Genomic DNA, 72,089 nt, shown 5'->3' with positions numbered 1-72,089 from the left:
CCATTAAATTATATTGTGTTGTGTAATCGTTTTCTTAACATTTAAGTGAATAAAAAGGTGTAATTGTGCATTCACCAAATCTATAATCAGATTAGGATGATTTACAAATAATGATTTGCGTAATGGTTTCTCATCCTGGGGGAATGGGGAGTAGCTCATGAGTCTGTGGCGCGCACTCGGAGAGAGAGAGAGAGAGAGAGAGAGAGAGAGAGAGATTAAAACAGATGCAATTAATGGTTTTAGACACGAGGGAGTTTTTTCAATTCATTTTTTTTTTTTGTACAATGCTGGTTGTACAAAAAGACTAGGCTAGAAAATATTGTATGGTCTATAGGTAGTACATAAAAGCTTTCCCTGTAGGGGAGATGCGCTCGGTCTCACCCATCGATCAATGTCTTAACTGCTAAAACATGTCACACTATCACACATTTACACAAACGTGTTGTACTTGCCGAGTTAAAAAAAAAGAATCAGAATAGACAATGTGTTCACACCCAGACACCCATTTCCAAGAGTTGACACTTTCACACAAAGTGCGCAATAGTCTCTTCCAAGCCAAATGCCTGTACATGAGAATCAGTGAAAATTACAGTCACAGTCACATCCATCTTTCCCTCTCTCATAAGAGCTTACCAAAATCCTCTTCATGTCAGCACTGACGGTTAAGACAGGGGAGAGGGAATCCAAAAATATTCCACCGCATAGTGTGCGCTCCTTTCTCTCTCTCTCTCTCTCTCTCTCTCTTTCTCTCTCTCTCTCTCTCTCTCTCTCTTAAATGTAATTAAATTTAAGTTTATTGTACATTAACAAAGCAAGTGAAATAGATAATAAGCAAAAGTGAAATAAACAAAATAAAATTAACAGTTAACATTACACTCACAATAGATCCAAAGGAATAGAGCCACATCAAATGTCATATTATGGCTATATACAGTGGTGTAACGATGTGCAAATAGTTTAAGTATAAATAGGAAAATAATTGAAAATAAATATGGGTAGTGTATCTCTCTCTCTCTCTCTGTCTCTCTCTCTTTCTCTCTCATGCTCTCTATCTCGCTCTCGCTCTCTCTCCCCACATGCCAAACTGCAGATATTAAATGCGTGGCAGTGATTCCTCCTCTCTTTCAGGACCTCTCTTCAACATTACAGCGAAGAGAGAGTTGTGGTAACATTCGAGAAAACGTGAGAAGAAAATCTTAACTGCAGCTGTTGGGGCTGATCGGGCGTGAAGGACAAGTCGAGCCATTACCAGGTAAAGAAACACTGTGCTGTTGTAAGAGAGGAATGGGTTTCTCGAACAACAAGACAGGGGTCAGGACTGCAAGGTGTGCCCAATGCTACTCATGGGGCTTAGCTAAATGCGTGCGTAAATGTACCCATACAGTGCATCTCCATCATACATGGGCATGAGTGAAAACACAGAATTATTATATTATTCGACCTACCCAACTGCAATAGTTATTAATTACAGTTGGAGTAATGCAAATGTAAAAGTAAAATAAAGTCAGCATCAAAATCTGCTAATCAAAATCTGTTAATCTTTTTTTCCAAACATTGGAAATTACAACTTTTGGTAAAAATATAATTCAAGATATTCCAATAAAACACATCTAATTGGTGTTTATTTATTACGGCTTGGAAATGGCGCAGTGTCTGTATGACCGTTCATCCTCTTCATCCTCTACGGATTGAGGTGTAATAATTTAGCCTATTAAGAGTTTCCAGACAAGGGATGCTAGGGGATTTTTTAAAGATATTGCTTGAATTTGGTCGGTTCTGAAACCAAATGAGGCATAAACAGACCCAGTGAAGGGCTGCTCACACCTCTGTCCATTTGATTTGATTTAATTATGATATTCTATGTATTTCTTTTCACTGACTGTCAATCATTAAAGGGCCAATCAGCAGTAGAAACTACATCAAAGCACACTCCCCATAGTTGTTTTAGTAAAAAGCTGAAGTATGGGGCTAGAGAAATGTAACATGAAAATAAAATAATCATGAACAGACCTATGGATGCAAGGACTGACCATCCATGATACAATCACTATAATTTTAACCATGTTTTGAGGCTTTGAAGTGTTTGTTTACATTTACTTTGTTGAAAAATATTGAGGTAAAACAAGCTTTTTTTTAGGTTCTGATGGTGTACAACAGTTGATGAGGCATTTATAAATTATATTCTTTAAAAATCAATGTGTAAATATCATTAATTTAGTGCAAGAAAAATGTATGTAGGAACTGCTGATTGCCCCTTTAAGATGTAATAGTGATGTGGCTCATAAATGTGTGTTTTGGTCTTTCACAAGGTTATCAATCCTATTTGTACATTTCCAATAGCGGAATCTGAATTTACAAGTTATCTGTGTTACTGCGCCCCCATAAGGGGTTGAATGTCAATTGTTATTATAGGGCATTCAACCACTTTATTTGAGAGCAACATGCAGCAACCTAATTTTGAGCATGCTTTCTGGAGACCGGCACACCTAATCAAGAATTGACACATAGAACCGGCCTACCTTGGTGCCCAGCGTCTTCTCCAGGAAAAAGAGGAACTGAATCTTCAGGACATGGCTCAGGAAGTACAGGAATTCCTCACCAGGAAGTATGACTTGGGGAGCTGGTCAGTCCGAGTGGTCAACCACTCTGGCAGCAGCTGGTGTGCCAGGGACTGTGCTGCAGGTTTCCTACAGCACCAGTCCCCAACCGGTGCCCCGCGACTGCATCCGTCAACTGATGGAGGGGCCGGGGACGAAGGGCGGTGCCCAGGCCGTAGTGGAGGTCCTGGAGAAGCAGCTGGCAGGGTTCGTGGTTCATCCTGTCAGTCACCATAAGGAGACTGCCACAGGAACGTGGCACTGTGCGTACATTCAGTGTGATGCTGATAGAGGTGCAACAAGTCAGACAAATAGGGACCATTATGTAATCAACCTGAAGGGTTATTCTAAATTCTGAATTGACCGACTCAAAGAGGATGTGTGGGAAATGATGGGAAATGGTGATGAGGTTTTGTGAATACGCCATGCAGTTTGTCTTAGCCATTACATAATACTATGCACTGTGTATAGCAAGTAGCTTTGGTGGCAATTAGATTCACTGTATAGAAATCTGAATGTATGGCTAATTGGAGGCAGTGTTACAATAGTCCAGTGTTTGCAGAGTATTTAATGAACTGTATATTTATTTGTACCTTTATTTAACTAGGCAAGTCAGTTAAGAACAAATTCTTATTTTCAATGACGGCCTAGGAACAGTGGGTTAACTGCCTGTTCAGGGGCAGAACGACAGATTTGTACCTTGTCAGCTCAGGGATTTGAACTTGCAACCTTTCAGTTACTAGTCCAAAGCTCTAACCACTAGGCTACCCTTCCACCCCAATATGCATTTTATTATAAGTATCCAACCCATACCATAACTTATGACCACATTTTACTCAATACTCTCTCGTAGTTAAATAGCTTAACTCAATGCATCTTACCCTACTGCCAATAGGAATAACCTTGCTGCCCACAATTCCACAGAGATCATTTTGCTGAGATTGCAACTGCTGAGCTGTGCTCTCATTTTGTCTCTCTACGACACAGGCTGACCTACATTACAATGAAAGAGAGCATGGAAGCTATTTTGCCATCCGTGAAAACAACTTGGCAGTGTTCTCTACTGTGCCTTGTCTTCACAACACACTCAAACCCCTTGCTTCTGAACCCATAGCAGGCATGCTGCAGTAGCAGAACTTTAATGGTATTACCTCCCGAGCTGTGCCTATTTGTGAACAGATTACTTATGCCAGTTGTTACAGCATGTATGTGAAGTGATGTTTAATTGACTCATCTTTCTAATTCCTGCTAATTCAGTCATAATAAAAACAACATTTGGCATTATGCTTTACAATCAGCTGTTATTGGATGTATACTGTGTATGTGTGTCTTGCCTGTCTTGTGTAAACATGTTGACATCTATTGCCATTAACACAAGCTAGTGCACCTGCACTCACTGGGGCCCCTACAGCATTTCTTGACCACTGCTTTGGTTTGATAGTCCATGAATAACCTTTTAATATCCTGAAGACGAGCTCCAAAGTGCTTGGATCAGCATGATGGAATCACACATTATCGGTGTTGGAGGTGGAGAGCGGTGGAAACGGCCATCATTTCTTGACCGGTGGAGTAGCTATATGGTTCTGCCAGGGCTTTAGCCTCAGTGCTACACTATCGTCAATCAAGCCTGTCAAAATTGATTGAGTGCAGTCTGTAATATACAGTGCAGTTGGAAATAGACCTTTTTTAATCATCCTCCTGTCTTCCATGCAACCTCTCTTAATGTGTCTATGGGATGTGTGAGGAAAAGAGGGGTTAAGAGATTTCTTGTTGTGTCACGCCCTGGCCTTAGTATTCTATGTTTTCTTTATTATTTTGGTTAGGCCAGGGTGTGACATGGGTGATTTATGTGTTTTGTCTTATCTAGGGTTTTTGTAGTCTATGGGGTTGTGTTCAGTTGAGTGTTCTAGGTAAGTCTATGGTTGCCTGGAGTGGTTCACAATCAGAGGCAGGTGTTTATCGTTGTCTCTGATTGGGAACCATATTTAGGCAGCCATATTCTTTAGGTATCTTGTGGGTGATTGTTTCCGGTCTCTGTGTTCTCTGCACCAGTTAGGACTGTTTCGGTTTTGCCACATTTTCTTATTTTGTATTTGTATAGTGTTTTCGTCTTTATTAAAAATGCTTAACAATAACCACGCTGCATTTTGGTCCTCCTCTCCTTCCCAGGAAGAAAACCGTTACATGTTGTTTACTAGGGTGACATAATAGGGTAACATTGCTCCTCTGTGAAGGGTGATTTTCATAGTTAAGGCTATGAGTTCCATAAGAAGGGTCTCATTGATCATACATTTACCACCATTGAAAAACAGGTGGTGTTTGAAGAGATTGAATATTCAACATGAAAGAGCACTTCTCTTCAAACACACCATAAAACCTGTCCTGCAGACCACTGGTGAAATGCATCATCACAACAGTATAAACAATGCCACAAAGTTGAATTCCATTGCCAACATTTCTCCAATTACAATGTCTCATTTCATAGGCTATTTGAGTTTATGTGTTTTTTTTGGTACAGGAGTGAAGCCATGTCACTGCCCATGATCTGTTTATCACTGCTGTATGTTACTGGTTAGTGCAGCTCTTATTACATAAACCATACAGCATAAGCCCATGGAACCTCTCATATTCATTAGTGGTTTTTCCTGGGTAACGTCTATGGATCCATGGAGCTCTACTCCTGCATAAAGAGCTTTCCCTGTGATAGCACGTCAATTCCAACTGCCAATATGGAACGATCAACGCTTCTGTTTGCTAGCCTGATCTATTGAGGGAGTCTGGTTTGTGGTGAAGGAGCCAAGGCTACCTTGTTCATCTGATTTCTCCATAATGAACGAGAAAGGTTGTATGGTGACATGGAGCCGGTGCTACTCTGAAGACAGAGGGCGCTATCACCAAACAGATCAACAGGCTTCTCATTGGCCTTCTCCAAGACTCCCTCAGAATGACAGATTTTGCATGGTGATTCTCCACAATCTGCAGCTGTCTCAAAGCAGTTAGGGATTAACATTTGAGGGTTTTTACCACATTGTGCATGAGCATGTTGGATTTTTTATACCAGATTATTTGCAATATGTGCTAAAATGTTAAGCTTTTCAAACCCTTAAAATAATACTATACTGAAAATATTTTTCAAAACATCTTGATTTTTACTTTCACTTTCATAAAGTATTCAAAGATTCCCATAATTCAACAGGACCACGTGTAGCTGATGTAAGCAGTGGCACTGCTGAATGTCAGAGTATTGATCCCTGTCTTCCATCTTCAAATTGCCCCTAGATACGGATTAAATAGAAAAGAAGCGACGGCTGACATTTCCATTGGAATCTATGCCTATACACTTCCACTCTGTGACAATCAGCATTAAGGAGACAGGACACGAAATCAATCATGTTGTTTGCACAGAATGGCTGAACCCCTTAATGTTAGGAGACATTAACGAACAATCATCAACAGGTTTGTTAGATTTAATATTTTAACCTGCTCAGGAATTATAATAAACCCTATCTATTAGATCCAAAGGCCTGTTTGGAGACATGTTCTTCTCCTACTAGCCACATTCTCCAGGCAGAGATCACAGCCAATATCAATATTTCATAAACAAATGAGTGATTTGATGGAGGACAGCATCAGAGTGGCCCTGCAGTGTCTGGATCAATGGCAGGATGGTTCTGCCTGGCTGTCTCTGCCAATCCCAGCCCAGGATAATGTTATTACCCATCAGTCCGAGTGGACCATCGACCAGCCCACTGCTCTTTAAGAGGGCTAATCTGATAAAAATCATCAAAACATTTGTTCAGTGACGAACAGCAGCAGGTCCAGCCCAGCACTCTGGATCGACTCTCTAAAAGGTCTCTCTCCTGGCTGGAGGTTCTCCATTTAGAGGTTGGGGCTGTAGTCACTTACGCACTTCTCTAGGAGTAGTGGTATATGGGACTCTTTGAAATTGTGTGGAATGTTTGTAGAACACATCTTTATAGTGAAAAACCATGGGGAAAGTGTTTCGAGTGAATACAAAACATGTGTTTTTGCCATCTGTACTGCATCAAACAGTTCCCTCATGTTGGACAACACTTCCGGTCTCCCCTCGAGCCCTCAGTGCCGTCCCTTTAAGGCCCCACGAAGTTTGTGTTCGCAGAATAGACTAGATTTCCCCCAGCCAAATTCCTCTCCCCATAGCTGTTCATACATCACATCAGAATCTCAGCAGATTTGTCTGTAATCTCTCTCTCTCGCTCTCTCTTTTTCTCTATGCCACCTCACTCTCTCTCTCTCTCTCTCTCTCTCTCTCTCTCTCTCTCTCTCTCTCTCTCTCTCTCTCTCTCTCTCTCTCGCTCTCTCTCTCCATGTCCTCTCTCTCTCAATTCAATTTAATTCAAGGGCTTTATTGGCATGGGAAACACATAACATTGCCAAAGCAAGTGAAGTATATAATCACTCTCGCTCTCTCTCTCTCTCTCTCTCGCTCTCTCTCTCTCTCTCGCTCTCTGTCTCGGAGATAAGAGCCAGAATTTATTGTTTGCTCTCCTCCCCCATACTTACCCTCCTCCCTAAACTACACACAGAGTAGTTCCAATTCAGTTAGAGGACTCATCCACTGTAGCCTTGTATGAGCTGGGAGTTAGGGGCTATGGAGTGTGTGTGGGGAGAGGGCTAAGAGGCCTTCCCCCTGGGGAGTATAGTGAGTGTGAGCGAAAGCGTGAGAAAGAGGAAATGGAGGAAGGGAAATCAGGAAACCACACAGCAGCGATCTATGATAGTCAACGCACAGGAAGTAATAGTTTGGAATCTACATAGAATCCCCATATAAACAATCCACGTCATAACTGGCTGTGTGGCTTCATAATTAGACAGTAGACTTTCAGGGAAAATGTCACATGTACAGAAGAGAACTAGCTTCAACCTCAGTCTGGGTGGTTCCCTGTAGCAGGACTATAAATAGTCCTCTAGGCTTCCTTTTATTTGTCTGTCCATACAACCATTAGCGAATTAAAGTTGTGCTGTAATCTGTCTATTGATCTGTGCTGTGAAACATGTGCTCTCTCTGTTCTCTCTCTGTTCTCTCTTTTTCTCTTTTCTCTCTCTCTTTACTCTCACTCACCCCCACACGCACTCACATCTCACTCTCTTACATGCACATATACCTTCCAACCAGTCACTCCAGAACTTCAGCATGGATAAAATACAATATACTGTACACTCTTCAAATTGTTTCAATTTCTTACCTTGTCCTTTGAGAATGATACCATTGCAAGTTCCACGTTTGCAACTTGTATGGTGTACAATTGTCTGTCTGTAAAACAAATTAACATTCTGGAACACAACACGGGTACAAGTATAACTATATATACCTATTTAGCAGACTTTGGTGGACACTCATGGTTACCCTATGTGACCTCTCTATTAAACAAAAACTGCTACAGACCTATATCTATCCTACCCTGCCTTTCTTAAAAGCCAAGTTAACAAACAGATTACCGACCATTCAGAATCCCACCGTAGCTTCTCCGCTATGCAATCTGGTTTCAGAGCTGGCCACGCTCAAGGTCCTAAATGATATCGTAACCGCCATTGAAAAGAGACATTACTGTGCGGCCGTATTCATCGACCTGGCCAAGGCTTTCAACTATGTCAATCACCGCATTCTTATCGGCAGACTCAACAGACTCAACCCTTGGTTTCTCAAATGATTGCCTCGCCTGGTTCACCAACTACTTCTCAGATAGAGTTCAGTGTGTCAAATCGGAGGGCCTATTGTCCGGACCTCTGGCAGTCTCTATGGGAGTGCCACAGGGTTAAATTCTTGGGCTGACTCTCTTCTCTGTATACATCAATGATGTCGCTCTTGCTGCTGGTGATTCTCTGATCCACCTCTATGCAGACGACACCATTCTGTGTACTTCTGGCCCTTCTTTCGACACTGTGTTAACTAACCTCTAAACGAGCTTCAATGCCATACAACTCTCATTTTGTGGCCTCCAACTGCTCTTAAATGCAAGTAAAACAAAATGCATGCTCTTCAACCGATCACTGCCAGCACCTGCCCGTCCACCCAGCATCACTACTCTGGACGGTTCTGACGTAGAATATTTGGACAACCACAAATGCCTAGGTGTCACGTTAGCCGGTAAACTCTCCTTCCAGACTCACATCAAACATCTCCAATCCAAAATTAAATCTAGAAACAGCTTCCTATTTCGCAACAAAGCATCCTTCACTCATGCTGCCAAACATACACTCGTAAAGCTGACCATCCTACCGATCCTTGACTTCGGCGATGTCATTTACAAAATAGCCTCCAACACTATAATCAACAAATTGGATGCAGTCTATCACAGTGCCATCCGTTTTGTCACCAAAGCGCCATATACTACCCACCATTGCGACCTGTACGCTCTTGTTGGCTTCATACTCGTCGCCAAACCCACTGGCTCCAGGTCATCTACAAGTCTTTGCTAGGTAAAGCCCCACCTTATCTCAGCTCTCTGGTCACCATAACAGCACCCACCCGTAGCACACGCTCCAGCAGGTATATCTCACTGGTCACCCCAAAGCAAATTCCTCATTTGGCCACCTTTCTTTCCAGTTCTCTGCTGCCAATGACAGGAACAAACTGCAAAAATCACTGAAGCTGGAGACTCATATCTCCCTCACTAGCTTTAAGCACCAGCAGTCAGAGCAGCTCACAGATCACTGCACCTGTACATAGCCCACCTGTAAATAGCCCACCCAAATACCTCATCCCCAAACTGTATTTATTTATTTTTCTTGCACCTTTGCACCCCAGTATCTCTACTTGCACATTCATCTTCTGCACATCTACAGTTTCAGTGTTTAATTGCTATATGTGGAAGGACCACCAGAGGGCAGGCTGGGCTCACGGATAGTAGCCCAGCCAGGCATGGGAGTCAAGGTGACCAGAGGCAATTAAGCACAGCTGACGGTACTAATGACCTATTCTCTTTCCCCTACAAGAGAGAGGAGGGAACCGGCAGAGAGAGAGGGGGAAAATAAAGGAAAGAGTGTTTGCTCCTCCAAAGGAGAGGATGTACCTTTCAGTAGGCGAAAAGAAGAGGAAGACAGACTACCTCTGGGGAATGGCCACCAGGAGAGGGGAGCTATCCACAAACTAACCATTAAGATGGTGACAAATCCTAGATTTATGTTATAGTTTAAAGATACTCGTCTTGTATTCCTTTTTCGAGTAAAGAAGAAGATTTGTGTTTTCCTTGGGAGATCATCATTGATTGATTTGGAGTGTTTGAGTTGAAAGAAATCCCTCAATAGGGAACTTTGTTCAATTAAGAAAACCTACTCCTGAGCCGGCAAGAAGAACCTAGAATGAAGCCAAGAGTGGCTGCTCACGCCATCTTACCTCGTCTCTCCAAGGAGGATGATATTGAGGCCTTCATCATGACATTCGAAAGGACGGCCACCTTGGAAGAGTGGCCTCCCACAGAATGGGCGAGTGCGTTAGCCACTGTTTTGATCGGGATAGCCCAGGAAGCCTACTATGACCATTGTGAAGCTGCTGACTATGAGCGACAAAAAACAATATCCTGTCCCGGTACCAGCTGACCGCCCGACATAGAACCGTAAAGTTCCATCAATGGACCTATGCGGCTGACCAACCCGTCCGTGTCCAGGTCTTCTCACTAATACAACTAACGAAACAGTGGCTGGAACCCGGAAAGGGAGTAGGACATGTCATAGAGACCCTTGTAGTGGACAAGATTTTGAGGGAATTACCTAGGGACTTGAAAAGGGTCATGGGGCAAGCAAACCTGTTGCCCAGGCTGTGGAAACATACCGATCTACAGGGGAGTTGTTAAAAGGGGACAAGGAGGAACAGAAGGATTCTGCAAATCCCGTACCCCGACTAACCCCGGCACGTCCGCCACCAAAACGTCCGAACACCGCTTGCTGGCGCAGTGGAGGGGGCCTTATGAGGTAACGAAAAGGGTCTCACTGGTCAATTACCTCATCAAGCAACCTGACAGGAGGAAGAAGGTCCAACTCTATCATATAAACCTGTTGAAGAAATACCATTGAAGAGAGGAGGTGGCGGCTTTGATGGCCCTGGAGGGCAAAGGAACAGAGGAGGCCCTACCACAGGTGTGCCGTGGCCAAACTCTCCTGCCGGAGCAGTCGAGACGGCTAGATAACTGATTATGCAATTCGGCCGGGTATTCTCTCCCTTCCCAGGACAAACAGATGTCCTGTTTCACCATATCCACACTGAACCCGGCAAGAAAGTGCATATCCGGTGTTGTGACGTTGTATTAGTTAATGTGACGACTGTTGTTCATCGAATTATTCAAGTTTCTAATTGCGTGATTAACTGAATCAAGCAAATATTAACTCATTAACCTGGGGCACCATGGGAAAACTAGTTTTTATTGAGTTTCTATTTCCCAAATTAACTCAAAGAATATCAGAATATCGATTTTACAACAGCCGCTAATTAACCAGTTGCCTCTACCAATCTCGTTCTGAATGTCGTATAGCCCGTGAATCTGCACGGACCTGGGTCTCACCAATGAATTCATACCACACCAATCTTAGTTGAAAATGTATTTACTAAAAAGCTAAAATGATGATAAAAGATACACATAGACAAAACACATTATAGGCTATTGATTAGAACTTAGTATAACGGGCCAACACACTATGGCACGTGTTACCCACAATGAGGATTTCAAAAGAGAGAGAAAAAAGAAAGTACACAAGAAATATACATTTGGGTGAATTTGTCAGCTATGCTATTCTAACCCTCCTAGCCTTGCCCCAAACTGCCACTCTTATGGGTCAGAATATAATGATGTAATTACGTGAGGATGATCACTGAGGATTCTCTGCGTAGGCCTTCAGCTGTTCAATGACGCCCTACTCTGGCGCACCTCTCTGAGAGTCCTCCCGATGTCAGTGTCCTTTTTGGCTTAGGAGTCTGTTCCCTCACCCTTTGCTCTGGAAGGGGTCTTCTGAGGACAGACAGCTCTGTCGCTCGGAGCTCACAGCATAGGAATGAAACCCTTTAGATACCACGATTCGATGGGAGATGGAGGCTAGGTGGCTGGACTTGAATTCACCCGCTTAGACACAGCTACTCATCCGTAGCTTGGGTAGAAAAGGAGCTTGTCCTCAAACTTGCGTTGCGTTCTGGGTTTGTTTACTTTTTAGACCTTGCTGCAGCTGGGGTCACGTAGTCCTACTGTAAATTCTATACTCACAGGTTTTATACCCTTGGGTCAGAAGTGGGCGTAACCGCCTTTAGGGCAATTCTCTGGGCGTACCAAGTTAATGAGGCAAGGTCTAGATTTTATTCAAATCCAATTTTAGACAACTAACTTAACATTTCATCTTCCCCAAAACATTCTCTTTGATTTGGATATTTTCCATACAACGTACAATGTATAAACATCAAACATATACTAGGAAAACTCTTCACATTACACTGTTTTTGTAATAACGTGTAATAATCTATTAACCTTTAATAACAAAACAAAAATGACATACATTTTCATATTCCATCTATCGGCATGACCACCATTGTGGCTGAAGGAAACCATTGTTGCAAAATTCCTTTATTTCATGTTTAATGTTCTGAGGCTGGTTCTCCATAGTAACAGGACAACGGAATTTGTCTGTGGCCTGAGATTTACCAGGGGCGTGAGGGGTCATAAACCCCCCCACACCTTCAGACCCCTAGGTCTCTCCTCCTCTGTTGGGGTTGAGAGATAATATGTAGGGTTGTGGTCTCCTGTCACCTGACCTGATCAGGACAGTCATGACACCGGCCTTACAGGATTCCTGAGGCCCGCCGAGTCATCGCTACGAACGAGGTAAGGGAGATGCTGAGGATGAGGGGGATTGAGGCATCTACGCGTGAGTGGTCCAGTCCCATAGTCCTGGTCCCCAAACCCGATGGTAGTTTGAGACTATGCAACGACTTTAGGATGGTGAACGCCATCTCTACATTCAAAGCGTATCCCATGCCCCGCGTGGATGAACTCTTGGAGCACTTAGGAAAGGCCAAGTTCATCACCACCCTGGATTTGACGAAGGGATACTGGCAAGTGCTGGTGGCTCCGGAGGATCGCCCAAAGACTGCCTTCGCCAGACCCACACCCTTTTTCAGTATGTGAGGATACCCTTCGGACTGCATGGTGCTGCGGCAACTTTCCAACGCCTCATGGATGCCATTCTATGGCCCCATCAAGAGTGCGCAGCTGCGCACATAGACGATGTGGTCATCCACAGCGAGGACTGGGATAGTCACCTACTGCGACTACGAGCGGTGCTCGTGAGCCTGGAAGCTACAGGGTTGACGGCCAATCCAAAATAATACTGCCTGGGTCTGTCCGATGCGGAATACCTGGGATACACCGTGCGGAACGGGAAAATACGCCCACAGGCAGAGAAGACCAGGGAAATTCGGGACTGACCTCGACCCCAAACAAAGCGGGACGTTCGGGCCTTCTTAGGGATAACGGGATATTGTTGCCGTTTCATCCCTGGATATGTAACCATTGCCACCCCCTCACAAACCTCATCAAGAAAAACCTGCCAAACCGTGTACCATGGAAGGACGAGACGGAAGACGCCTTTCAGTTGCTAAAAGATGATCCAAACAGCAGGCAGACTTCTCCCAGGAGTTCATTGTGCAGGTAGACGCCTCAGATACGGGGCTCGACGCCGTCCTAGCTCAGGGTGAAGGCGAAGCAGAGAGGCTTATTCTCTTCATAAGTACGAAACTCAGTGATTGGGAACAGAGGTATGCTACCGTAGAGAAAGAGACCCTAGCCATTAACTGGGCCTTCGATTATCTCCGGTACTACCTACTTGGACGTAGGTTTGCCCTCGTTACCGACCATGTTCCCCTCATGTGGATGGCCGGTAAGAGAAACAATAACAACAGAATAGCCAGATGGTTTCTTGCTTAACAACCATTCTCTTTCCATGTCATCCACAGGGCAGGTTCCGGGAATGCGGACCCGCTATCCCAACCAACCAAGACGGCTTGTCTGGTGCCCGGCCCTCTGGTCCGGTCCTGAGGGGGGAGGTATGTGGAAGAACCCCCAGAGGGCAGGCGGGGCTCACGGATAGTAGCCCAGCCAGGCTCTTTCCCCTACAAGAGAGAGGAGGGAACCGGCAGAGAGAAAAAGAAAGGAAAGAGTGTTTGCTCCTCCAAAGGAGAAGACGTACCTTTCGGAAGGCGAAAAGAAGAGAAAGACAAACTACCTCGGGTAAATGGCCACCAGGAGAGGGGAGTTATCCACGAACTAACCATTAAGATGGTGACAAATCAGAGATTTATGTTATAGTTTAAAGATACTTGTCTTGTGTTCCTTTTTCGTGTAAAGAAGAAGAGTTATGTTTTCCTAAAGGTGAAATGAAGACATTTAAATTTAAACAATTTAAATAAATCTTCTTAGGGATCGGCGCCCCATCAGCGGGACAGTTGTAAATCATGCAGCGTCTTTTGTCACCGTTGCAGATTTTAGAGAAACAACAAATGCCAGTACACATAAGTGTCTTATATTCGCTAAGCGATTAATTTCTTGTTAATATAACTGCATTGTCCAATTTACAGTAACTATTACTGAGAAAAAATTACATGCTATTGTTTGAGGAGAGCTCCTAACAACAAAACACTTTTTTCACCGTGATAGGTCTGATAAATTCACCTCTGACGGTGAAATGCGTACTTACATTCTGAAATCTTGCTCTGATTTATCATCCAAAGGGTCCCTGAGATAACATGAAGTGTCTTTTTGTTTGATAAAATCATTTTTCATATCCTAAAAAGGTCCATATAGCATGCATGATCGCTAAACTTTTGCGACAGCATGCCTTTTCCTTTTGGACAACAATTACAAGAATATTCAGAGTCATGAAGTTATGAAAACGGGTTGTTTTGCAAAAGTTGAACTAATAATATGGCTACTAATACTGGAAAAGCTAAATCAAAGTCCAAGTATGCAGATTTGACGATATTCTTGCTGAAAAATGTAATATGAATGCCAATGTCTCCTTCACGATTTGCCCACTTCACACTAAAGGTCATGTAGTTCGCTCATGCTTCAAGTTATCCGTCTAAAACCTTGCACATACACTGCTGCTATCTTGTGGACACCATCGGAATTACAACCAGAGTGATGGCTAGAACTGGGACCTTTCTCTTGCATTTCAAAGACGGTGTGTTAGAGTGCGTGAATGAGGACCCAAAAGCGAATTAACAAAACAGAGTTACTTTAATGACGAAACACACGTAGGCTCAGATGGACAGGCAGATTCCGACAGGACAGGACAAGGTTAGATGAACAGGCAGATTCCGACAGGACAGGACAAGGTTGCAGCAAACACGACGATAGTCTGGTTCAGGCATGAGTAACACAAACGAGAATCCGACAAAGACAGGAACAAAAACAGAGAGAGATATAGAGGACTAATCAGAGGGAAAAAGGGAACAGGTGGGAAAAGGGGTGACGAGGTAGTTAGGAGGAGACAAGGAACAGCTGGGGGAAAGAGGGGGAGAAAAGGTAACCTAATAACGACCAGCAGAGGGAGACAGGGTGAAGGGAAAGGACAGAAACAAGACACAACATGACAATACATGACAGTACCCCCCCACTCACCGAGCGCCTCCTGGCGCACTCGAGGAGGAAACCTGGCGGCAACGGAGGAAATCATCGATCAGCGCACGGTCCAGCACGTCCCGAGAGGGAACCCAACTCCTCTCCTCAGGACCGTACCCCTCCCAATCTACTAGGTACTGATGACCACGGCCCCGAGGACGCATGTCCAAAATCCTACGGACCCTGTAGATGGGTGCGCCCTCGACAAGGATGGGGGGGGGGGGGGAAGACGAGCGGGGGCGCGAAGAACGGGCTTGACACAGGAGACATGGAAGACCGGGTGGACGCGACGAAGATATCGCGGAAGAAGAAGTCGAACTGCGACAGGATTGATGATCTGGGAAATACGGAACGGACCAATGAACCGCGGGGTCAACTTGCGAGAAGCGGTCTTAAGGGGAAGGTTCTGAGTGGAGAGCCAAACTCTCTGACCGCGACAATATCTAGGACTCTTAGTTCTACGCTTATTAGCAGCCCTCACAGTCTGCGCCCTATAACGGCAAAGTGCAGACCTGACCCTCTTCCAGGTGCGCTCGCAACGTTGGACAAAAGCCTGAGCGGAGGGAACGCTGGACTCGGCGAACTGAGATGAGAACAGCGGAGGCTGGTACCCGAGGCTACTCTGAAAAGGAGATAGCCCGGTCGCAGACGAAGGAAGCGAGTTGTGGGCGTATTCTGCCCAGGGGAGCTGTTCTGACCAAGACGCAGGGTTGCGAAAAGAAAGACTGCGTAAGATGCGACCAATAGTCTGATTGGCCCGTTCTGCTTGACCGTTAGACTGGGGGTGAAAGCCGGAAGAGAGACTGACGGAAGCCCCAATCAAACGGCAAAACTCCCTCCAAAATTGAGACGTGAATTGCGGACCTCTGTCCGAAACGACGTCTGACGGAAGGCCATGAATTCTGAAAACATTCTCGATGATGATTTGTGCCGTCTCTTTAGCAGAAGGAAGCTTAGCAAGGGGAATAAAATGAGCACCCTAGAGAACCTGTCGACAACCGTAAGAATAACAGTCTTCCCCGCTGACGAAGGCAGTCCGGTGACAAAATCTAAGGCGATGTGAGACCACGGTCGAGAGGGAATGGGAAGCGGCCTGAGACGGCCGGCAGGAGGGGAGTTACCGGACTTAGTCTGCGCGCAGACCGAACAAGCAGCCACGAAGCGACGCGTGTCATGCTCCCGGGTGGGCCACCAAAAACGCTGGCGAATGGAAGCAAGCGTACCCCGAACGCCAGGGTGGCCGGCTAACTTGGCAGAGTGAGCCCACTGAAGAACGGCCAGACGAGTAGGAACGGGAACGAAAAGAAGGTTCCTGGGACAAGCGCGCGGCGACGGAGTTTGAGTGAGTGCTTGCTTTACCTGCCTCTCAATTCCCCAGACAGTCAACCCGACAACACGCCCCTCAGGGAGAATCCCCTCGGGGTCAGTGGAGGCTACTGAAGAACTGAAGAGACGAGATAAAGCATCAGGCTTGGTGTTCTTAGAGCCCGGACGATAAGAAATCACGAACTCGAAACGAGCGAAAAACAGCGCCCAGCGCGCCTGACGCGCATTAAGTCGTTTGGCAGAACGGATGTACTCAAGGTTCCTATGGTCAGTCCAAACGACAAAAGGAACGGTCGCCCCCTCCAACCACTGTCGCCATTCGCCTAGGGCTAAGCGGATGGCGAGCAGTTCGCGGTTTCCCACATCATAGTTACGTTCCGACGGCGACAGGCGATGAGAAAAATACGCGCAAGGGTGGACCTTGTCGTCAGAGAGGGAGCGCTGAGAAAGAATGGCTCCCACGCCCACCTCTGACGCGTCAACCTCGACCACGAACTGTCTAGAGACGTCAGGTGTAACAAGGATAGGAGCGGATGTAAAACGATTCTTGAGGAGATCAAAAGCTCCCTGGGCGGAAACGGACCACTTAAAGCACGTCTTGACAGAAGTAAGGGCTGTGAGAGGAGCTGCCACCTGACCGAAATTACGGATGAAACGACGATAGAAGTTCGCGAAGCCGAGAAAGCGCTGCAGCTCGACGCGTGACTTAGGGACGGGCCAATCAATGACAGCCTGGACCTTAGCGGGATCCATCTTAATGCCTTCAGCGGAAATAACAGAACCGAGAAATGTGACGGAGGAGGCATGAAAAGTGCACTTCTCAGCCTTCACAAAAAGACAATTCTCTAAAAGGCGCTGGAGGACACGTCGAACGTGCTGAACATGAATCTGGAGTGACGGTGAAAAAATCAGGATATCGTCAAGGTAAACGAAAACAAAGATGTTCAGCATGTCTCTCAGGACATCATTGACTAATGCCTGAAAGACAGCTGGAGCGTTAGCGAGGCCGAAAGGAAGAACCCGGTATTCAAAGTGCCCTAACGGAGTGTTAAACGCCGTCTTCCACTCGTCCCCTTCCCTGATGCGCACGAGATGGTAAGCGTTACGAAGGTCCAACTTAGTGAAAAACCTGGCTCCCTGCAGGATCTCGAAGGCTGAAGACATAAGAGGAAGCGGATAACGATTCTTCACTGTTATGTCATTCAGCCCTCGATAATCTATGCAGGGGCGCAGAGACCCGTCCTTCTTTTTGACAAAAAAGAACCCCGCTCCGGCGGGAGAGGAGGAGGGGACTATGGTACCGGCGTCAAGAGCTACAGACAAATAATCTTCGAGAGCCTTACGTTCGGGAGCCGACAGAGAGTATAGTCTACCCCGGGGGGGAGTGGTTCCCGGAAGGAGATCAATACTACAATCATACGACCGGTGAGAGGTGGCCCTGGACCGACTGAACACCGTGCGCAGATCGTGATATTCCTCCGGCACCCCTGTCAAATCACCAGGCTCCTCCTGTGAAGAAGAGACAGAGGAAACAGGAGGGATAGCAGACATTAAACATTTCACATGACAAGAGACGTTCCAGGAGAGGATAGAATTACTAGACCAATTAATAGAAGGATTATGACAAACTAGCCAGGGATGGCCCAAAACAACAGGTGTAAAAGGTGAACGAAAAATTAAAAAAGAAATGGTTTCGCTATGATTACCAGAGACAGTGAGGGTTAAAGGTAGCGTCTCACGCTGAATCCTGGGGAGAGGACTACCATCCAAGGCGAACAAGGCCGTGGGCTCCCTTAACTGTCTGAGAGGAATGTCATGTTCCCGAGCCCAGGTCTCGTCCATAAAACAGCCCTCCGCCCCAGAGTCTATTAAGGCACTGCAGGAAGCTGACGAACCGGTCCAGCGTAGATGGACCGACAAGGTAGTGCAGGATCTTGAAGGAGAGACAGGAGTAGTAGCGCTCACCAGTAGCCCTCCGCTTACTGATGAGCTCTGGCTTTTACTGGACATGAAGTGACAAAATGACCAGCGGAACCGCAATAGAGACAGAGGCGGTTGGTGATTCTCCGTTCCCTCTCTTTAGTCGAGATGCGGATACCTCCCAGCTGCATAGGCTCAGCACCCGAGCCGGCAGAGGAAGATGGTAGTGATGCGGAGAGGGGGGCAACGGAGAACGCAAGCTCCTTTCCACGAGCTCGGTGACGAAGATCAACCCGTCGCTCAATGCGAATAGCGAGTTCAATCAAGGAATCCACGCTGGAAGGAACCTCCCGGGAGAGAATCTCATCCTTTACCTCTGCGCGGAGACCCTCCAGAAAACGAGCGAGCAAAGCCGGCTCGTTCCAGCCACTGGAGGCAGCAAGAGTGCGAAACTCAATAGAGTAGTCTGTTATGGATCGATTACCTTGACATAGGGAAGACAGGGCCCTGGAAGCCTCCTCCCCAAAAACAGATCGATCAAAAACCCGTATCATCTCCTCCTTAAAGTCCTGATACTGGTTAGTACACTCAGCCCTTGCCTCCCAGATTGCCGTGCCCCACTCACGAGCCCGTCCAGTAAGGAGAGATATGACGTAGGCGACACGAGCAGTGCTCCTGGAGTAAGTGTTGGGCTGGAGAGAAAACACAATATCACACTGGGTGAGGAACGAGCGGCATTCAGTGGGCTCCCCAGAGTAACACGGCGGGTTATTGATTCTGGGCTCCGGAGATTCGAAAGCCCTGGAAGTGGCCGGTGGATCGAGGCGGAGATGGTGAACCTGTTCTGTGAGGTTGGAGACTTGGGTGGCCAGGGTCTCAACGGCATGTCGAGCAGCAGACAATTCCTGCTCGTGTCTGCCTAGCATCGCTCCCTGGATCTCGACGGCAGAGTGGAGAGGATCCGAAGTCGCTGGGTCCATTCTTGGTCGGATTCTTCTGTTAGAGTGCGTGAATGAGGACCCAAAAGCGAATTAACAAAACAGAGTTACTTTAATGACGAAACACACGTAGGCTCAGATGGACAGGCAGATTCCGACAGGACAGGACAAGGTTAGATGAACAGGCAGATTCCGACAGGACAGGACAAGGTTGCAGCAAACACAACGATAGTCTGGTTCAGGCATGAGTAACACAAACGAGAATCCGACAAAGACAGGAACAAAAACAGAGAGAGATATAGAGGGAAAAAGGGAACAGGTGGGAAAAGGGGTGACGAGGTAGTTAGGAGGAGACAAGGAACAGCTGGGGGAAAGAGGGGGAGAAAAGGTAACCTAATAACGACCAGCAGAGGGAGACAGGGTGAAGGGAAAGGACAGAAACAAGACACAACATGACAATACATGACACGGTGGTAGAAATAAAACGTTTTTTTTCTTTGTATTTTCTTCTACCAGATCTATCGTGTTATATTCTCCTACATTCAATTCACATTTCGACAAACTTCAAAATGTTTCCTTTGAAATGGTACCAAGAATATGCATATCCTTGCTTCAGGGCCTGAGCTACAGGCAGTTAGATTTGCTATGTCATTTTAGGCAAAAATTGAAAAAAAGGGGGCTATCCCTAAACGCTGTGGCAGTCCTCTCTTCCTAAGAATGGTATTAGTTGTCTGGCTGGCAGAGTGGGCCTGTGTGTGGAAGACTGGGGTCCACAGCAGGAGGCCATGGCCAATGACACTGGAACAATGAGGCATGTGAAGGAATCACGTCACTGTTTGGCTGACCACCTCCCCCTCTCAAATACTGATGAGGCCAGATTCTAAAAAGAGCTACACTGGGTTGTGTGCAACTCAATCAAGCAAATAGACCTCAGAATATGTTTTGAGACACAATAGAATGTACAATCTGGTTACAATGAAACAGATTATTGGAATTTAGCTGTTGTCCACATTTTCTAACATTGCTCCCACCTGCGTGCATTAGAGACATTTTAATGTATGAGCCGCTCTGTTGAAACAAACAGTAAAATGCAAACCTGAAATTGGGGGGTAAAAACATATGCTTAAACAAGATTTACAACAGTCAGAGTAATTTAATTTTCAATTTGTATGAAGGTGGTTCGCTTGGTTTTTAAGGGCAAGAATGACCTTTCGGATGAATTTGTCTGCAATCAATAAGCTGCCCTATCCCAGCCTCTGATCCTTTATCTGTTTCCTCTGATCTACCCTGAGTTTGTATCGATCCGTGGGAGTGGCTGATGGCTCGGGCCTGTTTGTGTGGTTGTGAGACAGACTAGCGTCCCTCACCACAAGAGCGGCTGTGTGCATACAGATCAGTGGCTTCCCACTGGGCACAGACATCAATTCAACGTCTATTCCACATTGGTTCAATGTAATTACATTGAAATGGTGTGGAAACAACGTTGACTCAACCAGTGTGTGGCCAGTGGGTTATGACTCAGATTGGTCAAAGTTATGTTAGAGCGCAGCATTTATGGATGATTAGCCTATTGTACTTAATAACACATGACAGAGGGAATGGGAGAGTGAGAAATTGTATTTCTTAGTGGCGTTAATCATTATCAAATAGTTCATTGCCATAGCAGCATTGTTTACCTTGTGTCCACAGAACATATTGAAACTGAAAAAGGTCAAAAGTAAAAGCAATGTTTTCTGTAACACACAAAACATGAATGTATTGTAGCCTATAATTATTTGAATAATGTTGCCTCACTGTGAGTACAGTTTGTTCAACACCATTCCTCAGCCGTAGTGCAGTGAAGTATCGGCACAAAGGAGTGGTCCTCGTTTTTGTGTCACTTTCATTTAGTTTCCTGTGGGACCTCCCTCATTCACCAGAGGAAGCCTTAAATCAACCAAGTGGTGCTGAATCTCCTGAATCCAAGTTGTCTGTCATCATGCTACGTGTTCTGTGACCTGGAAACATCTGCAGGACAGAGGACAGCGAGAAGCTATCCTTGCAGCTGAAGACAGAGCAGTACACTTCAACTTTAACCTATACTTTTGTTGTTACATTGATATATCACAGTTTATGCTCATATTAGCACTCACATACAGTGCCTTTGGAAAGTATTCATACCCCTTGACTTATTTCACAATGTGTTGTGTTACAGCCTGAATTCAAATTCAATAAAATATTTTAAGAAATCTCACCCATCCACACAAAATACCCTATAATGACAAAGTGTTTTTTTATTTTTACATTTATTAAAATTAAATGAAGAAATATCACATTTATATAAGTATTCACACTGCTTACTCAATACTTTGTAGAAGCAGCGATTGCATCTGTGAGTCTTTCTGGGTAAGTCTCTAAGAGCTTTCCACAACTGGATTGTTCAGCATTTGCCCACTATTCTTTAAAAAATTCTTCAAGCTCTGTCAAACTGGTTGTTGATCATTGCTAGACAGCCAGATTCAGGTCTTGCAACAGATTTTCAAGTAAATTTAAGTCAAAACTATAACTTGTATACTCAGGATCATTCACACTCTTCTTGGTAAGCTACTCCACTGTAGATTTGGACTTGCGTTTCAAGTTATTGTCCTGCTGAAAGGTGAATTAATCTCCCAGTGTCTGGTGGAAAGCAGACAAAACCAGGTTTTCCTCTAGGATTTTGCCTGTGCTTAGCTCCATTCCATTTATTTTTTATCCTGAAAAACTCCCAGTCCTTAATGATTACAAGCACACCCATAACATGATGCAGCCACCACTGTGATTGAAAATATGGAGAGTGGTAGTCAGTGGTGTTTTGTATTTGATTTGCCCCAAATTCAGGACAAAAAGTAAATTGATTTGGCACATTTTTTGCTCTATTACTTTAGTGCCTTGTTGCAAATAGGATACATGTTTTGGAATATTTTTTATTCTGTACAGGCTTCCTTCTTTTCACTCTGTCAGTTAGGTTAGTACTGTGGAGTAACTACAATGTTGTTGACCCATCCTCAATTTTCTCCTATCACAGCCATTAAACTCTGTAACTATTTTAAAGTCACCATTGTCATCATTGTGAAATTCCTGAACGGTTTCCTTCCGCTCCGGAAACTGAGTTAGGAAGGATGCCTGTATCTCTGTAGTGACTGCATGTATTGATACACCATCCAAAGTGTAATTAATAACTTCACCATGCTCAAATGGATATTCAATGCTGCCTTTTTTTACCATCTATCAATAGGTTCCTTTCTTTGTGAGGCATTGGAAAAACTCCCTGGTCCTTATGGTTGAATCTGTGTTTGAAATTCACTGCTGATGAGGGACCTTACAGATCATTTTATGTGTGGGGTACAGAGATGAAGTAGTCTTTCAAAAAGCATGGAAAACACTATTATTGCACACAGAGTGAGTCCATGCAAGTTATTATGGGATTTGTTAAGCACATTTTTAATCCAGAACCTATTCAGGCTTGCCATAACAGAGGAGTTGAATACTGATTGACTCAAGACATTTCAGCTTTTCATTTTTTATTAATATGTATAAAAAAAAAAGTTATAAAAACATAATTTCACGTTTACATTATGGGGTATTTTGTGTAGGCCAGTGAAAAAAATAAATAAATTCAGGCTGTAACACAACAACATGTGGACAACGTCAAGGGGCGTGAAAACTTTCTGTAGGCACTGTATGTTGTTGACACAGGCATATGTTGAGGCACCTACAGTATCTGGCTGTGATCCAACCTTGGAGCCTCCGGCTTTATCTCACGTCTCATAGCACTCACTATGCCTGAGAAGCACTTTCATGGCTGTTGATCAACCCTTTCTCTAATGGACTGTCATTCCAACCCACATTTGTGTTCCCATGGGAGTTGCTCAAATCCGGGATGACGGGTGCTAAATCCTCTCTTAAAGGTAACAACTTTTTGTTTGCAGAGCAATCCCTCATTCCAAGTAACACAACTGTGGTCATGCGGAATAAAGGATGGTTTCTTTTTATATAAACAGCAAACAGTTCTGACCTACAACTGTATTTTCATGTGTTTCTCAAAGGCCAGTTTTGTTGTCACTATAGGCTGCTTAGTCATAGTAAATAACTGTATAATCTTTCTAAATGTCCTGCAAATTAAAAACCAGTGAAGTCAGGGGCAACAATAATCCACAAACCAGACTATTCATGACATGAAAGGCTCTTCCAGCTTACCCTCACCCAACCATGTTCAAGACAAACTATTTATAGAACAAGTGCATCATGTCTATCCCCATTATTCCCCAAACACCGCCCTGCGTCAATTTAATCCCTTCTCTGGCAAAGTGGCACCTTCTGTCTTAGAAGAGACACTAGGGGGCTTTCCAGTGAACTAAAGTGACATCTTGTGGCAAAGAGGAAACACTATAGCTAGAGTCCAAGGTCAGAAAGATCAAGTGTGGTCAATAGCATTGAGCTAATCTTCTATTTCAACAGCCATTCAACATGAGAAGACACAACCGTTTTTGATAACCTTTCATTTGAGGAAATATAATGTACATGCTAATCAAGTCCACACACCTCTCAATATTAGGAAGGTGTTCCTAATGTTTGCTATACTCAGTGCATGTAGCCTATTGTCTATTTTTTGTTGAACCCTTCACAAATGTTTTATATGCCTAAATATTGATGATGTATGACTTAGAAAGTATGGTTACATTTCATTTGCTCTGTTAAACCTACCCTTTGGAATTACTTTGATAGCAACAGGGAATCTATTTAGTTATTAAACAGGGAAGCTATTTAATTATCATTCTCACAATAGCACTGGTAATAGTCAGTGACAAATATAAGCAGGGCTTGGATATAATCTTGGATGGGAGACCAAATTAATATATATACATCAATTCTCCAGTAGGGGGTGCTGCCCAGCCTATTGTTTTTCTTTTCTGATAGTCGATATACAGTAACGTTGAAGACCTGAACATTGTTTCGAAAGTACATATTCAACGTATTTGTCTATGTTGGAAATTGCTTACCATGATGACATAATCCTGTAGTTGATATTTCCATGTCACAATACCTTGACAATGGACCTTGAAACAAAGTTGATTCAACCAGTTTGTGCCTAGTGGGGTGTAGGATCTTAATTTGATCAGTTCCTTCTCAAGAATAAAATAATCTTGCAGCAGCAGGATTTGATTATTTTAAAACAAAAGGGATGATTTCTAACTGGAAATTAGTTTTGATATGGATGCATTTCAGATTCACTTGTATGTAGTGGAGACCAATATCTATCTTGTCTTATTAAGTTATATAAAATAATGGTTGTTAATGTGTATGGCTGCATTTCAGATACATTTTTGTACATTTGAATGTAGCAGTTGTAGGAACTACAGTAGTAGGACATTTTTTCTGCCTGGTGCTTTAGCGTTTGATCGAGCGAGAGAGAAAGAAAACTGTGGGTTTTCAGTGAATTTATGTAAATCACGAGGCTCATTTGAATGTGTTGAAGGAATATTCTCAGCGACAACAGAGTGATCAAATTAAGATACCACACCTGTACATGACATAAGTGACCTAATAACTAAGCAGTATGCCATGAAATGATATTATATTGTGATATCACAGTTTATGCTCATGTTAGCACTCACATATGTTCATGATGCAGACATATGATGTTGATGCACCTACAGTATCTGGCTGTGACCAAACCTTGGAGCCTCCAGCTGTATCTCACGTTTTATAATGTAGCACCCACTATGCCTGAGAAGCAATTTAATTTTTGTTGCTCAACCCTGTTTCCAGTAAACTGTCATTCCAACCCACATTTGTTTTCCCATGGGAGTTACTCAAATCCAGGAATGACGGGTGCTAAGTCCTCTCTTAACATTAACAAATGATAGACAAAGGACATCCTGTCTATCCCCATTATGCAAAAATATGTATATTTATTGCCCAAACAGGCCCCTCCCCCCCTCTGGCAAAGTGGTACATTATGTCTTGGATGACATCTTGTGGCAAGGAGGAAACACTAGAGACCAAGATCAGAAAGTGTGGTCAATAGTATTGAGGTAATCTTCTATTTCAACAGCCATTCAACATGAGAAGACACAACTGTTTTTGTTTACCTTTTGTCGTGGAAATTCTTACACAGGGACACTCAAAGTCAATCTTAATGAATCATTGTTTATTGCTAGCGTGCTGGAGAGGCTCCAACCAACTCAATGCACCATAGTACACATGTCAATCAGGAACTCTGCCTGGGAAGTCACAGCCGTTGTCGTATATATGACTATACACAGACAAGTTATATTTGTATGATTTAGCATAATGAATGAATCATTACCGTTTTGTTTCATCCATGTGAACGGCCAATACTGGTTCATAACACGTGACAGACCAATACCTCACGAGACTTCATTCAATCTATGCTGAGACCTTGAAACGGAGATATTTTTTGTTCGTTCTCAAAACAAGATCTGGGCGTACTGCCAAATTGCAGCTACTGATAGTGAGGATTTGTACAGTCAGCCACTTCTGTGCCATGAACACAGAAATTCATTATTTAGAACAGCACATGAACAGAACACAGACATTTGTTATAAGAATAGCACAAACATAAACATTTCCCTTACACTTTCATTTGACAAAATATACTGTACATCCTAATCAAGTCTGGAATTATTAGAGATAGCAGCTAAAACATTGGACGTGAGCTTTTAGTTATATAGACTAAACCGGCATAGAATGATCATCAAAGAGAAGACAAAGAAGTTTAAAGTGTGCCATAATGTCTGCAGATTCACTATGCACATAAAATAACGAGAGAAACAATGCTTATTCCACCTGTTTATTAACATTAAAGCTGTTGAACAGGAATGTTAAGTTGATATGGCTATTAGCTGAGTAAAACCAGACAAAACATCAGCTAACAATACACTGACCTGTCTGGCACACCTTGTTCACCTGGTTGTCATTATTTTAATGACTTTACCATTGTTCCACCTTGTCTGCTTAAATCCCCTACAAAGGCCATGATTTTTCAAATGAGGCCCTATTTTCCATTGATAACATTTTATGTTAGATGGAATGTTTCTGAAGTTTCCAGTCTGTTGAAACATATCCTCCCCTTTCCAATGGTAATGACTTAGCATAGTGTGACATGTGAAAGCGGGACGATACAGGGAGACCCAAAAAACACTGGGAGTAGCCGGCGAGCTCGCCAACTCCTCAATATGACTGACCGTCCTAACTTCCTGACAGATATCTCCTCCTCTTCCTCTATCTCCTCCTCTTTAGGGTTAACTGGACTGATTGGTCATATCAGGCAGTGTGTGTCACGGTCAGAGTTGAAGCACAAAGACAGTGGGTGAGCGCTCTCTCCCATGGTGTGGATACAGAGACACAGAGGTCCTTTCACTGCTCTGCTCAGCACTGTGACGGAGAGACTCTGAGAGCACTGCAGCTTCAGGGTGTATTTCAACTCCATTATTACGCCTCAATCCAAATGTCCAATAACTTTTCTTCAATGACAATGCATTTCCAAGGTTCAAATAGTTCAAAATGTCACACGTTTTAGCTCTGATGTCCCTTATGTGTTCTATTTTGAAAATACCAAAAACCGCCTCTGTTAGGGAACTGCAATTGCTTATCTGTAAAAATCCTTGCTTACTTTACAGAACTCAATGGCCTTGTTTAGCAGGCAAGAGGCAAGAAGCAGTGGCCATAGCAACCTCAGTGGAGACAGAACAAGCAGGGTTTTGTATTTGTGGCAAAGGGCTGCTTGGCGTCCCCTGTTTCTGCTCTCCTGCGCACTTGCACGGTTGGACGCACACATGCACACGCACACACACAATCCTCCAGACCCTGTGTATATGGCAGTGTGGTGTCCTTGCATGGGCAATGTTTACAGGATGTTATCTGTCTCAGTGCCTGCCCCTCGTCCCTCTGAGTGGGTTCCCGTTGGAATGCAGAGAGGGGATGGAGGAGTTCCAAAGGGGGAGTGACGAGAGAGAGGAGAGAGAGAGAGAGACTACATATACATCCCAACACTAGGAGGCTGGTGTTCATAGGCACAGCTGGACTGTTGGATAACTGGACTTCACCACCCTGTATACTTTATTGGACTATCAGAGGTGAGTTTCTTCCTCTTTTCTTTATCATGCTCCATTTTGTCAGTCTCTCCGGGAAGTTTGAATTACCATCAAGGGTGTCAAGTTTTGTTTACACAGATTTTCTATTCTTTGATGACCTGGTCTTGTTTGAGAAGTATAGAGTACCCCTGAGACCTATATGAAAAAGTGAGGAACTGGTTTTGAAAGATCATTCTTTTTGTGCACTGACAAGACAAACAGATGAAATTGAAGTGCAATTTGAGATGTTGGGAAATTCATTGTTAACGGATGTAGTCTTGCTGGTATCTCATGACTCAAGGATGTGGTCTCCATAAGAGCTCTATAGGCTGGTTTCTTCCCCAAGTGGCAAGGAAAATAATGGGTAGCAATACAATTTTACTCAGCACTCCTATGTTCAAAGTATTTGAGAGAAGTTGAGTGATATTGAAAAGAAGGCAAAATGCCTCCCGTTGGTTACAAAAATAGTTTGGGGCTCGCCTTTTTCTTCCTCTTAATTGTACCCTTGGACTACCATTCTCACAGTCAACAATTTTTGTTTCGCTAGTGAAGACTTTGACATATCCTAAACCAGGACAATTGCTCAGTAAGTATTTTCCTTCACTATTTTTTTTTATTAGAATGCCTTCAGTTCAATGTGGTGATGAGTTACAAGTGAATTCTACAAAATATTTCAAAATTCAAATTATTTCATGTACTCATAACATTTTTTTTTAACATGGGACAGCAATAACTGGTGATGTTAGCTTATTTAATAGGACTAACGTAATTAGTACAGTGGTAGTCCTTGGGAAAGCATGTAAAATGACACCATTCATCTTGCCATGTAGCAATACCTGGTAATCCCACGGTCTATGGGTGTACATAGGAATCTGTATTTTGTGTTTTTCCTCTAATGTAAATGACTGATGCTACATTGTACATAGAGTTGCTGTGAATTCAATGACCCAATTGCATTTCAATTAACTGACATTTTAGTGTGTGGGAGAAGAAGAAAAAAAATAATTACAGAACAAGTGCAGTGGTGGATTTTTTTCCTTGGATCTGGGTGTGCCTTTTTTATGTAGTGGATATTGTCTCAGGGGAATGAGATATGTTTGAGTTCATCTCTTTTGTGTATTTTACATTGAAAATAATATGTTCACAAAGTAAATCCCCTTTTTTCCCAGGTTGTGGACATCTGTGTTTGATTTGGGTCTTGGCTATTGTTAGGCTTGTCAATTCAACTCCAAAAAGCCAGCACTGCAGTGTTGCGCAACTCTCCACGTCATAAAGCGAGAGTACACACACTGCTTTTGATATTTGCTCTGAGTCCCCATAAACATTCAGTGTGTTTATTTTAAATCATGGTTTGAAGTGAGTCAGTGCCACCGAAGCTGTGATCGAGTCCTGTCATAGACCTGTCATAAACCTGAGACTCTGGGTGTGGCATGAAACTAGACTCTTGCATGTCCCAACATGTTCTCCATCTGTTTTATTGCTGAGAGTAGCTTGTTCTATTTGACTCCAACTGTCTGATGTAATCTGTGTTAGATGCTGTTCGTGTTTTCTGTGCTAGATACAATCAGTGGTGGAAAAAGTACCAAATTGTCATACTTGAGTAAAAGTAAAGATACCTTAATAGAAAATTACTCGAGTAAAAGCGAAAGTCACCCAGTAAACTATAAGTATTTGGTTTTTAAAATACTTAAGCATCAAAAGTAAATGTAATTGCTAAAATATACTTAAGTATCAAAAATCATTTCAGATTCCTTATATTAAGCAATCCAGATGGCACCATTATCTGTTTTATTTATTTATTTATGGATAGCCAGAGACACACTCCAACACTCAGACATAATTTACAAACAAAGCATGTGTGTTTAGTGAGTCCGCGAGATCAGAGGCAGTAGGGATGACCAGGGATGTTCTCTGACCATTTCCCTGTCCTGCATTCAAAATGTAACTAGTACTTTTGGGTGTCAGGGTAAATGTATGGAGTAAAAAGTATATTATTTTCTTTAGGAATGTAGTAAAGTAAAAGTTAAAGTAAAAGTTGTCAAAAATATAAATAGTAAAGTACAAATACCCAAGAAAATGACTTAAGTAGTACTTTCAAGTATTTTTACTTAAGTACTTTACACCACTGAAGACGATGATGATCGAAATGTAACAACTACTTTTGAGTGTGAGGGAAAATGTATGGAGTAAAAAGTATATTATTCTCTTTAGGAATGTAGTAAAGTAAAAGTTAAAGTAAAAGTTGTCAAAAATATAAATAGTAAAGTACAAATACCCAAGAAAATTACTTAAGTAGTACTTTCAAGTATTTTTGCTTCAGTAATTTACACCACTGAAGACGATGATGATCGAGTCATCTCCAACACAAACTTCTTCAAACTAATAGCTAGCTAATCCTTAGAAATAAAAAAAGACCAAATCTGATGTTGCTGCCTTAACACGTATTATTTCACCTCAACAAAGCTTCACAAGAGTTTTATCGTTTGTTCCTCTTTCTCTTTCAGACATCAACATAGTCAAAGAGTCTTTGAAGACCTAGTTGGCCATTGTTACTTTGTGACAAAGCCCTCAAAATGACCAGTGTGGCAGAATGGCTCGTGCAGAACAGGGGCAAGATCGAGAAGGGGGTGGAGATCATGGGACAGGCCTCCGCAGTCCTGGCAGCCACTGTGGGTCAGCTCCATCCCGTCCTGGAGGCCGTGTTTGTAGCCTCCTCTGAGATCCTCAGCAACCCGGAAGGGCAGGATGCACGTTACCTGACTGAGCAGTTCAGCATGGTCAACCAAAAACTGGAAGGCATCCAGGCTGAGATCGAACAAATCGCCCTGGAGCTGCAGAGGACCTCCTTGAATAAGCAGAACTTTGACCGTGAGGCACAAATGCTCAGCCAGTACGAAAAGTTCCAGGACTTTGTCAACGCCAAGCCCAAGTTCAAAGAGAAGAAGATGGAGAAGTTCCTCAGCCATTATGAGAACACGGACACGGACTTGAACCTGGACGCGCTCTATAATGCCGTTACCGGGGACAATACCTCAGGTGACCCCATGCTGGAGACAGTGGTTTCCACAGAACAAAGGAGTAGAAGGGCGGTAGAAGATTTCTGTGCCAGGCTTAAGAAGCTCTTTGTGGTGGGCATCATTGCTGTCATGGGTTATGCCAGCCTCAAGGAAGGGGTTGTGGGGGATGAGATGGTGAAGAAGTGGCAGGAGCGTATGGAAGATGTTGAGAACCGCATGAAAGCAGCGGTGGACGATTGCACTGAAAACTTCGCTGATCAAGCCAAATTGGACATGGAACACCAGCTTCAGGAGAAACCTGGCAGTGTTGACCTTGACTTCACCAAATCCCTATTGGACACACTTGTTAAGAAATATGACTGGGTTAGCTGGTCTATCAGGGTCTTCAATGACAAGGAGCGAATTGTCTTTTTCAACTGGCTAGCTGGAAAGAAGTACCATGGCAGGGGAGGAGGAGCTAATTACTTTGATGTGTTGACCAAGAACAACATCAAAGTGGTGATCTCTTTCAGTGTACAGCCTAAGCCTATCAACAAGGGTCAGATTCAGCAAGAAATTGAGGGGCAGAAACTGAAGGGGAACATGATGGATGTGGCTCAGGTTCTCAGCAGAAGTCTCCCCAACTGCTTGGTGCATGCTGTCAGCCACTATAAGGAAGTGGTGGAGACCAACAACTTCCAAGAGGATTGTTACTACTATGGAAAACACAAAAAAGCGTACTTATGCATTCATCCTGAGTAGCTTTTTTTTAAACAGTGCAATGCAAATTAGAGTAGATATAATGGGGAAAACTACAAATGCAATTCATGAATGTTTATAACTGAGTTTAGAGATGTTTTTATTGATATCTCAAACCTAGCTGACGCTTTAGTTAGTGATTGTGTGAAATATAATCTCTTGTTACAGACTGCAAAATGTTTATTTGTTTATCGACCTTGTATATTTTTGTGTAGTTAGTTATCATTTACCAGAGGTGTCAAATACATGGCCCGCAGATTATTTGGGGGAAAAGCAATGGATAGTGGACTGTCTTGTGTAAAATTTCAAGGCGAAGAAATATAACCAATTTTCAGTATGGCGCCTTGATCTCTTTGAAGACTGAATGCGGCCCCCTGGGCAAAATTAGTTTGACACACCTGGTTTAAACTATCAGGATTTGCACATGTGTATTAATGGACATATATGAGACATTTTATGCCAGGCTGTGGCTATCTACTCAACAACAGTGACAATGCATGAGAACCTGGTACTTCCTCCCACCAAATAGAAGAGTAAAATACCTTGTTTAACCTAAATTCCAGTATTTCATGATGACCATACTGTAAATTAGCACACCAGCCAGCGTAATAATATGTTATGTAAGCTTACTGCAAACAACTATTTCTCCTCATCAATGTACTGAGGACTTAATCAAGCTCCTTTGAAAAATGCTGTTGATAGACACACCACACGGTCCAAATCTATAGCCTTACCACATTACATCTCTGTCTATATTCACACATTTGATATCCTTCATAAAATGTTTATGGTCTTCTTTATTCAAAATAAACCACAATTTAAAGGACATTGTTATCACTGGTCATCATTATGCAATAGTAAATTATGACTTGTATATTCCATCTCTACCTGCAGCTGAGGAAATGAGCCTAATTGGCATGATAACATAATTTTAGAGGGTACTTTATGTAAAAACGTTTAAGCAGAGGTACACGGAGTCATAAACATCGATAGTGATAATGTGTGACAGTTTATTTACATTACTCCCTAAACAACCATCAGCCCCAGCAATATAAGCAGTTACCATCAGCAGATGTTTTAATAGCATTAGTAAAATTATTTTGTCAGTTATTTGTCAAAGGAGTGTAAGTTAGTATAGTTTCCATGTTGACCAGGAAAATATGCTGACATTTGTTCAACAACTTGTTTAACCACCACCCAAGTTTAGCTCTCTCTCTCTATGGGTGTGTCACTTTAACTGTAATATGATAACCATATGACCAATAGGAAGAGAAAAACAGATCATACAAATTATTTGCTTTTCTTCCTCAAACTACAGCGAATGAAAAGGTGAGTTTTTAGACAAGCATTATTGCATATGAACATTTCAATGTTTCTTCAATAGGCTTATACAGTTATTGGGATGTTTTCCAAAAGTTTTCGCAGCTGTTTTCATTAGTTAAGCAATTCTTTAACGAGTCGTCTGGTAAACTTGGCTATGACATTTTGAGATCCGACGACATCTTTGAATACATTACTTTATAATGTCATGTGCACATTTAAATAATATCCAATGTTTTACTGTAAATTGCGCAAAACACAATGTGAACTTCTGTCAATACATTAGATTGGCGTTGGTAGCCTAGAATATGTGACATAATGTGCTGGCTTTTTCCAGGAAGTGATTCTCGTGGCCATAATTATATATTGTCATGATTAAAGTACTGCAGTGGCAACAGTGCTGAATTTAATCAATTGACGTATTGTTGCAAGGCCTTATCATATCAATCCACGAGGTATGCTGGCTGTATAGGGAGTTAAACAAGATACTGAAATAAAGCAATTAGAGCCCTTGTTGAACGAGCTAATCGATACATTTCCCGTTAAGAGGCCACATGAACAGCTTTTAACAACAACAACTGTAATATGATTGCACTTCTCAGCTTGCAAAGATCTATGTCCATTTGTTAAATGCAGCCAGTCATGGCCGGTCAGTGTTTATGTGGGCAAACTTCACAGGATGATTTGACCACCTCCCTCAACTAGTCCTTAATCTACATAGATACTGTAGCGTACTGCTCGTTTGGGCCACTCAAATGTTGCCATTTATTCTTGCAGTTTGAAATAATTGTTATTTAATTTAGGACTCAAACCATAAAAAGAAGAAACTACCAAATATCTATCTTGATGGCCAGATATTGATATACAAATGGATAAGTTATGATGTTGACATTATTACTTCAGTAGGCCTAACAGTAGGCTCTTCAGTGGACATCAGTTAATGTACATTTTAAGGTTGACTGGCCTGCTTGTTATTTGGTGAATTGTTTGGCCTGAGATATACCTCCCTTGTAGAGCTACAGATATAGCCCTTTTGACTCTATACCCACTGGGCACAGATGTAAATTCAACGTAGTTTCATTGAAATGACGTGGAAACAACTTTGATTCAACCTGTGTGTTGGCCTAATTCTTTCACATCTGAAAATGTACAATCACCATCACTTTACCCTGGATAATTTGTCTGCTTTAGTGCGGTAGAGATACTTCACATACACTCAGACCACGAGACAACCCCTGGGAGTTAGGGTTTTAGTGGAGAGCTGAAATGTCTCATATTTTTTTAGCATGGCAGCGTGGGTGGCTAAATCAAATGAGATGGATGTTTTTCTATCCTAATGCATGCCATTTCACTTCCATCCATCATTGAACAGGCTTCTAATGCAGATGTTCTATCAATGAGAGCTGTGTTGTTTTTCAAAGCCATTTGCACCATCATTTTTATGATAGCTGCTGATCTAATAGTATCCGGCCATCTGATGGATTATAAATTCTAATCAATTACATTTGACAAGGCTGTCAACTTTTGAAGAAAGCGTGGAGTGAGATTTGCAATGCAAATTGAATTTCCCCCTGGCACAACCCCTAGCTGAGGGGTCTGTGGGTCCTTAGGCCTATGACCAGAGTGCAAAATTAAAACCACAGGTCAGGATGCTTTGAACATGAAATTAACACTCAAAAGAACACTTTTTGGGGGCTGAAATTGTAATGATATTTAGTTGGTTTGACACTTTATTCAGACAGTAATGAAATGAGATGGGAGAAACAGTGGGATGGTTGGAAGCAGGGATTGATCCCTGTTCTCAGGTGGAAAGTTGTATGTGACACGTGCCGAGGAGTGTTATCACTTTTCAAATGCTCTGCACAATAAATACTTATATTAATGGTTGATGGCAGTGGGTAACCAAATCATAGATTGCAGTATACAGTTGAAGTCAGAAGTTTACGTACACTTAGGTTGGAGTAATTAAAACTATTTTTTTCAACCTTTCCACAAGTTTCTTGTTAACAAACTATAGTTTTGGCAAGACAGTTAGGACATCTGCTTTGTGCAGAAGTCATTTTTCCAACAATTGTTTACAGACAGATTATTTCACTTATAATTCACTGTATCACAATTCCAGTGGGTTTACATAGACTAAGTTGACTGTGCCTTTAAACATCTGTGCCTTTAAATTCCAGAAAATTATGTAATGGCTTTAGAAGCTTCTGATAGGCTAATTGACATAATTTGAGTAAATATGAGGTGTACCAGTGGATGTATTTCAAGGCCTACTTTCAGACTCAGTGCCTCTTTGCTTGACATCATGGGAAATCAGAGAAATAAATGTAGACCTCCCCAAGTCTGGTACATCCTTGGGAGCAATTTCCAAATGTCTGAAGGTACCACATTCATCTGTACAAACAATAATACGCAAGTATAAACACCATGGGAGCACGCTGCCGTCATACCGCTCAGGAAATAGACGCGTTCTGTCTCCTAGAGATGAACCTACTTTGGTACGAAAAGTGCAAATCAATCCCAGAACAACAGCAAAGATGCTGGAGGAAACAGGTGCAAAAGTATCTTTACCCACAGTAAAACGAGTCCTATATCGACATAACCTGAAAAGCCTCTCAGCAAGGAAGATGTCACTGCTCCAAAACCGCCATTAAAAAAGACAGACTACGGTTTGCAACTGCACGTGGGGACAAAGATTGTACTTTTTGGAGAAATGTCCTCTGGTCTGAAGAAACAAAAATAGAACTGTTTGGCCATAATGACCATCATTATGTTTGGAGGAAAAGGGGGAGGCTTGCAAGCCGAAGAACACCATCCCAACCGTGAAGCACGGGGGTGGCAGCATCATGTTGTGGGGGTGCTTTGCTGCAGGAGGGACTGGTCCACTTCACAAAATAGATGGCATCATGAGGTAGGAAAATTATGTGGATATATTGGAGCAACATCTCAAGACATCATGTTAAAGCTTGGTTGCAAATGGGTCTTCCAAATGGACAATGACCCCAAGCATACTCCCAAAGTTGTGGAAAAATGGCTTAAGGACAACAAAGTCATGGTATTGGAGTGGCCATCACAAAGCCCTGACCTCAATCCTATGGAATGTTTGTGGGCAGAACTGAAAAAGTGTATGCGAGCAAGGAGGCCTACAAACCTGACTCGGTTGCACCAGCTGTGTCAGGAGGAATGGGCCAAAATTCACCCAACTTATTGTGGGAAGCTTGTGGACGGCTACCCAAAACGTTTGGCCCAAGTTAAACAATTTAAAGGCAATGCTACCAAATACTTATTGAGTGTATGTAACTTCTGACCCACTGGGAAGGTGATGAAAGAAATTAAAGCTGAAATAAATCATTCTCTCTACTATTATTCTGACATTTCGCATTCTTAAAATATAGTGGTGATCCTAACTGACCTAAAACAGGGAATTTTTACTTGGATTAAATGTCAGGAATTGTGAAAAACCGAGTTTAAATGTATTTGTCTAAGGTTTATGTAAACTTCCGACTTCAACTGTACTTGTCCATAGACTGCTTTCAAGTTAAGGACACAAACATTTTGTATTTTGTAATTAGGGCTGGAAGAAAATGCTGCTTGCTTTCCAGGAGGGTAGGCCACTCCTGATCTATGCTTCCCAAGTGCTGAAAATGTTGTTGTTATAACAATGAATTTCTCAATCACCCGACCTTCAAGAAAAATCTAATGAATGTCAATATTTGGGTGGTTTATGTCTACTAGTTGAAGATCCTTGCCATCGTCTTACTCTACCTAGACAAAATATGTGCACAATACTAAAATGAAATTCTATTTGAGGCCCGTGTGACTTATTCCAAACTGTCCATGAATGGCTGCAAAAATACATAGTCTCATATAATTCATTTTCAAAGACACAAATAGGCATATCAGATTTCATATATGTGATTACACTGGCAAAATTGGAAGAAGTGGAATAATAAAATAACAATGGGGGAAAACAGTGTTCATGCTGACAAGCACCCTAATTACCCTATATTTTACCCCATTATGAAGAATGAGAATTGTTCCACTGATCAGACTAAATAAAGTAAGTAGATAATATCTCCTGAAGACAAGATTACATAAATCTGCCCCTACACCCTCCCTTACCAAATCATTTGTATATTTATGAGTTCACAATCTGTTTGACAAAATTATTTTCATAGTTACAAATCAGGTCACCCTACCAAACCTCCCTGCTAAAACAAGTGGACTAATACAAGTGTGGATTAAATCGACTTTAGTACGTGCTGTCAAAAGGCTGCATTCTGCAATAGAGCTCGCCAGCTTGTAGACCTAAAACCCAGAAATGAGTTGCCTCTTTCGTTCAGCCATCCCTATTGGAAAAAAATGATGGTGAAAGAGTTTTGGAATAAACCCCCAAAATAAGGTCTGAGGTTAACACAGGCTTATGAGATCTTATAAGTTTTATTCTATGAGATAATAGCAGTCAGTTAACATGACCTTTATGAATTAATCCAAAATGATTTTTTTTAAAAACACAAAAAGTGATGTTGGCTGATGAATGTTATTTCATAGAACAAAACGTATTAGAGCTCGTAAGTCTTTGTTTACCAAAGACCTTATTTTCGACATTTATCCCAAAACCCTCCAAAAACGCCATTAATCTTTCCCATGGGCTTTGTCCGACCAACTATGGGGGAGTTAGTGCCGAAAAAAAGACGGCATTACTATTTCCACCTTATAGGGACGAGAATAATAACATCATCATTTTGTTGACATTGTACATAAACCAGAGCTATCATGTCGCTCTTTGTACACTTTTACAAACTCTGCGGAGAACGCTCTCTCTCCCTATTCATTCCCCGCTATAATCTTGAGGGGAATTTCTTTAAAACGAGCATCCAATCCCCTTGATCCCTTATATAACTAGACCAATCAAATGCTTCAATGTGCCGCAGTTCACAGTGCTGTGGCAAGACAATGGGCGGATTCGATTATGCTGAGCCGCGGGTCACCGGGCAAAGGTCCGTCACGTCAATGGCCGAAAGCAGGAAGGGAAGAGCGCTATTCTCAAATAGAACAGTAATATGTGCCACTCATTTTGTCAACAAGGTAGCATGGTGCATCTTCCAGAAACATACATCTATTTTCCATAAAATCCATGTTAGAAAATTCAAACAATTTTTCATTGGGGAGGCAGATAACGCGTTTTTATCAAAAGTAAATCACTTTTGCATGGGTAAACACACAATCCTACTAATTCCTACACGTGCATAATTATGTCACTTTTGCTTTGAGCCAACTTAACCATGGGCTTTGAACAGGGCACCTGGCTCACTCCCTGGAGGCAGCCCGTTCTCTTATCGAATGCAATCAACTTTGAGCCGATGCAAAACACACCAATATGGGGGGTGATTCATGCCAGAATTAAGCGTAATGAAGCTAATGATACCTCTCACCAAGTCACCTAATGTCTTCCTAGCGCCGTGCTGTAAAATAACACCATGAATTAACATGGACTGTCAATGGAGACAAGTTTGTTTCTAAGGTGTCAAACTGCTAACACATTCATGTCACAGGACATGTACACATACATAGTGTTCACGTCATGTCACGTGTCAGTTTGCGTGTACTTTTATTAAGAATGATCTTACCATGAAGTGTCTGTTTGGTTCATCGATTTAATTTGTCGATTTAGCTAAAATAGGCCTATCACCTCAATGCAAAAATTACGAGGCTAGTTGATATCGCAGCCACCATTACTGTGTAGATATTCCTATTTCTTGCATCCATATGAAATCAAGGTCTTCTTAGTAGCCTAGTGGTTAGAGTGTTGGGCCAGTAACCTAAAGGTTGCTGGATCGAATACCAAAGCTGACAAGATTAACTTTTTTGTCGTTTTGCCCGAGCAAGGCAGTTAACCCACTGTTCCCCGTGCGACTGAATACACGTATATCAATTAAGGCAGCCTCCAGCACCTCTCTGATTCAGAGGGGTTGGGTTAAATGCGGAAGACACATTTCAGTTGAATGAATTCAGTTGTACAACTAACTAACTAGATATCCCCTTTAATTATCTTTGTTGGAGGTAGCCTAGGTCTCTAGTGGTGCATTGAAAACAACTTCCGACTTCAGTGCATTCAAGACAACTGGGAACTCTGGAAAAAAAACAAGCTGACTAGGATTTTTGTTTTATTTTGAACAGTCATCCAACTCGGAATCTCTGGCATCTTTCTCTGACCTGAAAATCACTGATGTCATGATTTGACCTTGTTTCCCCCCCACTTCCCAGTTTCCCGGAATAACAGTCACAATCACTGTCACCATGCAATCCTTCGTCTATGCATTTCTGTTGAGATGTCTTATGATTAAAAGCAGGGTTCGATTTGAGGGGGTATGTGTGGATATCGGCCTTGTTATAGACGTGCAAAAAGCATATGCTGCCACTTGTTTGCTTAGCCATAGGAAAAGCAATGGACCAGATTTTATAAAGCGATCTAGGCTATAACAATGATAAACTCCACGATTATTTCCGCAGTCTACTAGACTATCGAAGGTCTTGCACAGCCTAAACATCCCAGGAAAATGTGGTTGGTTTATTAAATGCTCTGCAATTTAGCGCTATGCCTAATGCAAAATACCAAAATGTTAGATTCGGTATGGGTCTATGCATTGACCAAACAGCTTAACAGATAAAAGCATGAATTATTCAAGAGAATCCCATTGAATCAGGCGATTCATTTCAGTGCAGTTGCGTTCTTATGCATATCCTTAGACTAAACGGAACCGAAAACACCCCAGCCTGTTTTGATCACAGATCATGATGAAGCCTGAACATTTAGGCTGTTTGTCATTGATTTAGCCCAGAATTGCCTACAGCTTTGCTGAATTGACAAACAAAAGCCTGACTAGGATCCCGATGTATTATTATTTTTTATCTTTATTTAACTAGGCAAGTCAGTTATGAACAAATTCTTATTTTCAATGACGGCCTCGGAACAGTGGGTTAACTGCCTTGTTCAGGGGCAGAACGACAAATTTTTACCTTGTCAGGTCGGGGATTCGATCTTGCTGACCTTCCGGTTACACGTCCAACGCTCTAACCACTAGGCTACCTGTCGCCCTGCCACTTTCCCCCACGTCAAAATTATTACCAATTAGGCTAAATGTATTCCTATTAATTTGCATAGGCTAACCATTGTGATTAATGTTATTTACCATCTTCTGCTTTTTATGAATGAACAGGCATCAAGGTAAACATGTCATTTCAATGCCCCCCACACGCACACATTAATTAATGATCCTTACCTTACAGATCACAAAGTGAGCTAATTTCCACTCCATACATATGCAAATACATTTGATTCATACACTGGCTTGTCTGGCTGGTATGTTTTCATTTTAATCAGGCATTCCCTTATCTACACTCAAATCATTTCAGTCCTCAATTACGAAAATAAATAAATAAATCATAGCTCATTAGTACACCCTTGTGGTTGAATATATATATATTGAATATCTTAAGATACAATTAATAATGTTGAACTAACAAATACCATCAAGAGATACGTTACAATTTACAGTATCGAACACGTTATGAAGCTGCTGTGAAAACCATTCTAGCAATACTTTAGATTTAAATATATAGCTCTTGATAGTATCACTGATATTAAATAAGCTTTCGTATCGGCCTCACAGCCTTCGTCAGAGCTTTTGTGAATTTTTTAAAATTAGCACCCTTATGTAGACCTAGCCCCACCCACATCCGTTCCACGCATGGAAAGGGGTTGGAGGTGAAGGAAAAACAAATAAGTCCTACCAAATATAACAATATGCATTTCATAAATACTACAAAAGTGTATAAATAAGACGCTTTAAACACGTCTATAAAACCACAATGAGGACATAGCAAATTTTCATTAATCATTGGGTACATCATACGAAAAACATCAGAGTAATCTTAAATAGGCACATAATTCATGTTCAAATTCACAACATAACATACATAGGCATTTCATCATTAAGTCCTTTAGGAAATAATGTCTGGAGGGTGAAAATCCAAAAACATTCTCTTTAACTCAGAGTATTATTAATATCCCCTCCCCTGTCTGATATCTTAACTTTCTCTATGCCACAAAATAGAAAGGTAGAAATGTCATGCTTTAGGTCATTAAAATGTACTGCGACTGGATAATCCCTGTCGTTTTTCCTGATTTAGCTTTTATGTTCACTAATTCTCTGTTTGAGGGAGCGGGAGGTTTTACCGACATAGCAGAGCCCACATGGACATTTAATAATGTAAATAACATGGGTGGTAGAACACGTAATGATGTCATTTATTTGGAACCGTTTTCCTGTGTGTGGGTGGCAGAAATATTCACACTTCATCATATTGTTGCACTGTGCGCATCCTCTGCATTTATAGCTTCCATTTGGTAGAGAGCGTAAAAGAGCCTAGCTGATTTTCTTTTGTGGCTGGCAGTTGGCATGAACCAATTTACCGCCTAAATTGCGACCTTTCCTATACACAATAAGTGGTGGATTTTTAAATTCAGCCGGCAAAGCTGGGTCCGATGATAAAATATGCCAGTGTTTCTTGACCACACCTCCCACTTTTCGCGAATTCAAAGTATATGTAGTTGTGAACATCACGGAGTGTTATTTAGCTTTAGCGGGTCTTTGTTGTAACAGTTCATCTCGTGTTTTTCCCAATGCCAAATTAAGAGCTTCATCCACACATTGTGGCAAATAGCCTCTTCTTAGAAACCTAATGCGCATCTCCGCTGCTTTTTCTAGATAGTCCTCTGTGGAGTGGCATATAACGGCGCAGTCTGAAAAACTGGCTTCTTGGAAGTCGTCTTTTTAATGGCTCAGGATGGAAGCTGTCCCCCTGTAATAGAGTATTTCTGTCAGTTTCTTTTCTATACAGAGTTGTAAACAGGGTTCCATTTGATTTCTCAATCCACATATCGAGGTAATGAACACGTTGTCACGAGTGTCACATTCAATAGTGAATTTGAGATTGGGGTCAATGTCATTGAGTAGTGCCATAAAATCTGACAGCTCTTGTTCAGTTCCTTCCCATATGCAAAAAAAATGTCATCAATATATATCGATACCACTTCAGGACTTTATTTAAAATGGATTTTCGTTTTCATTATTAACAAAACGTTCTTCAAAAAGACCCACATAAAGGTTAGCATAGCTCGGAGTGAATGTGGAGCCCATCGATGTTCCACTCGTTTGGAGGTAGTATTCGTCATCAAACCTAAAATAGTTACACTTCAAAACATATTCTGCCAGCTCTAGAATGAAGTTTGTTGGTGGATATTCATTAGTATCTCTGTCTCCCAAATAGTGTGCTAGTGCTGCCAGCCCCCCCACATGGGGAATGCTGGTAAATAGACTCTCGACATCTAATGTGACCTGAATACAGTCTTCTTTTAAACCCGTTATTGGTGAGATCTTGTTTATGAAGTCTATAGAGTCTTTTACATATGATGGCAGTGCTTGCACATGAGTTTTAATAAAAGAGTCTACAAAGTTCGACAATAGCTCTAGCATTGAGCCAATTCCTGCAACCACTGGTCTGCCTGGATAATTGCCTTGTTGTGTTTTAGGTTTGTGTAATTTCGGTAAAATGTCAGCAGAGATATTCATATTCAGGTTTTGAGATGAGGTGGTTTAATAGGGCTCCAGATTAGAGCATATTTACCTTTGGAACACCTGTGTGGGATCAACACTCAGTTTTCTATAGAAACATTCATTACTGAGTTGTCTCTGAATTTCTTCTTTATATTTTTCATAGTCTAAAACAACCACAGCACCCCCCTTGTCTGCAGGTTTAATTACCAAAGATGAATATTTCATTAATTCATTAAGTGCCTGTTCTTCTGTTCTAGTGAGATTTTTCTGAATGTGGTTTGTTTGTCTCGTATTTACTGACATGGCTTCTTGTTCGACTAACCTACAATAGGTATTAATCGAGGAGTTGTTAACCATGGGACAGAATTTGCTTTTGGGCTTAAAGTGGGTACCAGTTCTTTGATGTGTTTCTAGGCCCGAAACAGTATTTTGTGAAAACACATGCTTAAGTTTAATCTTGCAAAATAATTTAAACAGATCTACTTTCGTATCGAATGGTTTATCTGTACATGTAGGTACAAAAGAGAGGCCCTTAGATAAGACGGAGACTTGAGCGTCAGTGAGGTCTGCGGTTTCCTTTTTCCTTCATCTTGTTCAGCTGTTGCCATACACCTGCAAAAAGATTGCTCAGTTGTACGAGTGCCTTTTGAATAAAGGCAGAGTAAAGGGAACAGGTTAGGAGACAGACGTAAACAAGCAAACACACAGGTTAAATGAATGTCAGGTATGTAAAAATACAGTTATTGAATGATTTAATTTAAATGTTTGATTAGACATGCAATAATGTTAATGGCAGACAGAAAAGAAAGGATACCTGTCTAATATTTGATGTCAGTGGGGTTATAAGGGATGGTCCCTGGAAAAGATAGAGAGATGAGTTGTGAGAGAAACTCCAGCGTGGTGTCATGACCACTGGAGTCATACACCTTAACAGTACCTACCTGAAAGTGGCGGTTACTTAACGTGACCCAGTGGTTAACCTTGAGATTGACTATTTGGAGAAACCCCTGGGCCAGTGTTGGTACTGCTGACAGCATGGTGATGCCGCCCACCACAAGGCAGCAAATGCAAATAGTTATCATCTCAGATTTTTATATTCACCTTAACGGATGTTGACCCCAGCTAGGAGTGAAAAAGCACCAAGCTTTCCCAGGTCTCGCCTTCCTTTCGTCCTTCTTCCAACCCAAGTCATTCACCCAGATGTCGAAGCACTTGGTCCCCTTGATTCTTCTCAGGTGGCTTTCCTTCTCATGTGCCCTGTCCATGTTCAGTCTCACCTTGATTGAGAATATAAATAAATGCAATTATATTTCATATTATTACAGACACATCTCTTACATATCTCTTGGAAGTCCAGAAAATAAATTAACAGCGGACACTCATTTTTACCTGGTCAAAAACCTCAGTCCGTGCCTGAAGGTGGTCTTCGAAGGCGTTCTGATCTGGTTCGACAACTTCAACATCAGGTGGAGTATCAGTGACCTCAAAGTACGTTATACGAAAACAGCAAAAGAAAAACACTAAGTCAATCAAAAAATAATATACTACAGTATATGCAATAATGTTATATACAATTGTATTGTGGTGAAGAAATATAATACACCTAGAATGTACCACATATTTTCCTAATCTAACAAAACCAGGCTATTACGCTGCTAGCTGGTGCTCATAAATTTATAAAACATGTACTTTATACATTTGTCAAATTACCTGCAGTCATTGGGGGGACACAGTATGGATGAATGATTAGTCGACCGGACATAAATAGCACTCCTAAAGAAGATGCATTCAAGTTCAAGTTAGCTACCAACTTCAAAGAGGGAACTTTAGCTAGCATAAAACCCACATGGCAAACTGAGATTCGGCAAATAACATATAAAGATTGGCTTATTTGACGCCAAACCAAAAGCATTAGTTACTAATAACATAAATTGCTAATGTACGATGTAAAAGGTGGATTTTATGATGTAATGTCAACTTTACACATTTCTATCCCGGGACCAATCAATTTTCAACTCATCCACAGCAATTTTCCATAGATCTGCTGTGGATTACCCAGAATCCCATACCTTTATCACTGAGTGTATTAGACAATGTAAACACACTAATCCACCAGGATTAGTACCCATTTTATGCAGGAATTTAACAACTTAATTACACCATTACACTACAACCATTACATTAAACTGACATTGACTGAAACCAACTAGGCTAGAGCTAACTACTATAGCGCTTAGCCAAGCAAAATTTGGTTAGCATCAAGCTAGCGAACTGTTAAATGCTATTTTCGTACAAATATTAACACTAACACATTTTATCATGCCATCACATATTTACGTATATTACCTAAAGTAAACGGAGCCTTTGTTCATAGAAAATAAAACAAATTGTATCTAAAACGTTGAACAAAAACTTTCTGTACTTTAATCCCTTCTCGTTCATGTAAACCATTAGCAACCTTGCCTAACTCCATGAACTTAATTACAATGGGGAAAATACCAACCAGTTTTTCTGCCTTCAAACATCACCAAAAACTGCCTTCAAATATCACCAAACGCATGGACTATGTAGTTAACCATGTTACCTCAAAATTTCGAGTCATATTGCATTTTTGCACATTACATACAGTGCCTTGCGAAAGTATTCGGCCCCCTTGAACTTTGCGACCTTTTGCCACATTTCAGGCTTCAAACATAAAGATATAAAACTGTATTTTTTTGTGAAGAATCAACAACAAGTGGGACACAATCATGAAGTGGAACGACATTTATTGGATATTTCAAACTTTTTTAACAAATCAAAAACTGAAAAATTGGCCGTGCAAAATTATTCAGCCCCTTTACTTTCAGTGCAGCAAACTCTCTCCAGAAGTTCAGTGAGGATCTCTGAATGATCCAATGTTGACCTAAATGACTAATGATGATAAATACAATTCACCTGTGTGTAATCAAGTCTCCGTATAAATGCACCTGCACTGTGATAGTCTCAGAGGTCCGTCAAAAGTGCAGAGAGCATCATGAAGAACAAGGAACACACCAGGCAGGTCCGAGATACTGTTGTGAAGAAGTTTAAAGCCGGATTTGGATACAAAAAGATTTCCCAAGCTTTAAACATCCCAAGGAGCACTGTGCAAGCGATAATATTGAAATGGAAGGAGTATGAGACCACTGCAAATCTACCAAGACCTGGCCGTCCCTCTAAACTTTCAGCTCATACAAGGAGAAGACTGATCAGAGATGCAGCCAAGAGGCCCATGATCACTCTGGATGAACTGCAGAGATCTACAGCTGAGGTGGGAGACTCTGTCCATAGGACAACAATCAGTTGTATATTGCACAAATCTGGCCTTTATGAAAGAGTGGCAAGAAGAAAGCCATTTCTTAAAGATATCCATAAAAAGTGTCGTTTAAAGTTTGCCACAAGCCACCTGGGAGACACACCAAACATGTGGAAGAAGGTGCTCTGGTCAGATGAAACCAAAATTGAACTTTTTGTCAACAATGCAAAACGTTATGTTTGGCGTAAAAGCAACACAGCTGAACACACCATCCCCACAGTCAAACATGGTGGTGGCAGCATCATGGTTTGGGCCTGCTTTTCTTCAGCAGGGACAGGGAAGATGGTTAAAATTGATGGGAAGATGGATGGAGCCAAATACAGGACCATTCTGGAAGAAAACCTGATGGAGTCTGCAAAAGACCTGAGACTGGGACAGAAATTTGTCTTCCAACAAGACAATGATCCAAAACATAAAGCAAAATCTACAATGGAATGGTTACAAAATAAACATATCCAGGTGTTAGAATGGCCAAGTCAAAGTCCAGACCTGAATCCAATCGAGAATCTGTGGAAAGAACTGAAAACTGCTGTTCACAAATGCTCTCCATCCAACCTCACTGAGCTCGAGCTGTTTTGCAAGGAGGAATGGGAAAAAATGTCAGTCTCTCGATGTGCAAAACTGATAGAGACATACCCCAAGCGACTTACAGCTGTAATCGCAGCAAAAGGTGGCGCTACAAAGTATTAACTTAAGGGGGCTGAATAATTTTGCACGGACAATTTTTCAGTTTTTGATTTGTTAAAAAAGTTTGAAATATCCAATAAATGTCGTTCCACTTCATGATTGTGTCCCACTTGTTGTTGATTCTTCACAAAGAAATACAGTTTTATATCTTTATGTTTGAAGCCTGAAATGTGGCAAAAGGTCGCAAAGTTCAAGGGGGCCGAATACTTTCGCAAGGCACTGTACCTGAATTAATAGGGTAAAATGATGAGACAGAAAAATGTTCATTTTCAGAACTAGTCATTCTCCATAATGAAGAAGAAATGTTAAATATCTCACTAACTCACTTCATTGACGTGACAGCTCCCCTAGCAGCAGTAATTATATTCATACATTAAATGCAAAATAACAAAATAAAACATAAAAAATATGACCACGTGGCATATGCTTGAGTACCACCTTGACATCTCTGATCTGCTTGCCTCAATAAATGAATACTAGAACATTGGTAGCCAGGATTAGCTATTTCAAATCAAACTTTGAATACAACAAGTGTAGACCTTACCTTGAAATGCTTACTTACAAGCCCTTAACCTACAGTGCAGTTCAAGAAGAGTTTATGAAAATATTTACCAAACAAACTAAAGTAAAACATAAAATAACAAATAATAAAAAGTAACACAATAATATAATAACGAGACTATATACAGGGGGTACCGGTACTGAGTTAATGTGTGGGGGTACAGGTTAGTTGAGGTAATTTGTACATGTAGGTAGGGCTGAAGTGACTATGCATTGTACAAAACAAATGGAGGGGGGTTCAATATAGCAGCAGCAGTGTATCTAGTCTCCTAATAAATGCATAACGGTGCAAGTTAGACAGTCACTCAAATCATTTCTGCCGCTTGTAAAACAAAACCAAAAAACATTTTATGTCTGTGTCGCCGCCGAGCTCTCAAATACCGCGCCAGTCTCTCACTTTATGAACAGTCACTGCAATCCAGATTCCTTGGGACGTCCTTACCCTAAACTAACACTAAACTTAACTAATTTACATTTATACTTGATAGAGGTGTGGACATCCCAAGGAGCCCAAATAGCACGGACTGTCTTGGAAAGTCTAAGAGCTGCTCTATTCGACTGAAGGGACCTTTTGCACAAAACATCCATTTAACTATTAATATAAATGTTGCTGAGGCAGTTTTATTTTTTTATTTTATATTATTAACATTTTACATTCATCTAATGTCTGCCATATGAGGTGTGGCGTGAGAAAATGGTCAAATGAGTGTGTCTCACATCCAAGGCGTTGTCAGCTTTGAATCATTGATGATGATTTAATAGAGTTAAAATCTCTAATTTTTTTAATTAACTAGGCAAGTCAGTTAAGAACAAATTCTTATTTACAATGACAGCCTAGGAACAGTGGGTTAACTGCCTTGTTCAGCGGCAGTTCGACAGATGTTTAACCTTGTCAGCTCGGTGACTCGATCTAGCAACCTTTGGGTTACTGGACCAACCTCTAACAGCTTGGCTACCTGCCGCCCCAGGTAGCCTAGTGGCTGTATTGAGATTGTTCTAGACTTCTTGGATTTTCTTAGACAATTCTCTCTCAGTAGTCTCTGTTTTCTATGGGCAAAAATACTGTGCCTCCCCTGACAGCTGTAGGTGAATAGATCGGGTTGAGAAATGAGGGTGACATCTTCACTGATCTTATGCAGTGTAAACCCACTAGGGACAGACCTCAGCAGCAGACAAAGGCAGACTGAGACGCTGACAGAATAGTTTCCATTGTCTTGTTGCTGTGGTTACTGGCATTACTGTGGAAAATGCACTCCTGCTCAGCAAGTTTAACTGTCCAACAGACAGTTTATCACTCCCACACCCTCTGTGGCATTGATTGGACTGGCTGAGCGAGCGTGGTGGGGATGGTGGTGGTAGTTGAAGGGCCAAAGGAGAATGGATTAGGTTTTTATTAATAAACTGTGAGCTTATAACATTGTACTTTGACCTGGAAGTAATTTAATGCCAATTGTCAAATACAATTCACCATGATTTATTTCAGCAGCGGTGTATACGTTATACTGTATAATAAATGTTCTTTAACTTTTTCTGTAACACATATAATGATAGTATTACATCTAAAATGGCCTCCAGGCTGAAATTAGTCTTATTTCCTGCTTGTATTATGTTATTCCAATGGTAGATACTGTATGTGATTTCCTCAAATGTACACTGTTACAATGCACTTAAGCACCACCCCTTCAGTCACAGTCTACTCTAGTACATCATAGTGTTTGAAGTTACTAATTGGCTTTCTGCTTGCTGTGCATACTTCATACTGTAGATCAGAGCTTCATTATTTGGTTGTTTTTTCCACATTTGGCACTTTGTTGACGTGTTATACAACACACTTGAATTAAGTGTATAATGCAGACAATAAATGGTAAATACTTAAAACATTTCTATAACATAAAACCATTAAAACACTACCTTGAAATACACATTTGAAACTCCATAGAGTATCTACCCCTATGTGTCATCCCTCACTGGTGAATTCTCTTTGCATTGTTGCCTTATTGCTCACTGGGTGTGTCCAGCTGTAATCCCAGCAGGCTTGGTTACTGAAATGTACACTGATCCCTCTCTCTTTCTTTATCAGTTCTCACTGTGAGGCCAGCAGGGATTCACTCTAGTTGAGAGTTTGAGCAGGGAAGCAGGCTACAGTCCAACAATAGCAGAACAGCTCTACGTAAGTTCAGAAAATAATATACTGTACGGAGGGAGGGAGGTAATCAACTATATGGGCCTAGCTTTTAAGACTTTGGTATTGCTGTTGAACTTTTCCTTCATTTTAACTAAGGCCTTCAACAATTGGCCCAGTGTTGTCTGGGTTTTGGGAGGGTTTGTCTGTGTCCCAACGCGCTCTAACGACACCTGTGGCGGGCCGGGCGCAATGCACGCTGACTCAGTCGCCAGGTGTACAATGTTTCCTCCGACACATTGGTGCAGTTGGCTTCCTGTTTAAACGAGCATTGTGTCAAGAAGCAGTGCGGCTTGGCAGGGTCGAGTTTCGGGGGGACGCATGGCTCCTGGCCTATGCCTCTCCCGACTCCGTATGGGAGTTGCAGCGATGGGACAAGACTGTAACTACGAATTGGATATCACAAAATTAGGGGAGAAAAAGGGGTAAAAAAAAATGTATAACAGTTCCGAACATCCTTTTGACCATGACCTTATGCTCTTTTTTCAGATGTTATACTGGTATTTGTTGTGCACTGAATAATAACAATACCAGCAAAGATGGCCAGCCAGCTACAGAAGATTGTATCAGAGAAGAAGAACATGGTAGAGACTGTAATGGAAGTGTTTGAACAGGGAGCTGAGGTGGTGGCCAGTATTGCAGGTGACCTCTTCCCTGTTTTCGCCATCGCTGCTCCCATCGTGAAATTGGCCCTGGACAATGTGGAGAGTAAGGAAGCTATGTTCATGAAGGAGCAGTTCCAGAAGGTTCGTGAACACCTGGAGGTGATTTCAGAGGAGATGCAGCGAATTAACGAGGAAATCAAGAAGAGCGGCGCGGACGCTGCCTACTTTTCTGTAGAGGAGAACATATCTAACCAGTTCCGCAAGTACATGGACATCCTCAATGCCAAACCCAAGTTTCGTGAGGTCAAAAAGAAGCTTTTCATGGAGCATTTTGTCAAAACAGGTTGCGACAAAAACCTACATACCCTCTATAGTGCCGTGACGGGAGACAACTTCTCTGGAGAGTCAGTGTTGGAGATTACTCTTAACTATGAGGAGAAAAGTCGACGTGCCATGGAAGACTTCTGTGCCAGGTTGAAGAACCTCTTTTGCATAGGCCTCATCGCTCTGATGGGTTACACCGCACTAAAGGACTGTGATGACGAAGAGAAGCTTCTTCAAGACTGGGGTGAAAAGATGAAGGAGGTGCAGGTGAAAATGAATGCTGTCATCGAGGACTGCATCACCAGCTTCTCCAAGCAGGCTGAACTGGATTCCCGGAGGTTGGTTAGGGACCATTCTGACCTGAGCAACCAGCAGCTGGCTGATGCCATTTTGGAGAAGCTTAAAAAAAAGTATGACTGGGTGTGCTGGTCTGTCCGTATATTCAGCTCCCCTTCGGGCCTGTTCTCAAACAAAAATAACATCCAGTGCCCCACAGGAAAAAATCGCTTTCAGGTGACAGCGACAGACGAGAAGCTGAACATCATGGTGTCCTACAGTGCCTCACCGGAGCCTCTGAACAAGGCCCACATCCAGCAGCTGATCCAGAGTCAGAAGAAACTCACTGTAGTGGGTACAGCTGAGCTCCTGTTTGAGCAGTTGCCAGGTGCATGTGCAGTCCACACGGTCAAGACTTGCAAAGACCTGGCCTGTGTCTGGAGCTTTGCCGAAGAGCTACACTACTGGGAGGAGCACAAGAACTTCTATGTTTGCGTTCACTGCAATTGACGTTTTCTCACTTAAAAATGAATTAATAATTAGCCATAGATACCAAGATTATATTCATTCCAATTTGGTCTTTGCACTAAGACTGACATTCCCAAGTACTTTCTCTCTTTCTCAGTTGAGTTCTGATCCCCAGCTATACTAATGAGGAGGAACATTGGCTAACACTTATTATAAAGCATGATACTTACCAAAGACTGTTTTACCTGTTAATCTATTCTTTGTAATTTAAACTCTGTGTTGCCTCTGATAATGTACATTAATCTTTGGGTATTGATACATATTCTAAATTGATCAAATCATAGAGTTTTTAGGAAGTGTGTAAATATAAAAGCCTGATGTTTGTATTGTCTGTAAGAAATCCCTCAACATTTTACATAATTAGAACTGCATTTTCCCTCTTTATATGCAGTTGAAGTCGGAAGTTTACATACACTTGGGTTGGAGTCATTAAAACTCGTTTTTCAACGACTCCACAAATTTCTTGTTAAAAGGCTATCATTTTGGCAAGTCGGATAGGATATCTACTTTTTCCAATAATTGTTTACGCACAGATTATTTCACTTTCACATAATTCACTGTATCACAATTCCAGTGAGTCAGAAGTTTACAAACACTAAGTTGACTGTGCCTTTAAACAGCTTAGAAAATTCCAGAAAATTATGTCATGGCTTCTGAGAGCCTAATTGACATAATTTGAGTCAATTGGAGGTGTACCTGTGGATGTATTTCAAGGCCTACCTTCAAACTCAGTGTCTCTTTGCTTGACATCATGGGAAAATCTAAAGATTTCAGCCAAGACCCCATAAAGACCCCACAAGTCTGGTTCATCCTTGGGAGCAATTTCCAAACGCCTGAAGGTATCACATTCTTCTGTAAAAACAATAGTACGCAAGTATAAACACCATGGGACCACGCAGCCGTCACACCGCTCAGGAAGAAAACACTTTCTGTCTCCTAGAGATTAACGTACTTTGGGGCGAAAAGTGCAAATAAATCCCAGAACAACAGCACAGTAAAATGACCTTGGGAAGATGCTGGAGGAAACGGGTACAAAAGTATCTATATCCACAGTAAAATGAGTCCTGTATCGACATAAACTGAAAGGCCGCTCAGCAAGGAAGAAGCCACTGCTCCAAAACTGCCATAAAAAAGCCAGACCATGGTTTGCAACTGCACATGGAGAAAAATATTGTACTTTTTGGAAAAATGTCCTCTGGTCTGATGAAACAAAAATAGAACTGTTTGGCCATAATGACCATCATTATGTTTGGAAGAAAAAGGGGGATGTTTGCAAGCTGAAGAATACCATCCCAACAGTGAAGCACGGGGGAAGTAGCATCATGTTGTGGGGGTGCTTTGCTGCAGGAGGGACTGGGGCACTTCACAAAATAGATGGCATCATGAGGGAGGAAAATTATGTGGATATATTGAAGCAACATCTCAAGACATCAGTCAGGATGTTAAAGCTTGGTTGCAAATGGGTCTTCCAAATGGACAATGACCCCAAGCATACTTCTAAAGTTGTGGCAAAATGGCTTAAGGACAACAAAGTAAAGGTATTGGAGTGGCCATCACAAAGCCCTGACATCAATCCCATAGAAAATTTGTGGTCAGAACTGAAAAAGTGTGTGCGAGCAAGGAGGCCTACAAACCTGACTAAGTTACACCAGCTCTGTCAGGAGGAATGGGCCAAAATTCACCCAACTTATTGTGGGAAGCTTGTGGAAATCTACCCAAAACGTTTGACCCAAGTTAAACAATTTAAAGGCAATGCTACCAAATACTAATTGAGTGTATGTAAACTTCTGACCCACTGGGAATGTGATGAAAGAAATTAAAGCTGAAATAAATAATTCTCTACTATTATTTGGACATTTCACATTCTTAAATTAAAGTGGTGATCCTAACTTACCTAAGACAGGGAATTTTTACTAGGATTAAATGTCAGTAATTGTGAAAAACCGAGTTTAAATGTATTTGGCTAAGGTGTATGTAAACTTCCAACTTCAACTGTATAAAACAGCACCTTAGAGTGAACTTTCACTTGCAGATTCAATTTCAACTGCTGCAATTTACATTCATATGGCACAGTGGAGGCTGCTGAGGGGAGGACGGCTCATAATAAGGGCTGTAACGGAGCAAAGGGAATGGCATCAAACTGTGTGTTTGATGTATTTGACACTATTCTACTCATTCCTTTCTAGCCAATCCCACGAGCCCCTTCCTCCCCAATTAAGGTGCCACCAACCTCCTGTGATATGACGACAACTCAACTGACATTTTATCATTCCTGTCTCTGTTATTTTGACACATACTGCTTCACTGAACCTGCTCCCATTCCATGTGATTTGATCAACCAACCCACTACACAGGCATGCTAAGACATATTATTGCTGTGAAGGTGGAGGGAGATATGCTTGTTTACTCATGAATGCCTAGCATAGATATGCTCGTCACATCTTTTTACCTGTTGTGATGTGCAACAGAAATGGTGGTATCACAGGTCATCTCGACTCAGTCCATAGTTCCACAACCCTATGAAGTACTTACATTTAGTATCATAATGTTTAACCCATTCCACTTTCCATGCATTCATTCTATTTTGCACCTTTATTTTCTGAGAAATGTTACTTGTTTTATATATTATCTTTTACAAAACATGTGGTAGATGACTGGATAGGCGCTATATATACTACCAGTCAAAAGTTTTAGAACACCTACTTTTAGAACACCTTAAAAACATTAGAACATTCAAGGGTTTTTCTTTATTTTGTAAATATTTTCTACATGGTAGAATAATCATGAAGACATCACAACTATGAAATAACACATGGAATCATGTAGTAACCAAAAAAGTGTTAAACAAATGAAAATATAGTTTAGATTTTAGATTCTTCAAAGTAACCACCCTTTGCCTTGATGACAGCTTTGCACTTATCCTCTGCAGCAGAGGTAACTCTGGGTCTTCCTTTCCAGTGGTGGTTGTCATGACAGCCAGCTTCATCACACTGTAGTGCTTGATGGTTTTTGCGTCTGCACTTGAAACTTTCAAAGTTCTTGAAATGTTCTGGTTTGATTCACCATGTCTTAAAGTAATGATGGACTGCCGTTTCTCTTTGCTTATTTGAGCTGTTCTTGCCATAATGCACTTGGTCTTTTACCAAATAGGGATATCTTCTGTATACCACCCCTACCTTGTTACAACACAACTGATTGGCTCAAACGCATTAAGAAGCAAAGAAATTCCACAAATGACCTTTTAACAAGGCACACCTGTTAATTTAAATGCATCCCAGGTGACTACCTCATCAACCTGGTTGAGAGAATGACAAGAGTGTGCGAAGCTGTCATCTTGGCAAAGGGTGGCTACTTTGAAGAATCTCAAATATAAAATATATATTAATTTTTGTAACACTTTTTTTGGTTACTACCTTATTCCAAATGTGTTATTTCATAGTTTTGATGTCATCACTATTATTCTACAATGTAGAAAATAGTAAAAATAAAGAAAAACCCTTGGATGAGTGGGTGTGTCCATACTTTTGACTGGTACTGTAAATGCGATCAATAATTATGAAGTGGTGGTTTGATGTCTATGGCCTGCATATTACAAACTATCCATTGCCAATCACTTCATCCTTTTTAAAGGGGATGAAAAGAACACAAGTCATTGCACCCCCTTAAACAAAGTAATAAGGACTCCATATTCAACATTATAACCTGGCTGGTTTGAGCACTGAATGCTGATTGACTGACAGCTTGGTATATCAGACAGTATACCACAGGTATGAAAAAAACATTAAATTTTTACTGATCTAATTATGTTGGTAACCAGTTTATAATAGCAATACGTCACCTCAAAGTAATTATTATTTTATTCTAGTATCTCTATCACTATGCCTTACTTGTATCACACAATTACTGTATCAAATAAAAACAAAGATGGATATTACTATGTTAATTTATTTTATCTTGATTTATTTGGTTTGCTGTTTGCCTTTGGTCACCACAGTATAATATGTTTGAGGAAAGGGCTGATACTGCACTGGAGGATTTCCTAAATCTGCATCTAAGGTGAGGAGTTACAGATCGGAAAAAATACATTTTACTCAATGTTATACACTACCATTCAAAAGTTTGGGGTCACTTAGAAATGTCCTTGTTTTCCATTAAAAGATACATGAAATTAGTTGCAAAATGAATAGGAAATATAGTCAAGACGTTGGCAAGGTTATAAATAATAATTTAAATAAAAATTGTGTCCTTCAAACTTTGCTTTCGTCAAAGAATCATCCATTTACAGCAATTACAGCCTTGCAGACCTTTGGCATTCTAGTTGTCAATTTGTTGAGGTAATCTGAAGAGATTTCACCGCATGCTTCCTGAAGCACATCCCACAAGTTGGATTGGCTTGATGAGCACTTCTTGCGTACCATACGGTCATGCTGCTCCCACAACAGCTCAATAGGGTTGAGATCCGGTGACTGTGCTGGCCACTCCATTATAGATAGAATACCAGCTGACTGATTCATCCATAAATAGTTCTTGCATAGTTTGGAGCTGTGCTTTGGGTCATTGTCCTGTTGTGGGAGGAAATTGGCTCCAATTATACACCGTCCACAGGGTATGGCATGGCGTTGCAAAATGGTATGATAGCCTTCCTTCTTCAAGATCCATTTTACCCTGTTCAAATCTCCCACTTTACCAACACCAAAGCATCCCCAGACCATCACATTGCCTCCACCATGCTTGACAGATGGCATCAAGCACTCCTCCAGCATCTTTTCATTTTTTCTGCGTCTCACGAATGTTGTTCTTTGTGATCTGAACACCTCAAACTTAGATTCGTCTGTCCATAACACTTTTTTCCAATCTTCCTCTGTCCAGTGTTTGTGTTCTTTTGACCATCTTAATCTTTTCTTTTTATTTGCCAGTCTGAGATATGGCTTTTTCTTTGGCCAGCATCCCCAGGAAGAGTAGCTGCTGATTTTGCAACAGCTAATGGGGATGCTAATCAAATACCAAATCCCGGAAACTCCTCTTCACTGTTGACATTGAGACTCAGTTTCTTGGCAATTTCTTGGAAAAGCCTTAATTTCTCAGAACAAGAATAGACTTGTTTTTGGCCATTTTGAGCCTGTAATCGAACCCACAAATGCTGATGCTCCAGATTCACAACTAGTCTAAAGAAGGCCAGTTTTATTGCTTCTTTAATCAGCACAACAGTTTTCAGTTGTGCTAACATAATTGCAAAAGGGTTTTCTAATGATCAATTAGCCCTTTAAAATAATAAACTTGGATTAGCTAACACAACGTGCCATTGCAACACAGGAGTGAAGGTTGCTGATAATGGGCCTCTATGCGCCTATGTAGATATTCCATTAACAATCTGCCGTTTCAAGCTACAATAGTCATTTACAACATTAACAATGTCTACACTGTATTTCTGATCAATTTTATGTTATTTCAATGGACAAAAAAATTGCTTTTCTTTCAAAAACAAGGACATTTCTAAGTGACCCCAAACTTTTGAACGGTAGTGTATATATTCAATGACATCATAGCAAAACAATCGGAGTCACGTGGTAGAGCTATCTGAGGGACAGAAGCTTTGGCTATGATATTATAGTTTGAAAACACCCAACATACTCTGTAATTTTGTGGCCATGTGAACAAACTTTCACATCCCCTCTTTGCAAAGAGCAGGGTCAAAAATAATCTTACAGTTAATAAATTGTCTGATGGATATGTTTCTGTTTTGTTGATATTAAGTATGTGTTCTACATGAAAACTTTTCTTGAAGGTTGGGTGATTGAGAAATTCATTGTTATAACAACAACATTTTCAGCACTTGGGAAGCATAGATCAGGAGTGGCCTACCCTCCTGGAAAGCAAGCAGCATTTTCTTCCAGCCCTAATTACAAAATACAAAATGTTTGTGTCCTTAACTTGAAAGCAGTCTATGGACAAGTACAGTTGAAGTCGGAAGTTTACATACACCTTAGACAAATACATTTAAACTCAGTTTTTCACAATTCCTGACATTTAATCCGGTAAAAATTCCCTGTCTTAGGTCAGTTAGGACCACCACTTTATTTTACGAATGTGAAATGTCAGAATAATAATAGAGAGAATGATTGATTTCAGCTTACATTTCTTTCATCACATTCCTAGTGGGCCAGAAGTTTACATACACTCAATTAGTATTTGGTAGCATTGCCTTTAAATTGTTTAACTTGGGTCAAATGTTTTGCGTAGCCTTCCTCAAGCTTCCCACAATAAGTTGGGTGAATTTTGTCTCCTTCCTTCTGACAGAGCTGGTGCAACTGAGTCCGGTTTGTAGGCCTCCTTGCTCACACACGCTTTTTCAGTTCTGCCCACAAATTTTCTATAGGTCAGGGCTTTGTGATGGCCACTCCAATACCTTGACTTTGTTGTCTTTAAGCCATTTTGCCACAACTCTGGAAGTATGCTAGGGATCATTGTCCATTTGGAAGACACATTTGTGACCAAGCTTTAACTTCCTGACTGATGTCTTGAGATGTTGCTCCAATATATCCACATAATTTTCCTCCCTCATGATGCCATCTATTTTGTCAACTGCACCAGTCCCTCCTGCAGCAAAGCACCCCCACAACATGATGCTGCTTCCCCCGTGCTTCACGGTTGGGATGGTGTCTTCGGCTTGCAAGGCTACCTCATTTTCCTCCAAACGTAACGATGGTCATTATAGCCAAACAGTTCTATTTCTGTTCCATCAGACCAGAGGACATTTCTCCAAAAAGTACGATCTTTGTCCCCATGTGCAGTTGCAAACCGTAGTTTGGCTTTTTTATGGCGGTTTTGGAGCAGTGGCTTCTTCCTTGCCCAGCGGTCTTTCAGGTTATGTCGATATAGGACTCATTTTACTGTGGATATAGATACTTGTGTACCTGTTTCCGGCAACATCTTCACAAGGTCGTTTTACTGTGCTGTTGTTCTGGGATTTATTTGCAATTTTCGCACTAAAGTACGTTCAACTCTAGGAGACAGAACGCGTCTCCTTCCTGAGCGGTATGACGGCTGCGTGGTCCCATGGTGTTTATACCTGCGTACTATTGTTTGTACAGATGAACGTGGTACCTTCAGGCATTTGGAAATGGCTCCCAAGGATGAACCAGACTTGTGGAGGTTTAAAAAAATGTTTCTGTGGTCTTGGTTGATTTCTTTTGATTTTCCCATGGTGTCAAGCAAAGAGGCATTGAGTTTGAAGGCAAGACTTGAAATACATCCACAGGTATGCCTCCAATTGACTCAAATGATGTCAATTAGCCTATCAGAAGTTTCTAAAGCCATGACATCATTTTCTGGAATTTTCCAAGCTGTTTAAATGCACAGTCAACTTCGTGTATGTAACTTCCGACCCACTGGAATTGTGATACAATGAGTTAAGTGAAATAATCTGTCTGTAAATGATTATAAAAATTACTTGTGTCGTGCACAAAGTAGATGTCCCAATTTCAGCACCATGGACAGAGGTTGGTAGTGGCTCTCTGGCTGACGCATTTTATGTTTATTGAAGGGAGTGGGGGCCCACTCCAACCTTGCAGGGGTCCAGAGAAACCGCGTTACGCCGGTGTATAAGACAGGCACTTCAAAACCTTATTCCTGACGATTTATTTTTGGACCATCTGTTTTGCCATGTACAAATGTGTTAATAAATGTGTTTCTATGGGTTATAGCAGTAAAGGCCAAATTCAATGTTTCATCAAATATAGATCTATTTTTTATACCCACAGGGTCCTCAAATTCAAGTGGCTAAATTATCAATTTGATGACCATTATAAAACAATTCCATATATTAACCTAGTAGATAAAGTGTCACATTGTGTTGGTGTTTTCTTTATTTTGGCAGTTACCTGTATATACCTCCAAGAAAACCTATGAGCAACCAATGGTTCATGTTTGTATGGGAATGACTGCCAAAAAACTGGAGACAAAAGAATAAAAGATAGTAAGAAATAATCAAAATTCAGAATATCTTTTTTTTAATATACAACAGTCAATTCAGTAATTAACTTGATATAGTCCCCTTTATAACTGTCCTTTCAGTTTTGGAAAAAAGACAAATACAAAAAGCATGAAGACATACAATCAGTGTCAGTTGTCATTTACACAAAGCAAAGTCACAGTAGGCGTTACAGTAAATTAAGTAAGTGAACTATATGTACTACATACTGTATGTATAACAACAAATGTGTGGGTGTGGAGGGGGTTGTATGATGATCCATTTATGTAGAATACATTTGATTCTATTTATTTATGTATTCCATGTGGAAGCAGCACCACTCTTTAATCGTCCATGACAAATTTCCCCACGTGGTCAATAAAGTATATCAGATCAGATCAGTGCTCTTTCAGCTGCAGGGTTAGTGGTGACCTCCTCCAGCAGAGGCTTATACTGCTCCAGGTCCCGGATGTTCTGCAACATATCAGAGCAAAGTTACACATTACTTGGCAGGACACAACAAACATTACCTTGGTTGTGTGTCTGTGTGCATCTACATATCCGTATTCTACTTCCATTTGTATGGCCGTTGTATTCGCTATGTTCAAGGGTTCTCTGTTCATACCTCTTTTCCCTCCTTTCCATTCTTGTACAAAGCCTTGAGACCCAACACCGCAGAGCTTATGGTGACACAAAGCTGAAGAACTGCAAGGACGATGAGCACAATGTCCAAGGCATTCATCAACATCTAATGGTAGAACAAACACATGGAGGAGGATTTGAACATATTGATAGTTGACTGGATTGTTTAGCAAGATAGTGGTGTTGGTGAACACCGGAAAATACAGAAACAGACTGGCATACCAGCTATTAGAATGTGCTTTAAACATGGTACCCACTATCTCTGTTTATGGACACACATGTTCATTGCTAAATTAAGCAGTTTGATCCATCTAATCAAATGTTCATATATTTTACTTAGAACAGACCAGGGACACCTTCCTCACATGATGAATATCATTAAAAAAACTTCATTGTAAAGCACTCACCTGTGCAATCTGCTTGGCATCTTTGCATTTCGCCAAGAGTATATCCCTCTCCGGATCACTGGGGGGTTTTGTCACCTGGCCACCATAGTAGTCATCTCGCCAGTTGTAGTGGTCATCATTGCAAATCCACCAGAAATGGTAGTTTGCCAGGTCTACAGCATACAGCACAATTCCAGTAATGGCCAGAGCAGCACCTGACAGGTTCATCAACACATTGATGCCCACCTAAAACACAATCAGGGAATATAAAACCAGTTTGACTCAACTGAGTAAGTACTAGATGTCTCAGATATTCAGTTGATGATTATAATGCAGCTGGATCAGATTGAATGATTGTTCAATGGAGGAAGGGAATGAGGCTAAGGAATGACAGGAAAGAGTTAAGGTATGTGCATCAGTGAACAACTCACCAAGCAGGGACTGGGGAACTTCTCAGCCAAGATACACACGATGCCAACTGCTATAAACTAAGGAGAAGGCACACATATCAAAATCAAATACGAACAACCTAAACAATCGACACATTATTTGTCCTAATAAATAAAACATTTTGACTTCAACCCTGCATTTTATTAAAAAAAGACTACTTAAGTGTGGGTAAGCAGTTACTTATGTTTCCTGGTTTTGTTTACTGTGGTTATAACTCCAAGTGAAATCATGTGTTTGCATACTAAACATGATGACATGGTAAACGATAACAAAATAAAGTAAGCTTACCACACCACCAAGCCAATAAGGAACCCCATTCCATCGCAGTAAGCTAGAATAATCAGTGCTAACAAGGATTGTTCCCAAGCCAATGTTGAGAACTCCCACCATGATCTGTATAGTCTGTGAAATAAGAAAATAATAATTTTAGAACTCTCACTTCGGTTGACAAAAGCAACCAATTGATGATAGACGTATGTTCGTTCTGGTGTGTGTGTGTTATTTTAGTTCACCCACCCCCAGAGCTGACTGGGAACTTGATTGGAGCCTCCTCAGTCCCTGGGACACAGAGCATGCTGGGCTGTAGCACAAGGTCCCAAGTATTTGACACAGCAGGGGCCAACTGCTTCCTTCTTTAGAGTTCACTGTAAATACAGTCACCCCTTCACCTTTGGTCACAGTCACTGACATGCTGGCCACTCTTGGTTACACAGCTCTAAAACAAAAGGCAGAACAATCATCTTAATGTTAAAATAAGTATATGCCTTATACTGTAAGTCATGATGTTAAAAGGTGCACATTCATTCCAATAACATCTGATGAAGTCTGTGTTGTATCTGTAGATGCAATACATTCTCAAACGAAATGGATAGTTGGTCCTTTAAGAAAAAAAGTTGTATTGTACAGCACTCTGAATTTGCCCTAAATAAGGGCTATCTTACTGTCACTGCTACAGTGTGTATTGGGTCATAGTGACAAACAGGTTCCATCCCATATGGACAACATTAAAGTGAAACTACCCATTATTTTGGTGCTTTGCTTTCCTTCATTACAGTAATCTCTTGCCTCATTGAAATATGATAGGAGATAGGGCATGTCATAAAGTGTGGTGATGAGTGGGTGTAGAGCCTCTGCTACAAATGAGCAGGAAGTGCACAACATAAAACAGCAATTGTATTACCATGTTGCTCAATTAACTAAAGAATTCAATCAATTCAGTACAGCACAAATTTCTGCAGTACTTTACAGTAAAGCATTTAGGCTACTGATTGTTTACTTAGATATGCGGGAAACTCACGTCATCCACTTACAATGTATAGCACCCACCTGGGCGATGCCATCAATGGCAGCCATTTTGAATTAGAAAGCACTCCACCCATTTTGTACCAAGTAGGCTACAGGTATTTACAAATAGTGTTTATTTTTAGTTAGCAGTAGAAAGTACCCATACCATATAATGTCCCAGTAAACCAGATTAAACAGTAGTGTAAAATACAGTACTACCAAGGAGTTATACATCTGTCTGTCAGTGGTGGAGTTCGTTTTGCATGTCCCGGTGCCCCGTTAAGGACCAATGGAATGGTCTAAAATGAGCAAACTCTGCCCCCCAGGCCCACCCGGCCATGCAAAACAAACTCAACCATTGGATGTTCCCCAATCAAATCCATCCCGACTCACGAGAGAATGTAAACCATGACAAATGTTTGCATAGATTATAACTGCTGAACTTTGCAGTGTGAATTGTTTAATATAATCTATTCATTTACATCATTTCTTTTTGAGAGCATGAAACAACTACACACATATTTAAGATGTAAATTCACTCAAAACGTATTATTCCACAACACAAATTTTAGAGAAAGTGAGCTCACCCGTTCCTGCAATTGAGATGGACACCTCTACAGGTCCTGTGCAATCACAGTGCTTGTTGTGCAGTTTGGTTTCCTTACAGGGAAGTAGCTGGTAGGGAAGGCTCAGCCAGTTTCAGCTAGTTCCCAACAGACCCTCCTCCTCACTTTAAAGAGATCCGGGAAGTTAACCCTTCCCTCACTGAATCATAAACATATAATGGATTCCTGTCATTTCCTGCCATACTGAAGAACCTCCCCACCACACACACAAAGTAAGGACTCAACAGTTGTTCTTTGCCATTTTAATGATTTTCTTTGTTTTTAATACAGCAAGCAGGGGCAAAGTACAAAAACGTGTAGTGCCAAGTCTTCATTATTATTGTTTAAGAGCGCATGCCAATACTACGTTCCAATCATTAAATTCTTTACTTTGTCAGTCTTCTATCTCGCTCCTTTTCAATATGAGCACAATCAAGTATAGTATGTGTCATTGCTGCACTTAATCTAATGGCGTCAACTAACATTTCAGAAAGCAATATAATCATGACTTCCATGGGTGAACACTTCACCAATCATTGATCTTGATGACTGTTTGAATGAGGTCGATACCAGGAAAGTCCATGGCAATCACTCCGAAACATACACTGCTGTGGTCCCTGGAGAACTGTCTCAGATACTGATCGAGCCATGGGTTAATCTTTTCAGCCACCTTCTTGGGAGTTAGAAACATGCCCAACAGTGTGCCAATGCCAGTGCCACTGGAGTAGCTCAGAACGATATAATCCCCACCACAATCACCTGAAGCTTGTGTCAAGTGTTTCACTATTTTGTTCTCCTTGTCTGCAATATGAGTAACTTCATAGTCACCTTTGCTGTCTGTTTCCAAGAGAGGAATGCCCAGCTTAAAGCTGGATTTCTGTACAAATATCATCTTTCCTCTTGCCTCAGCCATAGTTGGCATGTCAGACTTCACCCATACATCTGTATCATCAATAATCATTTTTCCAACCAGCTCCTCAACATTCTCTTTATCAAACAAATCAGGCTTCACTCTAACGAGAACCGTCTCACTTCTGAATTCAGACAAAAATGCTCTGATCGTATCAAGGACCTCATAGAAGGACTTGTGTTGGTAGACAACCCAGTGCATGACATAGAGTTTGTTTTCAAAGGCGAATATCCTGAGGTCCAGATAGCGTATGCCAGCCCTCAGCTGATCCCCCAAATCCCAGGCCTGACACTCTGCCGCTGGGCCTCCATAGAGAGCCATGGTGTCATGGGTACCAGGTATGGTGATGTCAGAGATTAATTTGTCGTCATCAATAGCCTCCATCCAGCCAATCTTGTAGGATTCTGGGAGTAGGAGTCCTTTGTCATTGAAGAAGAGGTCCTTTCCTTGGCAAAAACCTCTAAAAGTAAATGATACAACAAAGGATTGACTCATTTGTCATCGAAATATTGGTGTTTGAGGGTTATGAATGGTGTATAAGCTCACAGTAAAAAAAAAACTAACCCCAACCTTGCACTTTCCTGAGCAGTGTACTCACTTTACCAACGTCACCTTGTTCTGCAATTAATGTCGTAGCATTTATCAAAGGTCATCAGCTAGATAATAGGGACTGAAATGTTGGAGGCTTTACTCAGGTACCATGCTGTTTCATTCACAGATGGGAGAATATAATCAGCCAATGGAGCAATGGGATTGAGGGTGGTAAAATATTGAAAAGCCAAATAAAGAAACATAAAGAATATATTTTTTAAAACAATCATTCCAGGCTATGCTTACTTTTTCATTAAATATCTGTGTATCCCTGGGAATTACGTCATTGCACCAAAGACACTCCGGTGCTCGGGGTCGTCAGGCTGCTCATTATTACACACACCTGTCATCAGACTCACCTGGACTCAATCACTTGCCTGATTACCTTATATAATCACTCCCTTTTGTTCAATCCCTAGGCGTTAACGTTTCATGTCGGTATGCCACTCCTTTTTATTTCCATGTTCATTTATTCAATACACTCGCTGAACTTGCTTCCCAACTCCCAGTGTACACGTTACACCATATGTATGGTATACCATAAAAACATGAATTGACTCACAGCATTCTGCTCACTTTTCATAAACTTTATTTGTTCCATTAAGTTTAAACTAAAAGAAGAAATGGTAGGTTCAATTTAGAGTGGACAATGTAAACCCCTACAATACACGTTCTGGAATTAATGGGGATTTATTTTAAATACCTGTAGCCAAACTTACACAAAAAGCAGTAACATGTAGAGGTGGCAAAACAGAGCATTCTCAGCGGTCCTCATGGTCACGTTAAAGGAGGAAAACATGCAACAACCTGCCAAAACAACAAGAATAATATAATGCAAATCCAAAGATCATACTCCTGATTTCCTATATAGCCTATCTTTTCTAGATGGCTTTCCTATACCAAGACTGAATTAAAATGTTTCACCTGGCTAAAGACTGGGATACTCACGTACAGCTCTGGCCTAACGAGTTTCACACAGGTGCTGGTGTTCTGACCTCTGCAGATTGGCAACAAAATTATAGCATACTGATAAAGGATAGGTGTGGCCTCGTAGTGTTTACATACGGTTTTTCCTTTGAGAAAGATAAGCAAACTTTAAAATAAACCTCAAATAGTACATTCTCAGCTTTGATCTGCGTCACCAATGTGAGACGAGCGTCGATAGCTAGGTTTCCAGCAAATTAGCAACCGATTTTCACATTAATATTCTCAAATAGACAAAGAAAGATATGCACATTTTCCCACCAAACAGGCTTGTTGTGGATAAAAGTCCATACGTGAGGATGTAGTGCACACAACATTTACTTTTTCGCTTAAAGCTACAATATGTAACTTGTTACTGTCATTCCCATTGAAAGCAAGTCTACGATGTTTTACATGTTAGTCATTTCGCAAGCAAAGACTTCAAGTAGTGAGTGCATTCTTTTTCCTACTAAGAAGCGGTAGAACAGTTTTATGTGGGCTATGGCTCCCGGTTTTAAGGTTCGTTTTTGCGTCTTTTACTTTCGGTTTTGTAGGCTACTCCAGCTTCAAACAGCTGAAAATTATATATTTTTGGTTATGGAAAATATATATATTTCACAGCAGTTTAGGTCACGTGTCAAACTCATTCCACGGAGAGCCGGGCTTTCGTTCCACCCTTTGTACTTGATTAACTAATTAAGGTTAGTAATTAGAATTAAACTCCCTTGACCTGGTTGTCTAGGTCTTAATTGAAAGGAAAAAACAAATACCCGCAGACACTCCACTGCCCTCCATGGAATGAGTTTGACACCCCCGGTTTAGGTAGTATGCCTACAACGATTATCTATCTACACCAGGGGATCCCAACCCTTTTCACTCGGGACCCCCTTCCCCCTGCGCGCGCGCCACATCCAAATGTACTTTCATATGATCATTTTTATATCAAATCAATATTTGCGCATAAAGGCGTTTCCACCGCATTTTCTCGCGTAATTAATTTTACCGACACAAAAAGATCCCACCATGTCCAATGAACAAATTATCTGTTGGCGTTCATAATTTTTTTAATGTTTTTTAAAATAAGATATGTCTTTAGGTAAAATGCATTAGGGTCGTACAGTGCTTTGATTTAGTCATTAGGCCTAATAGGCTGTTATTCACATTCTAAACCTAATTATCATGTCATTAAAGAATAAAATGAATGCATGTGGGATTTTATGCTCATTACCACACAAAACAACCTCAAATAATTTAAAGGGCCAATTTGCAGTTAAAACAATAACAAAGTAGACACCCCAACTCTGTAATGGTATGGTAAAAAAGCTGAGGGATGGGCCAGGAGAAATATAACCACTCCCACATTCATAAACATGATGGCGCAAGGACTGACCATCCATGATATTAACATTTTCTTTTCAGCCAAGTTTTTAGAATGCGGTGTTTGTTTACATTTACATTGTTTACAAACATTGGAGTAAAACAATCTTATGTTTTGGGTTTTGATAGGGTGTCATAGTTAAACTAAGATCATGAGGCATAAATTATATTATTCAAGAATCAATTGATATAATTCATTCTTAAGTCCAAAAATGTATGTAGCAACTGCGGATTGCCCCTTTAAATATTATATTTTATATATAAAGTATTTGCCCACTTTTTTCTCAGCATTACAATTTTAGATTTGACAGTATAGGACCAATGATTTATATCTGGATTTATATACATAAGCACACATATATTTTGGTCAAATGCAATGACACCCCCACACCACTAGACTTCAACGTTGCAAAAACCTCAGGTAATACTGTTTTCATCTCAGCTTGAGAATCTTGTTCGCTGGTTTTGTGATGTAGCAAAGATTGTTTGTTATATTGACAAGATAGTAATGTGACCGCTATAACAATGGAAATTACATGTCCTCAAAGATGGAAGGCGGGCGATGCGAGAGCAGGTGGAACCACTCTAGCCAATGAGAGGGCCGACACACGTGTGAACAACAAGCCATAGATTTAGATTGAGGACTCATCTTTGTGTATGTGAGATTATAGTGTCTGTGACAGCCATTGGCAGTGCCTTTGAGGCTATCTCAATTTTAACGTAGTAAATTATCTTCTTCTTCATCGGCTGATTGCTCCCAACTCATAGGAATACCCACCTAGTTGACCGCTTTAATGGTAGAAGCCCTCAATGGCAATGTCCATGCTTGAATGAGTCCTCTATCTATCTCTATGACAACAGGCCCAACTCCGATATCAAGTCATTTTTTTCAAAGTTGCAGAAATGCCACGTCCGTATACCATTGCGAAACTTCTATTTGATCAAATAATCCTCACATAGCAAATAAAATATACAAATTTTTGTTGACAAAATTCGACACTCAATGGCCATACAAACAAATCTTATTTTCGTGGACGGATTTTGGGCTGAGTAAAACCTCTCACTTCGCCTCTTCCTCTCTAGATGTAGCGAATTTGAAGAGGTGTAAAGATGGCGGAGAACAGCGGCACAGATCACACTGTGAATTCCAACATTGTTGAAAATGCTGCCTCAGACGGGACTATGATCTTGGTCACAGTATAAACTCTGAAAGATAAATAGGAGATAGAGATCTCGGAGTATTCTTCTGTCGCACAGGTTTTCTAATTTACTTACACAGTCAGTTATGCAAGTCATGCTGTGGCTAACAAACATAAATCGAAGTTAGCTAACCAACTTGTTAACTATTACCTTGCTAGTTTACGATGTTAAGTGGGAAGAATTATCCCAATTTCCTGACTAGTAATCTTTCTTTTCACCTTGTCCATTTCCTTGAAAATCGGTTCCTACTAGCAGTTTGACTCGTGTTTTGCACAATCAGCACTGTGTAAAGACATATATGTATATATATGTATATATATGTGTATATATATGTGTGTGTATATAGCAAGCATGAGCTAGCTAACGTTAGCTTGTGAGTATTTTGGCTACCATGGTTAGAAGTGACTGAAATAGGGTCTTCCTGAGTGGCGCAGTGGTCTAAAGCACTGCATCACAGTGCTTGCCGTGTCACTAGAGGTCCAGGCTCTGTCGCAGGCGGCCGCGCCTGGGAGATCCATTGGGCGGTGCACAATTGTCGCAGCGTCGTCCGGGTTAGGGGCAGGGATTTTGTTGTCCCATCGCGCACTAGCGACTCATGTGGCGGGCCAAGCGCAGTGCACACTGACACGGTAGCCAGGTGTATGGTGTGTATGGTGTTTCCTCCAACACATTGGTGCGGCTGGTTACCGGGTTAAGCGGGCAGTGTGTCAAGAAGCAGTGCAGCTTGGCTGGGTTGTGTTTCGGGGGACGCACAGCTCTCGAACTTTGCCTCTCCCGAGTCCGTACGGAAGTTGCAGCAATGGGACAAGACTGTAACTACCAATTGGATACCATGAGATTGGGGAGAAAAAGTGGTAAAAACAACAACAAAATAGAAGTGACTGAAATAGGGGTCTGAAGTGGTGCCTGAGACAGCGTTTTCCACTACCATCAACAAAACACCAAATTATCTAATTTGTTGTGGAAGAATGGTGTCGCATCCCTCCAATAGAGTTCCAGACACACTAGAATCTATGCCAAGGCGCATTGAAGCTGTTCTAGCAGCTCGTGAAGGCCCAATACCCTATTACAGTCAATTGACGCACTCGTGCATCACACGGTGACATAATTTTGAATATTGAACAGCTCCCTGTGTGTTTATGCTAGAGACTTACAGCTTTATTGTAGTGGCTGCAGCGCAATCCCCTCTTTCTGCCGATATAAAGTTTGCGCTTCTTCCAAATCATGGGGCTTGTGAAAGTGGTATGTTTCTACACATGAATCCGGACAAGAAAATCGTCACAAAATCGGGTGTAAAACCGGAACCCATCATTGAAAGATGAGACTCTCACGACAGTGTCAGTTGCTTTGCTCTTTGACATCAACAAGCTTTACGTCTGAACTCTCTGTCAAGCGGATGTGCTCATTTAGAAGAGGTCTTCTCACAAAACCGAGACTCTCATGAACACAAAGGTGTCGGCTGTTCTGCTCTATGAGCCACACAAGCTTCAGTGGAGTCATTTGAAGGTAACCCTGTAAAAATGGCAAAAAGTGCATAGGGGGTCAAATGTGCCATGAATAACACAACCAAACATGAGTAGATTATTTTATTTATGTGTTTTGTTATATTTCTCAGATATGGGACCACTGGCGTACCGGACACCCCTTCACAGTTACAGAGAGGGTTAAAAAATGCTTTATTGCCTTATTGCCGTAACAACATCAGGGAAACTGGGCAGAAGGTAGTGGTTCTTCAAATATAGCAGTTCTGCAACATCTTTAATTGAGTCTCTTATTCTCTTTAATTGTGGCGTCAACACGTTACAGAAAGAGATTAACTGTAGAGGATGCTCTGGGACAGGTCATCTGGATACTGGACAGCCAATAAATTGGCAGATGCATTGTTAGGCTATTGGATGTGTCATTTTTATTAACAAACTTGTATAAATAGCAGCTAAATAATGTATATAGGCTATATAGGCTACACTGCTAAATGAAACAATCCATAGTAAACTAGTGTTTTGAGGGTGGACTGACTGTGTGTTATTTGGCATTAATAGACAGACTGGTTTTACACCCAACAACTTTCTATCCAAGCTGGGAGAGAGCACGTGGACTGCTCATGTCATGCAGGTTCAGGTAGGATATACAGGACAGTTGTATGTCTTTTTAAATAAATTGGTTGCTGATTAGTATTCTGTTGTATCGAAAACAAATGTTAAAATCTGCAATGTTTCACCTTTTCACACGTACCAACAAACGGGTGTGATCATTCTATAGTGGTCCCTGTTACGTACGAAATCAGCATTTGAGCTGGCAACACTTTTTTTCACAGAAACATTTTACACAAACACAAAATTATGTCCAAAATGTGACCAGTTTATTTTTGGATGCAATGTTCAGACATTCACCGAAGTAGCTAGAATATTACACAATCATCCAAACCAGAAAATGTAGGCCACATTTGTCCTAGCACTAACTGAGGAAAGACTGACATAACAAAAGCGGTCATATGTTTATACGTCTCAGCTGACAGAAACTACAATATGAATTAGCTAATAGCAATTACTATTTAGAATTAATTTTAATTATTTAGAATTAATCACAATTGAGTAAAACACTTTCTAGAAACCGAAAGTAATCCGACGATGGGTAGTTTGTGCTTGTGGGCACCTGAATGTTTGTTTTTTCTCATCAACCAAAGATAATAAGAGGAGACAAGATGAGTTTGGTCTGTTTACAGTATGCATGTTGAAGGGGGTGTGTCGTCTACCATCATTCACTTCCAGAAGTATACCCAAAAGATGAGTGGACCATTCCTTCACCTCAAAACATCTTTGGTCACACAGAATACATTGTATAATGTCAACAAACATGGTAGCTGGCAAATAGCTTATCTCATAATCAGTACAACCTTCAAAAAAGTATTTTACACACATCATAGGTGTCCATTACAATATATGCAATAATCGGAATGCATTATTTGTCACCAGTACTTGTGAATAAAACTGTAAATACATCATGCTACATACATACAAAAACTCAGCAAAAAAAGAAATGTCCTCTCACTGTCAACTGTGTTTATTTTCAGCAAACTTAACATGTGTAAATATTTGTATGAACATAACAAGATTCAACAACTGAGACATAAACTGAACAAGTTCCACAGACATGTGACTAACATAAATGGAATAATGTGTCCCTGAACAAAGGGGGGTCAAAATCAAAAGTAACAGTCAGTATCTGGTGTGGCCACCAGCTGCATTAAGTACTGCAGTGCATCTCCTCATGTACTGCATCAGATTTGCCAGTTCTTTGCAGTTCTTGCCTGCAATGACAACAAGCTCAGTCCAATGATGCTGTGACACACCGCCCCAGACCATGGTGGATCCTCCACCTCCAAATCGATCCCGCTCCAGAGTACAGGCCTCGGTGTAACACTCATTCCTTCGACGATGAACGTGAATCCGAACATCACCCCTGAAGAGACAAGACCGCATCACGCCAGTGAAGAGTATGTTTTGCCAGTCCTGCCTGGATCAATGACGGTGGGTTTGTGCCCATAGGCGACGTTGTTTCCAGTGATGTCTGGTGAGGACCTGCCTTACAACTGGTATACAAGCCCTCAGTCCAGCCTCTCGCAGCCTATTGCGGACAGTCTGAGCACTAATGGAGGGATTGTGCGTTCCTGGTGTAACTCGGGCAGTTGTTACCATCCTGTACCTGTCCCGCAGGTGTGATGTTCGGATGTACCGATCCTGTGCAGGTTTTGTTACATGTGGTCTGCCACTGCGAGGATGATCAGCTGTCCTTCCTGTCTCTCTGTAGCGCTGTCTTAGGCATCTCACAGTACGGGCATTGCAATTTATTGCCCGAGCCACATCCTTGCAGCATGCATAAGGCATGTTCACGCAGATGAGCAGGGATCCTGGGCATCTTTTTTTTTGTGATTTTCAGAGTCAGTAGAAATGCGTCTTTAGTGTCCTAAGTTTTCATAACTGTGACCTTAATTGCCTACCGTCTGTAAGCTGTTAGTGTCTTAACGACCGTTCCACAAGTGCATGTTCATTAACTGTTTATGGTTCATTGAACAAGCATTGGAAACAGTCTTTAAACCCTTAACAATGAAGATCTGTGAAGTTATTTGGAAAGACAGGGTATCTTTGAAAGACAGGGTCCTGAAAAAAGGACATTTCTTTTTTTGCTGAGTTTACATACAAACATGCATACATACATACACACAGTTGAAGTCGGAAGTTTATGTACACCTTAGCCAAATACATTTAGCCTCAGTTTTTCACAATTCCTGACATTTAATCCTAGTAAAAACTCCCTGACTTAGGTCAGTTAGGATCACCACTTCATTTTATGTCAGAAAATAGTAGAGAGAGTGATTTATTTCAGCTTTTATTTCTTTCATCACATTCCCAGTGGGTCATAAGTTTACATACACTCAATAAGTATTTGGTTGCATTGCCTTTAAATTGTTTAACTTGGGTCAAACATTTTGGGTAGCCTTCCACAAGCTTCCCACAATAAGTTGGGTGAATTTTGTCCCATTCCTCCTGACAGAGCTGGTGTGACTGAGTCAGGTTTGTAGGCCTCCTTGCTCGCGCATGCTTTTTCAGTTCTGCCCACAAACATTCTATAGGATTGAGGTCAGGACTTTGTGATGGCCACTCCAATACCTTGACTTTGTTGTCCTTAAGCCATTTTGCCACAACTTTGGAAGTATGCTTGGGGTCATTGTCCATTTGGAAGACCCATTTGCGACCAAGCTTTAACTTCCTGACTGACGTCTTGAGATGTTGCTTCAATATATCCACATAATTTTCCTACCTCATGATTCCATCTATTTTGTGAAGTACACCAGTCCCTCCTGCAGCAAAGCACCCCCACAACATAGTGCTGCCACACCCGTGCTTCACAGTTGTGATGGTGTTCTTTCACTTGCAAGCCTCCCCTTTTTCCTCCAAACATAGCGATGGTCATTATGGCCAAACAG

General features: G+C 41.4%; 4 protein-coding genes across 8 annotated transcripts; 2 read left to right on the top strand and 2 right to left on the bottom strand.

The window, feature by feature from the left end:
* The first annotated feature begins 23,166 nt into the window (after window positions 1-23,166).
* On the top strand, window positions 23,167-32,114 carry LOC118936288 (protein rapunzel). Of its 2 annotated transcripts, XM_021559484.3 has the most exons (4): window positions 23,167-23,345; window positions 26,701-26,873; window positions 27,081-27,536; window positions 30,038-32,114. In XM_021559484.3, exon 4 carries the CDS (start codon window positions 30,107-30,109, stop codon window positions 31,289-31,291), a length of 1,185 nt encoding a protein of 394 aa, XP_021415159.1. In that variant the 5' UTR covers window positions 23,167-23,345; window positions 26,701-26,873; window positions 27,081-27,536; window positions 30,038-30,106; the 3' UTR covers window positions 31,292-32,114. The 2 variants fall into 2 exon arrangements, with proteins under 2 accessions (XP_021415159.1, XP_090053236.1); XM_090197110.1 differs by lacking the exons at window positions 23,167-23,345; window positions 26,701-26,873 and having other exon boundaries at window positions 27,462-28,119.
* Window positions 32,115-32,450: 336 nt separating this feature from the next.
* Window positions 32,451-54,671, top strand: LOC110487583 (protein rapunzel). The gene is made up of 3 exons (XM_021559487.3): window positions 32,451-32,617; window positions 48,894-48,983; window positions 49,485-54,671. Exon 3 carries the CDS (start codon window positions 49,535-49,537, stop codon window positions 50,708-50,710), a length of 1,176 nt encoding a protein of 391 aa, XP_021415162.1. The 5' UTR covers window positions 32,451-32,617; window positions 48,894-48,983; window positions 49,485-49,534; the 3' UTR covers window positions 50,711-54,671.
* A 4,049-nt stretch (window positions 54,672-58,720) lies between these two features.
* On the bottom strand, window positions 58,721-63,143 carry tmem176l.1 (transmembrane protein 176l.1). 2 transcript variants are annotated; one of them, XR_016486053.1, is made up of 7 exons: window positions 62,047-62,244; window positions 60,692-60,890; window positions 60,464-60,577; window positions 60,157-60,213; window positions 59,747-59,971; window positions 59,323-59,402; window positions 58,721-59,171 (listed from the first exon to the last, which is right to left on the bottom strand). XR_016486053.1 is itself a non-coding variant. In XM_021559477.3 (7 exons), exons 2-7 carry the CDS (start codon window positions 60,863-60,865, stop codon window positions 59,091-59,093), a joined length of 774 nt encoding a protein of 257 aa, XP_021415152.3. In that variant the 5' UTR covers window positions 60,866-60,890; window positions 62,047-63,143; the 3' UTR covers window positions 58,721-59,090. The 2 variants fall into 2 exon arrangements, 1 of the variants encoding a protein (XP_021415152.3); XM_021559477.3 differs by having other exon boundaries at window positions 59,323-59,445; window positions 62,047-63,143.
* Window positions 62,313-65,284, bottom strand: LOC110487536 (uncharacterized). 3 transcript variants are annotated; one of them, XM_021559467.3, is made up of 3 exons: window positions 64,518-65,284; window positions 64,285-64,372; window positions 62,313-63,434 (listed from the first exon to the last, which is right to left on the bottom strand). In XM_021559467.3, exons 2-3 carry the CDS (start codon window positions 64,362-64,364, stop codon window positions 62,591-62,593), a joined length of 924 nt encoding a protein of 307 aa, XP_021415142.1. In that variant the 5' UTR covers window positions 64,365-64,372; window positions 64,518-65,284; the 3' UTR covers window positions 62,313-62,590. The 3 variants fall into 3 exon arrangements, with proteins under 3 accessions (XP_021415142.1, XP_021415129.1, XP_021415147.1); XM_021559454.3 differs by having other exon boundaries at window positions 64,514-65,059; XM_021559472.3 differs by having other exon boundaries at window positions 64,490-64,574.
* Window positions 65,285-72,089: the final 6,805 nt, after the last annotated feature.

Source organism: Oncorhynchus mykiss, chromosome 2 (genome assembly GCF_057628025.1).
Source record: "Oncorhynchus mykiss isolate SJ-2025 chromosome 2, ASM5762802v1, whole genome shotgun sequence".
NCBI classification, from domain to species: Eukaryota; Metazoa; Chordata; class Actinopteri; order Salmoniformes; family Salmonidae; genus Oncorhynchus; species Oncorhynchus mykiss.
This window is presented reverse-complemented; position numbering and strand designations above follow the sequence as displayed.

Coding starts and splice junctions, on each gene's coding strand:
- LOC118936288 (XM_021559484.3), top strand. CDS start 30,107: ATGACCAGTGTGGCAGAATGGCTCGTGCAGAACAGGGGCAAGATCGAG.
- LOC110487536 (XM_021559467.3), bottom strand. CDS start 64,364: ATGTTTTCCTCCTTTAACGTGACCATGAGGACCGCTGAGAATGCTCTG. Junction 63,435..64,284: donor TACATGTTACTGCTTTTTGT/GTAAGTTTGGCT, acceptor ATTTACTTTTAG/AGGTTTTTGCCAAGGAAAGG.
- tmem176l.1 (XM_021559477.3), bottom strand. CDS start 60,865: ATGTCAGTGACTGTGACCAAAGGTGAAGGGGTGACTGTATTTACAGTG. Junction 59,972..60,156: donor AGTTCCCCAGTCCCTGCTTG/GTGAGTTGTTCA, acceptor ATTGTGTTTTAG/GTGGGCATCAATGTGTTGAT. Junction 59,446..59,746: donor ATGCCAAGCAGATTGCACAG/GTGAGTGCTTTA, acceptor TTCTACCATTAG/ATGTTGATGAATGCCTTGGA.
- LOC110487583 (XM_021559487.3), top strand. CDS start 49,535: ATGGCCAGCCAGCTACAGAAGATTGTATCAGAGAAGAAGAACATGGTA.